Consider the following 72,089-nt stretch of genomic DNA (forward strand, 5'->3'; position numbering starts at 1 on the left):
ATGCATGCTTATATATCTTCAATAAAATGATTAATCAGCCATTAAAAAGAATGAAATTCCACCCAATGGATAGTCCTTTAAGTAAAAGGTCACTGAAGAGAGTCACTGAAGGGAGCCACTGAAGGGAATCCAAGCAGGTGCTCTTTCCCATGATCTCAGTCCTGAGAAATGCATGCAGCTCTGCTCGTTCCTGTTTTCCAGGAACTGATAAGGAACAGAGAGTCCTTGAGAAATGGCACACAAAGGAAGAAACATATTGGATCCCTTAGAGGTGAATGTCCCTTGACAAGTTTGACCCTTTCTATTCAGAAAACTAACATCATGGCATATGGTCCCATCACTTCATGGCAAATAGATGGGGAAACAGTGGAAACAGTGGCTGACTTTATTTTGGGGGACTCCAAAATCACTGGAGATGGTGACTGCAGCCATGAAATTAGAAGACGCTTACTCCTTGGAAGGAAAGTTATAACCAACCTAGACAGCATATTAAAAAGCAGAGACATTACTTTGCCAACAGAGGTCCGTCCACTCAAGGCTATGGTTTTTCCAGTAGTCATGTAGGGATGCGAGAGTTGAACTATAAAGAAAGCTGAGCACTGAAGAATTGATGCTTTTGAACTGTGATGTTGGAGAAGACTCTTGAGAGTCCCTTGACTGCAGGAGATCCAACCAGTCCATCCTAAAGGAGATCAGTCCTAGGTGTTCATTGGAAGGACTGATGTTGAAGCTGAAACTCCAATAGTTTGGCCACCTGATACTAACAGCTGACTCATTTGAAAAGACTCTGATGCTGGGAAAGACTGAAGGCAGAAGGAGAAGGGGACGACAGAAGATGAGATGGTTGGATGGCATCACCGACTCATTGGAGACGAGTTTGAGTAGACTCCAGGTGTTGGTGATGGACAGGGAGGCCTGGCGTGCTGTGATCCATGGAGTCACGATGAGTTGGACATGACTGAGCAACTGACCTGAACTGAATTTCCATTCCTACTTGTAAGATTTATTATTGGAAACTGATTATTATTTAGTGTAGGGAAGGGATTCTCAACCAGCCATGATTGTGGCCTTCAGAGGACATTTGACAATTTCTCAAGAAATTTTTGAGAGCAACAATTGTAGGGTAAGGTATTTGGCATCTAATGGGTATGTGCCAGGTATGTTGTTGAGCATCCTACAAAGCACATATCATCTCCAAGCAAAAAAGTGCTATCCAGGTCAAAATATCAATGATGCCAAATGACAATATCTATTATCTAGTGAATGATGTTTTTAGCCATGAGTGCTTCTCAGAAAGCAACACATTTTTGTAAATAATTTTTTTTCTTTCAATCTAGTTTAGATTACCATTCACTCAGAATATTAAAACATCTGGATTTTTTTTATTTAATTGTAGAATTTTAAGTGAAAACAACCAAACAAAATAAGATCCTGTTTGACCATACTTTACTTAAAAGACTCAAATTGAGTTAATCAAAATCACACACCATCCCTCTTGCCACTCGTTTTAGCTCCTCATTACAGAGCCTCAACACACTACTGGCTGCAGTCTTACACAAGAAAAAAAAAAAAGATTCACTGCAAAGAATTTCATGTTATTTGTTAAAAACTGATGGAACTATAAAATATAAATTAGGAAACTGACAGTTCAGAGAAAGACTATTCTGCTGTTTTTCATCAGTTGTAGAAATCCAGAAAATGGCTCTCAATGGCCATGTTTTACATTGGAACTTCTTGTCATCAAAATTAAAATTAAGTAGTAATGGTCCAGATGAAGCCAAAAACTATAATGAAGTGAAGATACAATTTGTCAGATGCTTTAGTCTTTAAAAATGTTACCAAATCTACCATTTTTATGCCAAAAGTCTGTCACTTCAAACTTAATTTAAAGTTTACTAAATTAACCACTACAATATTATAAAGTAATTAGCCTCCAACTATTAAAAATAAATGAAAAAATAATAATAAAGTTTACTAAATTAATTTTTTCTAAATTTTATTTACAAATTATTTGAAATAGGTTTTTCTATATTCAATAATTATATTACATTAACATACGAGGAAAAACTCAATTTATGGGCTATATTATTGAAAGGTAGGATGTAGGTGGTAGCTCAAGCTACCATTTTAAAATATCAATGCTCCTCACTTCAGTTCAGTTCAGTCAGTCAGTCGTATCCGACCCTTTGAGATGCCATGAATTGCTACACACCAGGCCTCCCTGTCCATCACCAGTTCCTGGAGTTCACTCAAACTCAAGTCCATCGAGTTGGTGATGCCATCCAGCCATCTCATCCTCTGCTGTCCCCTTCTCCTACTGTCCCCAGTCCCTCCCAGCATCAGGTTCTTTTACAATGAGTCAACTTTTCACATGAGGTGGCCAAAGTACTGCAGTTTCAGCTTCAGCATCAGTCCTTCCAATGAACACCCAGGACTGATCTCCTTTAGGGTGGACTGGTTGGATCTCCTTGCAGTCCAAGGGACTCTCAAGAGTCTTCTCCAACACAACAGCTCAAAAGCATCAATTTTTCGGCACTCAGCTTTCTTCACAGTCCAACTCTCACATCCATACATGACAACTGGAAAAACCATAGCCTTGACCAGACGGACCTTTGCAGGCAAAGTAATGTCTCTGCTTTTTAATATGCTATCTAGGTAGGTCATAACATTCCTTCCAAGGAGTAAGGGTCTTTTAATTTCATGGCTGCAATCACCATCTACAGTGACTTTTGGGCCCCCCAAAATAAAGTCTGACACTACTTCAATTGTTTCCCCACTTATTTACCATGAAGTGATGGGACCAGATGCCATGATCTTAGTTTTCTGAATGTTCAGCTTTAAGCCAACTTTTTCACTCTCCTCTTTCACTTTCATCAAGAGGTTCTTTAGTTCCTCTTCACTTTCTGCCATAAGGGTGGTGTCATCTGCATATCTGAGGTTATTGATATTTCTCCCGGCAATCTTGATTCTAGCTTGTGCTTCTTCCAGCCCAGCGTTTCTAAGCAGGGTTAGAATATACAGCCTTGACGTACTCCTTTTCCTATTTGGAACCAGTCTGTTGGTCCACATCCAGTCTAACTGTTGTTTCCTGACCTCCATATAGGTTTCTCAAGGAGCAAGAAAGGTGGTCTGGTATGCTCATCTTTTTCAGAATTTCCACAGTTTATTGTGATCCACACAGTCAAAGGCTTTGGCATAGTCAATAAAGCAGAAATAGATGTTTTTCTGGAACTCTCTTGCTTTTTCGATGATCCAGTGGATGTTGACAATTTGATCTCTGGTTCGTCTGCCTTTTCTAAAACCAGCTTGAACATCTGGAAGTTCACAGTTCACATATTGCTGAAGCTTTGCTCTGAGAATTTTGAGCATTACTTCACTAGCATATGAGATGAGTGCAATTGTACAGTAGTTTGAGCATTCTTTGGGATTGCCTTTTTTTTTCTTTTCATTTATTTTCATTAGTTGGAGGCCAATTACTCCACAATATTGTAGTGGGTTTTGTCATACATTGACATGAATTGGGATTGGAATGAAAATGGCATTTTCCAGTCCAGTGGCCACTGCTGAGTTTTCCAAATTTGCAGGCATATTGAGTGCAGCACTTTGACAACATCATCTTTAGAATTTGAAATAGCTCAACTGGAATTCCATCACCTCCACTAGCTTTGTCCATAGTGATGCTTTCTAAGGCCCACTTGACTTCACATTCCAGGATGTCTAGCTCTAGGTGAGTGAACACACCATCTTGCTTATCTGGGTCGTGAAGATCTTTTTTGTACAGTTCTTCTGTGTATTCTTGCCACCTCTTCTTAATATCTTCTGCTTCTGTTAGGTCCATAGCATTTCTGTCCTTTATTGAGCCCATTTTTGCATGAAATGTTCCCTTGGTATCTCTAATTTTCTGTTGTTTTCCTCTATTTCTTTGATTTGATTGCTGAGGAAGGCTTTATCTTTCCTGGCTATTCTTTGTAACTCTGCATTCAAATGGGAATATCTTTCCTTTTCTCCTTTGCTTTTCGCTTCTCTTCATTTCAAAACTATTTGTAAGGCCTCTTCAGACAACCATTTTGCCTTTTTGCATTTCTTTTCCATGGGGATGGCCTTGATCCCTGTCTCCTGTACAATGTCACGAACCTCCATCCATAGTTCATCAGGCTCTCTGTCTATCAGATCTAGTCCCTTAAATCTATTTCCCACTTCCACTGTATAGTCATAAGGGATTTGATTTAGGTCATACATGAATGGTCTAGTGGTTATCCCTACCTTTTTCAGTTTAAGTCTGAATTTGGCAATAAGGAGTTCATGATCTGAGCCACAGTCAGCTCCCAGTCTTGTTTTTGCTGACTGTATAGAGCTTCTCCATCTTTGGCTGCAAAGAATATAATCAATCAATCTGTTGACCATCTGGTGATGTCCATCTGTAGAGTCTTCTCTTGTGTTGTTGGAAGAGGGTGTTTGCTATGACCAGTGCGTTCTCTTGGCAAAACTCTACTAGCCTTTGCCCTGCTTCATTCCGTACTCCAAGGCCAAATTTGCCTGTTACTCCAGATGTTTCTTGATTTCCTACTTTTGCATTCCAGTCCCCTATAATGAAAAGGACATCTTTTGGGGGTGTTTGTTCTAAAAGGTCTTGTAGGTCTTCATAGAATCGTTCAGCTTTAGCTTCTTCAGTGTTACTGGTTGGGGTATAGGCTTGGATTACCATGATATTTAATGGTTTGCCTTGGAAACGAACAGAGATCATTCTGTCGTTTTTGAGATTGCATCCAAGTACTGCATTTTGGACTCTTTTGTTGACCATGATGGCTACAGCATTTCTTCTAAGGGATTCTTGCCCACAGTAGTACATATAATGGTCATCTGAGTTAAATTCACCCATTCCAGTCCATTTTAGTTCACTGATTGCTAGAATGTCGACATTTACTCTTGCCATCTCCTATTTGACCACTTCCAATTTGCCTTGATTCATGGACTTATCATTCCAGGTTCCTATGCAATATTGTTCTTTATAGAATCGGACCATGCTTCTATCACCAGTCCCATCCACAACTGGGTATTTTTTTTTTTTTTTGCTTTGGCTCCATCCCTTCATTCTTTCTGGAGTTATTTCTCCACTGATCTCCAGTAGTACATTGGGCACCTACCGACCAGGGGAGTTCCTCTTTTAGTATCCTATCATTTTGCCTTCTCATACTGTTCATGGGGTTCTCAAGGCAAGAATACTGAAGTGGTTTGCCATTCCCTTCTCCAGTGGGAAGGGAATTCTGTCAGACCTCTCCACCATGGCCCAACCTCTTGGGTGACCCCACATGGCATGGCTTAGTTTCATTGAGTTAGACAAGATTGTGGTCCATGTGATCAGATTGGCTAGTTTTCTGTGATTATGGTTTTAGTGTGTCTGCCCTCTGAAGCACTCTCACAACACCTACCGTCTTACTTGGGTTTCTCTTACCTTGGACGTGGGGTATCTCTTCACGGTTGCTCCAGCAAAGCGCAGCTGCTGCTCCTTACCTTGGAGGAAGGGTATCTTCTCATGGCCGCCCCTCCTGGCCTTGAACGTGGAGTAGCTCCTCTCGGCCCTCCTGCGCCCACACAGCAGCAGCTCCTTGGAGGTGGCGCAACTCCTCTGGGCCGGGGCCCCTGATCTCTGGGGTGGGGTAGCTCTTCTCGACCGCCACCCCTGACCTTGGGCATGGGGAAGCTCCTCTCCGCCTGCGCGCTTCTGTGCGGTCCGTTGCAGCCTATTAAAAAGCAAAGACATCACTTTTCTGACAAAGGTCTGTATAGTCAAAGTTATGGTTTTTCCAGTAGGCATGTGCAAATGTGAGAAGTTGGATCATAAAGAAGCCAGAGTGCCAAAGAATTGATGCTTTTGAACTGTGGTGCTGAAGAAGATTCTTGAGAGTCCCTTGGACAGCAAAGATATCCAACCAGTTAATCTTAGTTGAAATCAACCCTGGATATTCTTTGAAAGGGCAGATGCTGAAGCTGAAGCTACTGGTCCTTTGGCAACATGATGCAAAGAGTTGGCTCATTGTCAACCCTAATGCCAGGAAGAAGGGAGTGACAGTGTAGGAGATGGTTGAATAACATCATCAACACAAAGGACATGAGTTTGAGCAAACTCTGGGAGATAGTGAGGGACAGGGTTTCTGGCATGCTACAGTCAGTCCATGGACTTGCAAAAAATCAGACATGACTTTAGCAACTGAACAACAGCAAAGATTACATTTATCAGGTAAAGACATTCAATGTTTTCTAAGTTTTCTGAGAACTCCATTTAAATGTCATTTTTTAAAATGTATGAATGATTGTTGAAATTTAATAAAAACTAGTATTATAACTATTCAGATAAATATTTATTTTTCTGCATTTCTGACAGAAAGCAAATCAAGAATCCAGACATAAATCCAAATTATCAATGATGTGATTTATTTTCATTTATTTTTATTAGTTGGAGGCTAATTACTTTACAATACTGTAATGGTTTTTGCCATACATTGACATGAATCAGCCATGGATTTACATGTGTTCCACATCCTGAACCCCCCTCCTACCTCCCTCCCCATCCCATCCCTTTGGGTCATCCCAGTGCACCAACCCTGAGCACTTGTCTCATGCATCCAACCTGGACTGGCAACCTGTTTCACACTTATTAATATACATGTTTCAATGCTATTCTCTCAGATCATCCCACCCTCACCTTCTCCCATAGAGTCCAAAAGTCTCTTCTATACATCTGTGTCTCTTTTTCTCTCTTGCATATAGGGTTATTGTTACCATCTTTCAAAATTTCATATATATGCATTAATATACTGTATTAGTCTTTATCTTTCAGGCTTCCTTCACTCTGTATAATGGGCTCCAGTTTCATCCATCTCATTAAAACTGATTCAAATGTATTCTTTTTAATGGCTGAGTAATATTCCATTGTGTATATGTACCACAGCTTTCTAATCCATTCATCTGCTGATGGGCATCTAGGTTGCCTCCATGTCCTGGCTATTATAAAGAATGCTGTGATGAACACTGGGTTACACGTGTCTCTTTCAGTTCTGGTGTCCTCGGTGTGTATGTGCAGCACTGGGATTGCTGAGTGTTATGACAGTTCTATTTCCAGTTTCTTTTGTTTTTTCATTTATTTTTATTAGTTGGAGGCTAATTACTTTACAATATTGTAGTGGTTTTTGTCATACATTGACATGAATCAGCCATGGATTTACATGTATTCCCCATACCAATCCCCCCTCCCACCTCCCTCTCCACCTGATTCCTCTGGGTCTTACCAGTGCACCAGGCCTGTTTTTTAAGGAATCTCCGCATTATTCTCCATAGTGGCTGTACTAGTTTGCATTCCCACCAACAGTGTAAGAAGGCTCCCTTTTCTCCACACCCTCTCCAGCATTTATTGCTTGTAGACTTTTGGATAGCAGCCATTCTGACTGGCATGTAATGGTACCTCATTGTGGCTTTGATTTGCATTTCTCTGATAATGAGTAATGTTGAGCATCTTTTCATGTTTGTTAGCCATCTGTATGTCTTCCTTGGAGAAATGTCTGTTTAGATCTTTGGCCATTTTTTGATTGGGTCATTTATTTTCCGGGAATTGAGCTGCAGGAGTTGCTTGTATATTTTTGAGATTAATCCTTTGTCTGTCGCTTCATTTGCTATTATTTTCTCCCATTCTGAGGGCTGTCTTTTCACCTTGCTTATAGCTTCCTTCGTATGCAAAAGCTTTTGAGTTTCATTAGGCTCAATTTGCTTATTTTTGCTTTTATTTCCAATATTCTGGGAGGTGGGTCATAGAGGATCCTGCTGTGATTTATGTCAGAGTGTTTTGCCTATGTTCTCCTCTAGGAGTTTTATAGTTTCTGGTCTTACATTTAGATCTTTAATCCATTTTGAGTTTATTTTTGTGTATGGTGTTAGAAAGTGTTCTAGTTTCATTCTTTTACAAGTGGTTGACCAGTTTTCCCAGCACCACTTGTTAAGAGGTTGTCTTTTTTCCAGTGTATATTCTTGCCTCCTTTGTCAAAGATAAGGTGTTCCTAGGTACGTGGATTTATCTCTGGGCTTTCTATTCTGTTCCATTGATCTATATTTCTGTCTTTGTGCCAGTACCACTCTGTCTTGATGACTGTGGCTTTGTAGTAGAGCCTGAAGTCAAGCAGGTTGATTCCTCCAGTTCCATTCTTCTTTCTCAAGATTACTTTGGCTATTCAAGGTTTTTTGTATTTCCATACAAATTGTGAAATTATTTGTTCTAGTTCTGTGAAACATACTGTTGGTAGCTTGATAAGGATTGCATTGAATCTATAGATTGTCTTGCGTCGTATACTCATTTTCACTACATTGATCCTTCCAATCCATGAACACGGTATATTTCTCCATCTATTTGTGCCCTCTTTGATTTCTTTCATCAGTGTTTTATACTTTTCTATATATAGGTCTTTTGTTTATTTAGGTCGATATACTCCTAAGTATTTTGTTCTTTTTGTTGCAATGGTGAATGGTACTGTCTCCTTAATTTCTCTTTCTGTTCTCTCACTGCTAGTATATAGGAATGCAAGGGATTTCTGTGTTAATTTTATAGTCTGCAACTTAACTATATTCGTTGATTAGCACTAGTAATTTTCTGGTACAGTCTTTAAGGTTTTTTATGTAGAGGATCATGTCATCTGCAAACAGTGAGGGTTTTACTTCTTCTTTTCCTGTTTGGATTCCTTTTATTTCTTTTTCTGCTCTGACTGCTCTGGCCAAGACTTCCATAACTATGTTGAATAGTAGTGGTTAGAGTGGGCACCCTTGTCTTGCTCCTGACTTTAGGGGAAATGCTTTCAATTTTTCACCATTGAGGATAATGTTTGCTGGGGGTTTGTCATATACAACTTTTATTATGTTGAGGATATGTTCCTTCTATTCCTGCTTTCTAGAGAGTTTTTATCATAATGGATGTTGAATTTTGTCAAAGGCTTTTTCTGCATCTATTGAGATAATCATATGGTTTTTATCTTTCAATTTGTTAATGTGGTATATTACATTGAGTGATTTGCAGATATTAAAGAATCCTTGCATTTCTGGTATAAAGTCCACTTGGTCATGATGTATGATCTTTTTTATATGCTGTTGGATTCTGTTTGCTAGAATTTTGTTAAGGGTTTTTGCATCTATATTCATCAGTGATATTGGCCTGTAGTTTTCTTTTTTTGTGGCATCTTTGTCTGGTTTTGGTATTAGGGTGATGGTGCCCTCATAGAATGAGTTTGGAAGTTTACCTTCTTCTGCAATTTTCTGGAAGAATTTGAGTAAGATAGGTGTTAGCTCTTCTCTAACTTTTGGGTAGAATTCAGCTGTGAAGCCATCTGGTCCTGGGCTTTTGTTTGCTGGAAGATTTCTGATTACTTTCGATTTCCATGCTTGTAATGGGTCTGTTAAGATCTTCTATTTCTTCCTGTTTCAGTTTTGGAAATTTATACTTTTCTAATAATTTGTCCCATTTCTTCCAAGTTGCCCATTTTATTGGCATAGAGCTGCTGGTAGTAGTCTCTTATGATCCTTCGTATTTCAGAGCTGTCTGTTATGATCTCTCCATCTTCATTTCTAATTTTGTTGATTTGGTTCTTCTCCCTTTGTTTCTTGATGAGTCTGGATAAAGTTTTGTCAATTTTATTTAGCTTTTCAAAAAGCCAGCTTTTAGCTTTGTTGATTTTTCCTATGGTCCCTTTTGTTTCTTTTGCATTTATTTCTGCCCTAATTTTTAAGATTTCTTTCCTTCTACTAACCCTGGGGTTCTTCATTTCTTCCTTCTCTAGTTGCTTTAGGTGTAGAGTTAGGTTATTTATTTGACTTTTTTCTTGTTTCTTGAGGTAAGCCTGTATTGCTATGAACCTTCCCCTTAGCACTGCTTTCACAGTGTCCCATAGGTTTTGCGTTGTTGTGTTTTCATTTTCATTTGTTTCTATGTATATTTTGATTTCTTTTTTGATTTCTTCTATGATTTTTTTGGTTATTCAGAAGCGTGCTATTTAGCCCCCATATATTTGAATTTTTAATAATTTTTGTCCTGTAATTGAGATCTAATCTTAATGCATTATGGTCAGAAAAGATGACTGGAATGATTTCAATTTTTTTTGAATTTACCAAGGCTAGATTTATGGCCCAGGATGTGATCTATTCTGGAGAAAGTTCCGTGTGCACTTGAGAAAAAGCTGAAATTTATGGTTTTTGGGTGAAATGTCCTGTAGATATGTTAGGTCTAGCTGGTCCATTGTGTCATTTAAAGTTTGTTTCCTTGTTAATTTTCTGTTTAGTTGATTTATCCATAGGCGTGAGTGGGGTATTAAAGTCTCCCACTATTATTGTGTTATTGTTAATTTCCCCTTTCATACTTGTTAGCATTTGCCTTACATATCATGGTGCTCCTATGTTGGGTGCATATATATTTATAATTGTTATATATTCTCCTTGGATTGATCCTTTGATCATTATGTAGTGTCCTTCTATGTCTCTTTTCACAGCCTTTAATTTAAAGTCTGTTTTCTGAGATGAGTATTGCGACTCCTGCTTTCTTTTGGTCTCCGTTTGTGTGAAATATTTTTTTTCCAGCCCTTCACTTTCAGTCTGTATGTGTCCCTTCTTTTGAGGTGGGTCTCTTGTAGACAGCATATATAGGGGTCTTGCTTTTGTATCCATTCAGCCAGGCTTTGTCTTTTGGTTGTGGCATTCAACCCATTTACATTTAAGGTAATTATTGATAAGTATGGTCCTATTGCCATTTACTTTGTTATTTTGGGTTCACGTTTATACAACCTTTCTGTGTTTCCTGTCTAGAGAAGATCCTTTAGCATTTGTTGAAGAGCTGGTTTGATGGTGCTGAATTCTCTCAGTTTTGCTTGTCTGCAAAACTTTTGAATTCTCCTTCATATCTGAATGAGATCCTTGCTGGGTACAGTAATCTAGGTTGTAGGTTATTCTCTTTCATTACTTTAAGTATGTCCTGCCCTTCCCTTCTGGCCTGAAGAGTTTCTATTGAAAGGTCAGCTGTTATCCTTATGGGAATCCACTTGTGTGTTACTTGTTGTTTCTCCCTTGCTGCTTTTAATATTTGTTCTTTGTGTTTGATCTCTGTTAATTTGATTAATATGTGTCTTGGTGCATTTCACGTTGAGTTTATCCTGTTTGGGACTCTCTGGGTTTCTTGGACTTGTGCGACTATTTCCTTCCCCATTTGGGGGAAGTTTTCAGCTATTATCTCCTCGAGTATTTTCTCATGGCCTTTCTTTTTGTCTTCTTCTTCTGGGACTCCTATGATTAGAATGTTGGGGCATTTCATATTGTCCCAGAGGTCCCTGAGGTTGTCCTCATTTCTTTTGATTATTTTTTCTTTTTTCCTCTCTGCTTCATTTATTTCCACCATATTATCTTCTAACTCACTTATCCTATCTTCTGCCTCCATTATTCTACTATTGATTCCCTCCAGAGTGGTTTTTCTTTTATCTCATTTATTACATTATTCATTTTTAATTGGCTCTTTTTTGTTTCTTCTAAGTCTTTGTTAAACATTTCTTGCATCTTTTCAATCCTTGTCTCCAGGCTATTTATCTGTAACTCTATTTTGTTTTCAAGATTTTGCATCATTTTTATTATCATTATTCTAAATTCTTTTTCAGGTAGGTTCCCTATCTCCTCCTGGTTTATTTGGCTTGGTAGGCATTTTTCATGTTCCTTTACTTGCTGGGTATTTCTCTGCCTTTTCATCTTATTTAGATTGCTGTGTTTGGGGTGGCCTTTCTGTATTCTGGTAGCCTGTGGTTCCTTTTTATTGTGGAGGTTTCTCCCCGTGGGTTGGGTTGGACGATTGGCTTGTCAAGGTTTCCTGGTTAGGGAAGCTTGGGCCGGTGTTCTGGTGGGTGGAGCTGTACTGCTTCTCTCTGGAGTGCAATGGAGTGTCAAGTAGTGAGTTTTGAGATAGGTCTATGGGTTTTGTGTGACTTTGGGCAGCCTGTATATTGACATTCAGGGCTATGTTCCTGCGTTGCTGGAGATTTTGCATGGTATGTCTTGCTCTGGAACTTATTGGCTCTTGGGTGGTGGTTGGTTTCAGTGTAGGTATGGAGGTTTTTGGATGCCTCTTACTAATTAATGTTCCCTGTAGTCAGGAGTTCTCTGGTGTTCTCAGGTTTGGGGCTTAAGCCTCCTGCCTCTGGATTTCAGTCTTATTCTTTCAGTAGCCTCAAAACTTCTCCATCCATACAGCACTGATAATAAAACTTCTAGGTTAATGGTGAAAAGATTCTCCACAGTGAGGGATACCCAGAGAGGTTCACATAGTTACATGAAGAACAGGAGAGGGAGGAAGGAGATAGAGATGAGCAGGAGGAGAAAAAGGGGGACTCAAGAGAAGAGAGACAGATCTATCCAGTACTCTGTTCCCTAAGTGTTCTCCGTAGCCCAAAACACCCACAGAGATTCACAGAATTGGATTGAGAAGAGAAGGGGGAGGGAGGAAATAGAGGTGATCTGGGAGAGAAAAAGGCGAGTCAAAAGGGGGAAAGAGTAATCATCACACTCCTGAGTAAAAATGGGTACTGAATATTGGATTCTTAAATGTCCAAAATTGATATCAAATACTGAAAAACAAAGATTAAAAATCTAGAGTAGAGGTTAGACTCTTAAAAATACAATATTAAAAAAAACAAAAACACAAAAAATTTAAGAAATATATAGGAAGTTTGCTTTAAAAATAGGGTCCTTTTTTTTTTTTGCAAGGTTATAGTGAGTTATAAAAATGAAAATCAAGGAGTAATAGAGGAGTAATAGAGGACTTTAAAAAAAAGAAAAAAAATTTTATTTAAAAAAATAGTAATAGTAAAATATATCTAAGAATTTGGAGCTGTTGTGGGAAGTGTGGGTTCAGTTCAGTTTCAGATAGTTCCTTTTTCCAGCTTATACTTCTCAATATCTACAGGCCCCTTCCAGTATAGTCAGTGTTAACTACAGGAATTTTAATCTGTTGGCACCTGTCAGTTCTAAAGTGGTTCCCTTTGTTTATTTGGATTCTGTTTGCAGATCTCTTCAGTGTCTAATTTCTGCCCTGACACAAATGGGTGGAGGTGGTCTCTTGTTTAGGTTCACTTGTTCAGTCGTGCTGTGGGGAGGGAGGGGCACTGCAAACAAATATCACTGGCGTGTGTGGAGAGTACTCACAGTGTTCCGGCCACACTGGGTTTGCCCCCGCTCACAGCATATGTGCTTTCCCCATCTACACTGCTCAGGCTCCAGGTTGCTCTACAGGGAGCCGGCCCTGAGTTGCGTGCACTTCCCAGGCCTAAGCCGCTCAGGTTCAGGTTCTCAGGTAGTCCACAAAGGTGCCGACTCAGTTGGGCCTGCCATCCTGGTAGGAGCAGCTCAGGCAACCAGGAGCTTGACGAGCGCGCTCTCTTCAGATGCAGTGCGACCTCTCCCCTCCCCGTCCCAGCCTCAGTTTCCGGGCACGCCCGGTCCGGTGTGCCTTGTGACTCTTCTGGGAGCTGATCTCTGGCTTTGACCCTCCCGGCGGATGTCAACCATCCAGAATCTCAGGAAGTCTTTGGTTAGAAACTGGAAGCCTGTTTGCAGTTTGGTAGGGGATGCCATCTCTGGGGCCGAGTTTGCCCCTTTCTGGCTCTGGCTGGCACCTGCCTCCCCCTTGCCTCCTGCCTCTGGTGAGGGATGGGCCAGTCTACAGCCAGCTAGCTCTTCTCTGGTATTGCTCAGTCCTTTGTTCTGTGAACGGGCTGGCTGTGACTTAGGTTAGGACTTTTCACAGGTTAATTCTCTCTCTCTCTCTCTCTCTCTCTCTCTCTCTCTCTCTCTCTCTCTCTCTCGAGTTTGCTCAGCATTCAAATGTTCTTTTGATGAATTTGTAGGGGAGAAAGTGGTCTCCCCGTCCTATTCCTCAGGCATCTTAGCTTCTCCTCCATGATGTGATTTTTAATATTATTTTTCTATAAATTGTACACATTGTATTCACAGGTGAGATTAATTTGTCATTTTTCTTTTATGTACAGTACTATTATGATTTTGATGTCAATATATTGAACAAATTGATGAGCTTTTTCTCCCCTTCTCTTTTCTGGAAGAGTATATGTAAGATTTGAATGTTCCATTCTTGACACTTCGGTAGAAATCACCTGTCTAGTACAAACTGAAAACATTTGTACTTAGTATTTTTTTTTGTGGATTTTAAATTTTGGTCTGATACATTGTCTTTAATTGCTTGGGACTTTGTTTTTCCATTTCTTCATGAGATAGTTTTGGAAACAAGCTTTTTTTTAAATGTCCATTTAATCTGATATTTCCAATATATTGGCATAAATGTGGTCTTATTTTGGATTATTTTCAAAATTTGGCACAATTTATTATTTCTAATAATTAATATTTGTACATTCTTTCTATTTTCTGGATTAGTTTTGCTAGAGATTTATTAGCATTTTCCAAGAGTAAACGTTTGGATGTACTTATATTTTCTTTTGAATATTTTTTTCTATTTCAGTAGATTTGCTCTTATCCTTATTATCTATTTTCCTCTAATTTGCTTAGATATGTTTGGTAATCATTTTACTAAATTTTCAGTTAGGTTACTGCTCAATTACTATTCAATTTTCTAATGTAAGCATTAAAGGCTGTGCACTTCCCTTTAAGTACCCGTTTAACCTCCTGCTAATTTTGATGTATGATTTAATTATATCATGTGACTTCATGTTGCTGTTTTAGGTTCTCTTTCTAGGATCCAATGCTGGGACCAATGCTTAGTTTTATCTTAGTTTTTAAATAGCATTGCCCCTAGATTTCAATTTAATTTAATGCCCACTCTGTTCTTTCCATTATAATTTTATAATTTCCTTAACTTCAACATTTCTTTTGTTCAGAAATGCTTTTAAATCTACTGTACTATTGACTAGTCATATGACATAGTTTTATGGTAACGGAATGAACTTCAAAAAGTTATATGTGCACTCTGTTATAATGTCCTTAGTTGCTATGACTTTTCATTTTTTTACTTTTAATGCAGTAGGAATAAGACGGGAGCACAAATCAGAATGTGATTAATCTACTGTCATGGGGGGATAGTGTTATAAATTCTAAATTTGAGTTGATTTCAAAGCTTGAGTAAAGGATTTCACATAGAAGACTCAGGGAAAATACATATTCTATATAGAAAGAACAATATAAGTATTTAGTATGTAGAGAGTTGAAGAGATTGTGAAAGAGTAGACATAAATAAAATTTTTAAAAAGAAATAAAAAGAAATGTTTGAATAAAATATTTCATAGAAGGTACAGAAATAAAATTTCAGGAGAAGATATGACCAAAAGTATTAGATATCATGGGGAAATGAAATAGGAGGTGTGACTAATAAAGGCCATTATAAACAGCAGTTGGAAATTAGGATGGCAAGCAGGAGGTGACAAAATGAATAATTTCAGTGGCATGACGAGAGTAGAAAACATATATACAGCAAGATTCAGAAATGAAGGAGAGGTTAAAAATCCAAGTAGAATTTAAGTTTATCTTTCAAAAATTATTGTAGAAAAATGAATCAGGAGAAATGAGGCCTAAGCTGGAAAAGCAAAGAAGATCAAGAGGAAGGTATTTAACAACTATGAGGACTTGGACTTTTGTAAATGGAATTTAAGAAATTGTAATAGAAATGATTAAAGATACAGAAGAAAGAAAGAGTTGCCTTTGCAGGCACCTGAAGGCTATTTGGAAATGTCAAGACAGGGTAGGAAGTTAAGGGAGTACTGTGGTATTTATTTCCTCAGGTAAGCATGGGGTAAAACCCTCTGTTGTGAGTGAAGAGGGTAGGAGTGGGATGGAGTTGGTAGTATGGGAAGGTGATCAGTAGCTAGGACAGAATAGGTAGGAAATTGGAGATCTCACCCCCAAAGAAAAGATTAGAGAGCACTATTGACATTGAGTGCATGCTCAGTTGCTAAGTCGTGTAACACTATGCGACCCTATGAACTGAACTCCCCTGTTCATGGGATTTTTCTAGGCAAGAATACTGGAATGGGTTGCCATTTCTTCCTCCAGGGAATATTCCTGACCCAGAGATCAAACCCTAATCTCCTACACTGTCAGGTGGATACTTTACCACTGCACCACCTGGGAAGCCATACTATGGAAATAAGCTGTTGGCAGTCAATAGCAGAGTAAATCTGTTTGGGGATCTACTTTTGTTTGCAAGTAAAGTAAATTTAGACACTTACTATTTTTTCTTGATTACATAAATGAAAACATGATAAGTTTTAAATATTTAAAACAATTTGATTTTCCACTAGACAAAGCAGATCTTATAACTTAAATGAACTAGAGAGAAGTGATATTTTCTCAATACATCAAGAAAAAAACCTTGAGAAGAATCTACAGAATTATAACTTTTTATTTTCAAAAAGTTGAAATACAATTTCTTGACTTTTAGCTAAAAATAATGTTAGATATGTAAAAGGAGTTCCAGTCAATAATTATTTATTAATAAACCTAAAGGATGCTCATCTCAATGGGACCTTATATTAGAGTAGGGAAATAGATACATTTTAATGATGATAATAGCAACTTTGGGGATTCCCAGTTGACTCAGATGGTTAATTTATTTTTTCTAATTAAAATGTTATGATTTTCTTCAGCTTTTGTTTATCAGTACAGCAAAATTATCCACCCCAGGATAATTTTCCCATTGGTTGGTAATATAATCATCTCTATTGTTGAGGTGAAGGGAATTGTTTATTTTATTTTTGGTCATTTTAGGGGAAAATGAAAACTTAAAATTAGCAAAAGTATTCATAAACCTCTTATTTTGAAAAAATTAATAAATTTTAAAACAAATGCAACACTACATAACTACTTTTCACATAAATTTTCACATCATCTTTTGTCAGGCAAACACAGTGAAAAACAGAATTTGAACTGTGTTCCTGGTCAGTTTATACTCTGTGCCTTCTTGCCACCTGGTGGTTCACAGAACACTGAGTAGGGAACTGAACTAGGTCTTGTAGTCCATTTTGACAACAATCTTTACTATATCTCTCTTTCATTTACAAATTCTGCTTATTTTTGTCCTCTCTTGGTTTCCCCTTTCTTCTCTTTTACATTCTTCCTTCTACTTATTTTTCCTTCTACTTTCCCCTCCTCCTAAAGATTTTAGTGTTGTTCTTTCAACTAGTTAAACTTTAAAATTTTAAAACAAATTCTACAGAAAAAATATATCTAACAGGGAAAAAATATAATAATTTCAGCCTTATATGTGTGCTAAATATTTTAAGAAAAATTTAATTTTGAAAAATTTACATAATTATACAATATACTTTATGTCTTCTAAAACTTGGCAATTCATTCTTTTCTTTGGCAGGAAATACAGTTTTATGTAAAGCAGTATTTGTCTAAACTACAGAACAGATCCCTAGTACATAAAACAACTGGATTATATAAGCACGTCATTGATTCATTCATTCAAGAAACTTGATAAAAGATGGATAAAGACTATGCTTTCTGAGAACTTACATTCTAATACAGATTGGGAAGTGTGATAAGCAGTTTAATTAATTTGAAGAATCTTATTGTGTAGTGATGATTTATTATATTATGCTGAATAAACATTGCACTTTCACAGGAGACTATAGAACACAGTTAGTATCATCAAACATAATTCCAGCTATTCCTCCACCGCAACACTTTCTTGCTTCCAACACAAATTTAAGAGCTTCCCAAACATTCTCACTATGGTTTATGGGTATCTTGAACCATTATATCCATATGGAAGAGTCATATATGGACCATCCAAAGTATGCACCTTACTTGAAAGATAGACAACAGCTGAGGTCTGATGTAGATGAAGTTAAGACTTTTCAAGGCTCTCTGGATCTGAAACTGGCAAAGATAATTCTGATTGTTAATGGGTATGTCAAAGATAATATATACTAAACTGAGTTACTTCCATATTTTTCCTGTCTACAATCTTTTCAATTACTATTAATGAATTTCAGTCTAGAAACCATGACTTTAGATTGACCTCTTTACTTCTCTCACATTCATTCACATCTGCAATCACAACTTTGCTCTAAAACATATCCAGACTTTGATCACTTACCACCTCCAATGCTACCATCTTGGTCCAAGGCATTTTCAACCCTTACTTTGGTTTTATAATGGTTTCTCTGCTTCCACTCTTCCCTCACTTCCATCTCTAACCAATAGAGTAGATTGAGAGCCCATCAAAATGTGTCATGTCACATCACTCCTCTGTTCAAAACAATGTAATTGCTATTTATTTAACTCAGAGTAAAAGGCAAGTTATTTCTTTATTTTGCAAATCTCTCATATATCTTATCCAGTCTCTCTCCTATTCTTATGCTTCCAACATAAAAGTCCCCCTAATAGGTCAAGCACCTCTCACCTGAGGTTTCTATCATCTGTGCCCATGCTGCAATGCTCTTTTCTCTCTTTTTTTTTTTCCATTTATTTTTATTAGTTGGAGGCTAATTACTTTACAATATTGTAGTGGGTTTTGTCATACATTGACATGAATCAGCCTTGGATTTACATGTATTCCCCATGCTCTTTTCTTTTATATCACAGGACTTTGTCCCTCAAGATCACTGCTTAGCTGAAGGTTATGGAACCAAAAAAAAAAAAAAAAAAAACAAGTAAACACGTAGCTGCTGATGAGGCTTTGAAAATCCTTCAAAAAACACAGCCCACTTATCCATCGTCAAAAGTTCACAATGCCAAACAGGCTCTTCACCCAGGGGATCTGGAAAGAAGAAAGACATAAAGGATCTTGTAGTTTATGAGAATTCTTCCAATCCTGTGTGCACGCTGAATGACACAGCTCAGTTTAACCGAATGACAGTTGAATACGTCTATGAAAGAAAGACAGGCCTCCGACGGAAATGCAAGGTGATTCTGGACAGTGAAGTAATTGCAGAAGCAGTTGGAGTGAAGAAAACTGTCAAATATGAAGCTGCAGGGGAAGCTGTGAAAACCCTCAAAAAGACCCAACCGACTGTCATTAACAACTTGAAGAAAGGAGCTATTGAAGATGTGATTTCCAGAAATGAAATTCAGGGCCGCTCAGCAGAGGAGGCTTATAAACAACAAATCAAAGATAACCCTGGAAATCAGCTGCTGAGAAAAATGGGTTGGACGGGTGGTGGTTTAGGTAAATCTGGTGAGGGCATTCGATAGCCAATCTCCGTCAAAGAGCAGCATAAGCAGGAAGTGCTTGGTCTTGATGTACAGAGGGTAAATAAAATTGCCAAGAGAGATATTGAACAGATCATCAGAAACTATGCCCGCTCTGAGAGCCACACGGATTTAACTTTCTCTACAGAGATGACTAATGATGAGCAGAGGCAAATACATCAGATCTCCCAGAAGTATGGTCTTAAGAGTAAGTCTCATGGGGTGGGCCACTACAGGTACCTGGTGGTAGGAAGAAAAAGACAGAAGGACTTACTCGACCAGCTCAAACAGGAGGGCCAAGTGGGGCATTATGAGCTGTGATGCCTCAAGCAAATTGAGATCTTGCTAATTTATTGTGCAGATGCCTGAGGCAGATTTGTGAATTAAAGAAGTGATGCTACATGTATTGGTTGCAGAGTATATTCATTCTTAAGATGTTTCACCTTGTTCATTTCATATAGTGCTTTATTAGATATTGCAACTTGAAGAATACTGTCCACTTGTATTAGCTTTATCCAGCAGATAATATTGTGCAGTTACTGTTTGTGTCTTTGATAATGCTGTGTCCCTCAGATTTTAGTGGTTTGTACAAAGCAAGAACACATATCCAAATGGAATTTCACCTGAAGAAAGAAATTCCCAGTTTAAAGGGCATACCACAGCAATCTGCAACAATATGTAAAATTGATGTTGACTACAATAAAACTAGAGTCTTAATTCCAAACTTAACTGAAAATGTCAGATCATCTTGTATTATCTATTTTCATCTTTATGTGAAGCCAGTCATACAATGTTTAACAGTAAACTGTGCTGTATGTGTAAATGTCCTTACCAACTAAATTATGTAAAACTTTCTTAAAGTAATTTTAGTGTTCATTTATTTATAACTCTTCCATGTGGTTTCCAGAATATTGGAAGTGATTTACTGTATCTTGTGATAGGAGTTTTAAAAAATTCTAGTCTTCATGCTGCGGAGAAGGCAATGGCAACACACTCCAGTACTCTTGCCTGGAAAATCCCATGGGCAGAGGAGCCTGGTGGGCTGCAGTCCATGGGGTCGTGAAGAGTCAGACACAACTGAGCGACTTCACTTTACTTTGTCCCTCAGCTCCTTCCTGCCTTCACTCTCATGTTATATTTTAGTGAAGCCTTTCTTAATCAATCTAAAATGTTAGTGTATATCCCTTTCCCTATTTTTATTTCTCTTGATGATAATCATTCAAAATAATATGTATATTTTACTTGTTCATTTTCTCTCCTTTTGTCAATAATATATACTGTGTCTTTTCTGTTCTGTTGTTTTATTCTTATTTTTACTCTTAATCATGTTTGACTTTTATACAGAGATTTTAGTTCTTACTTATTTTTTACTTCTTTTGGGCACACTTTTCCCTCAGGACCTCAAATCATATTTGGTTCTGGCCTTCAGTACCAGCTTCTTCTCTTGGCCTTCTGTAATCATCCCACCAAGGCCCTGAGGAAAAAAACTCACCTCCATAACCAGAACCCTGGTACTGCATCAGAATATGGCTAATGCATAGGGGAAAACTTCAGTACTTGTCTATTTACAAGTCTTAGGTCAGGAAATCAAAAAAATTATTTTAAAGCATATCCAATATGTAGGTAGACTGTATCTATGAAAACTGGAAAATTTGTACTTATTACATACCTAAAGTTTCAGAAAAGAAACCAGTAATTTTTTTTACTTACATACACAAACTTGAAAACTCAGGTCAACAAACACAATTTCACTGCTTTCTGACCTCAAAAATTTTGATAGCTATGAGATTTCTACAGCCCCTGATGTCTTCTGTTGCCAACAGACTTCCTGCTGTGCTATAAGAATTTTCTATCCTGTGCCAGGACACCAATTACCTCTCTGTCACTGTGGCTCTGACTTGTAGTTTTCTTAGCCACTAAAAATAAAACTCCAAATGAGTCAACGAAATGATAACTTTGATATATGTGAAGAAGTGCACAACTATTCTCAATGATCTTATGAATGAATTTTCAGTACTTTTTGGATTTTCAAGTATTTTTCACATGGCTTTTTTTTGTTTTTCTTTACTTGATTTTTATCAATTAAGAGAAAATAAACTCAATTTTTTTAAAGCTTAATATTAAGCAATTCTAAGGATTGTGGAGCTATTATTCTTCTGTGTCTGATGATGTTTTCCACCAAATCTTACAAGTAAGCTATTTATGGGCTTCCCTGGTGGCTGAGATGGTAAAGAATCTGCCTGCAATGCAGGAGACCCAGGTTTGATCCCTGGGTTGGGAAGATCCCTTGGAGAAAGGAATGGTAACCCACTCCAGTATTCTTGCCTGGAGAATTCCGTGGGCAGAGAAACATGGTGGGCTACAGTTCATAAGACTCCAAAGAGTCAGTCCTGACTGAGCAACTAACACACACAAGCTATTTATCAGTTGAATTCAATCGCTCAGCTGTGTCTGACTCTTTGCAACCCCATGAATTACAGCACGCCAGGCTTCCCTGTCCATCACCAACTCCCAGAGCTTGCTCAAGGTCATGTCCATCGAGTCAGTGATGCCATCCAACCATCTCATCCTCTGTTGTCCCCTTCTCCTCCTGCCTTCAATCCTTCCCAGCATCAGGGTCTTCCCCAGTGAGTCAGTTCTTTGCAAAAGGTGGCCAAGAAGCAATTTTATAGGGGTGATCATATAAGCTATCATCCTAACACCTCTGGAAAGTGAAAGGTAAGGTTGATATTAATTAGTCAACTTGGGCAAAAGGCAGAATTGGAACTACCTGGGAAAGTCAAAGCATATGATTGTCCTAACCATTTCATGAGGTCTTTCACCATTAACAAGCAAGATAGACTGTGTTTACCATGAGCTGAACAAAATGCTTTTGAAAAAAATACATGTTATAATTAGGTTGGGATTTTAAAAGAGACCACAATTTAGAAATTTATATCCCAATTGCTGAAAATAGTTATCAATAGTTTCAATGTTACTTATAAAATGTTGTATCACATATGATGAACTTGTAGAAATTTGTACTAATAAAATACTTCTCTTAATTGAATATTTACTTTTATTATATAGTAAGAATAAAAAATATCTTATTGTATTTGTCATTTTGAGTGTCAGAAAATATAATTTTTTTCCATTTATTTTTATTAGTTGGAGGCTAATTACTTTACAATATTGTAGTGGTTTTTGCCATACATTGACAAGAATCAGTGCCAGAAAATATAAATTTTATATTCAAAATTCAGTCTAGTATATATTTTCTTCATTCTTTTCTTTCTAGTTTTTCAATTAAAATGATATATTTTGGGTTGAGTTTCCTTTACCTCATTTTGGAAATCAACAGGGTATAAATTACAAGTATGTGTTAAAACTTGGGTAGCTTCTATGCAAGGTATATGCTGAGGTAAAGTTTAGGAATTGTATAGGACACACAAAAGAATTCTGAGGCCAAATTATTGTTTATAAGTTTGTACAATATCTGAATCTGTTTAACATAAAAGAAAATGCCAAGTTTCCACAAAATTGTTTCTAACCAATGGATAGCTATGTGAAGGTAAAAGTTGTCAAATAAACAGAAGAACACACACACATAATTTCCTTTCAATTTTGAAAGAGTTTTCTGAAAATATCTTAGATTTATATAAAGTAATATATAGAAATAATCTTAAGTCTATCTATCTTGGGACAGCCCTAGCAGAAATAAAATTAATCAAAGGGAGTATTTGCTTAAATGAACTTCTTCCCTTTCTATTCAAGCACTTTCACATTCTTTTTTTCTCGTTGTCATCCTTGATACACAATTTCTTCTATTCCCCAGATTACAATGTCAATTATTGCCCTGGAATTGCCATTTTAGGAGTACATTCACCTGTTTTCAATGTCTTAACATGTCCCATTTTAGACATTTTAATGGGGGTGTGTAATGGTATTCCACTGTGGTGTTAATTTTCATTTCCCTAATGACTAATCATGTTGAGTACCTTTGCATGTGTTCATTTTCTGACAAAGGTCCACCTAATCAAAGCTATGGTTTTTCCAGTAGTCATGTATGGATGATTTTGTTGGCAAAATGTTGATTAAATCAATTTGACATATTTTTTTGTGTGTTTTTATTGGGTTGTTGGTTTTCTTATTATTTCATGCTGAGTGATTTATATATATACTAATACATGATCTTCATCAATATGACTTGCAAATATGTTCTCTGAGTCTTTGGCCTTTATTTTAATTCTTTTGACTCTATATTTTGAAGTGAAAAGTGCTTAATTTTGATGAAGTATAACTCATCAATTCTTGTATGGTTTAGTTGAGGTGTCATAGCTAAAGATCTTTTACTAATAAGAGGCCACAAAGAGTCTTTGTTTATATTCTTCTAGAGGTTTTATAGATTTAGATTTTACATTTAGATCTATGATCCATTTTTGTTTAATTTTAAATGCAGTGTTTTATATGAACAGAGGGTCACTTTTTTTCACATATAGACATTCAACAGTCTCAGCATCTTTTGTTTAAAAGACTATCTTTACTAGTAAATTGCTTTTGCACCTTGCTAAAAATAGATTGATCATATTAGTGAGGACATATTACTTGACTCTCTACTTTGTTCCAATTATCTATTTCTCTACTTTCACATCAATGTAATGCTATCTGTATTACTGAAGTTTTATCATTTTTAAATTAGGTTGTGTATAAGTCATTCAAAATTATTGCTGTTCCTCAAAGTTGTTTCAATTATTCTATGTAAGAAGACTCTTGAGAGTCCCTTGGACTGCAAGGAGATCCAACCAGTCCATCCTAAAGGAGATCAGTCCTGGGTGTTCATTGGAGGGACTGATACTGAGGCTGAAGGTCCAGTACTTTGGCCACCTCATGCGAAGAGTTGACTCATTGGAAAAGACCCTGATGCTGGGAGGGATTGGGGGCAGGAGGAGAAGGGGATGACAGAGGATGAGATGGCTGGATGGCATCACCGACTCGATGGGCATGAGTTTGAGTAAGCTCCGAGAGCTAGTGATGGACAAGGAGGCCTGGCGTGCTGTGATTCATGGGGTCGCAAAGAGTCAGACACGACTGAGCGACTGAACTGAACTGAACTGAACTGATGTACATTGGGCTTCCCAGGTCGTGCTAGTGGTAAAGAACCCACCAGCCAATGCAGGTTAGAGGTAAGAGATGCCGGTTCAATCCCTGGGTCAGGAAAATCCCATAGAGGAGGGCATGTCAACCCACTCCTGTATTCTTGTCTGGAGTATCCCATGGACAGAGGGGCCTGGAGGGCTACAATCCTTGGGGTCACAAAGAGCTGGACATGACTCAAGAAACTTAGCATATGTACATTATATTTCCATATACATTGTGAAATCAGTATGTTGATTTAAAAAATACACTGGATTTCCATTTATTATGCTCTGAATCTCAGAAAAATTGAGGGATAGCTGAAAATTTTAACAATATTAAATCCTTTGATACATGAATGTGTTATATCTCTTCATTTATTTTGCCTTGTTTAATTTCTCTCAGCAATAGTTTGCAGTTGTCAATGTACAGATCCTGCACTTTTTTCCATCAAATTTATAACTAAATATTACATGTATTTTATGATTTTGGAAATTTTTTTGACTAGTCACAAATTCCAATTCTTCACTCTAAGTACATATAAGTGCTCCCCCCTCACTATATTGACTTGCAAGCTTACAAAACTCACCTCTTAGGTCTTACTGGCTTTTGTAGATTCTGAAGGACTTTCTATATAATCATATACAGAATAAATGCAGTTTTATTCCTTCCTTTTCAGTCAATGGCTTTTATCTCATTTTATTGCCTTATTGAGCTGGTTAGAATATTCAGTATAATGTTAAATAGAAGTGACAAGATCAGACATCCTTATCAGTATAGGAAGGTTTCTTCTATCTCCTGAGAATTTTTATCAGAAATAGAGTTTAGATGTTGCAGAAATGGAATTTAGATTTTTCACTTAATTATATGCTCTTTTGTTTTCCTTTTTAGTCTATTATTGTGGTGAATTACATCAATGAATTTCACATATTAATTCATCTTGCATTTGTGGGATTCCAGTTTGCCAGAATATATTTACATTTACTAAAATTTTAGATTTAATTTTTGAAAACATATTGATTTAAAACTAATTTAGGAAAAATATAATTTTTTTCAAGCTGTCATTCTTCCCTATCTACCACTTACATACATGATATTTTTTATTGCATTATAATTTAGAAGAGATGGATGACTAGGAAGAGATCACTGGATTTATTCTGAGGTCAAGTTTATATTTGTTTGTATGTTTTTTTAATTTATGTTTTAATTGAAGTATGCAAAGTATTAGTTTCTGCTCTTTGTATGCTTAGGCATATCATTCTTCACTTCTGAGCCAGTGCTTGATAGTCTAATTTGCTAGCTAGTTCAAACATAGTTTATGATCTGTTGCTAAATGTTCAGAAATGTTGAAACTATTTTTTAGTATGCCAATCTCAAAGAGTATAATCTTGAAGTTTTATCTCAATATCTCAAAAGAATAATCTGGAATGGGAAATATTCAAAAACAGGATTTAAAATCACACAGTCCTCTGTTATGGATTGCTGCAATACATAATGCTAAATTTTAGGCAACATTTAAATACTTCATAATGTTATATGATTGTAAGTCTCAAATTAAACTAGATAATGCCTCATAATTCAAAGATCTATGATTTCCTGTGGAAAAAAAAACACAGCTAAATTTTGTGTCTATATAACAGAAGTTTTAGTGCTTCTCTACATGGCAAAATGGTAATTAGGTAATGATTAAAAAGGAATTGCCCATTACATCATAGTTTTCAGGATTTTCTTAACCCTTGTGCATAAAATTTTGTTTGTACTAGACCTGTAATATTGGCCTTTCACTATATAAGTTTATATAGTCAGAAACAATACTGTAAGAAATAAGATTGTTACTTAATAGATGGCTCAACCATAATGCCTATGATTATTTCATTTCCTTGCTTTTGCTTTCTTTAATTTTGCTATTGTTTTATATTCTAACATGGAACTTGGGCTTCCCTGGTGGCTCAGATGGTAAAGAATCCACCTGCAATGCGGGAGACTTGGGTTCGATCCCTAGGTTGGGAAGATCTCCTGGAGGGGGGCATGGCAACCCACTCCAGTATTGTTGCCTGAAGAACCCCCATGGACAGAGGAACCTGGCAGGTTACAGTCCATGGGGTCTCAAAGAGTCAGACACAACTGAGCGACTAAGCACATGGAACATTAACAGGGCCCAAAGTGAGGCCAAGTGAAATTTATCAGATAAGCAAATTAGAGTGGTCTATGCATCATAAAAGAATTCCTGTTAGAAATTAAAGATACACACATAATTTGTGCTATAAATAAAGATAAGAGGTTTTCTTTTTTTGTTTTTTTAAGTCATAGAATAAAATTTACCCAAAACATTGAGTGTGGGTGGCTTTTAGTTTTGAAATTTTCTCTTCTTTGGCTCACTTTCTGCACTGATGCTGGATGCATTTCCTTTTGTTAGTTTCATGTTCAGTACTAAGTACAGATGTTGGACACCTTTCACTTAGATGACAAAGCTAGACAGCGTTTTAAAAAGCAGAGACATCACTTTGCTAACAAATTCCATATAGTCATAGCTGTGGTTTTGCCAGTAGTCATGTGCTAATGTGAGAGTTGGTCCATAAAGAAGGCTGAGCACTCGGGCCTGGTGCACTGGGAAGACCCAGAGGAATCGGGTGGAGAGGGAGGTGGGAGGGGGGATCTGGATGGGGAATACGTGTAACTCCATGGCTGATTCATGTCAATTTGTATGACAAGACCCACTGAAATGTTGTGAAGTAATTAGCTTCCAACTAATAAAAATAAATGGAAAAAAAAAAAAAAAAAACGAAGGCTGAGCACTGAAGAATTGATGCTTTGGAACTGCGGTGCTGGAAAAGAAACTTGAGAGTCCCTTAGACTACAAGGATATCAAACCAGTCAATCTTAAAGGAAATCAACACTGAATATTCATTGGAAGAACTGTTGCCTAAGTTGTTTGGTTCAGCTCAGTTGCTCAGTAGTATCCAACTATTTGTGACTTCATGGACTGCATCACACCAGGACTCCCTGTCCATCACCAATTCTTGGATCTTACTCAGACTCATGTCCATCGAGTCAGTGATGCCATCCAACCATCCTCTGTCGTCCCCTTCTCCTCTTGCATTCAATCATTCCCAGCATCAGGGTTTTTTCTAATGAGTCAGCTCTTCGCATCAAGTGGCCAAAGTATTGGAGCTTCAGCTTCAACATCAGTCCTTCCAATGCATATTTAGGATTGATTTCCTTTAGGATTGACTGGTTTGATCTCCTTGCAGCCCAAAAGATTCTCAAGAGTCTTCTCCAATACCACCGTTCAAAAGCATCAATTCTTCAGCACTCAGCTTTCTTTATAGTCCAACTCTCACATCTATACATGACTACTGGAAAAACCATAGCTTCAACTATATGGAACCCTGTTGGCAAAATCATGTTTCTGATTTTTAACATATTGTCTAGGTTGGTCATAACTTTCCTGCCAAGGAGTAAGTGTCTTTTAATTTGATGGCTGCAGTCACCATCTGCAGTGATTTTGGAGCCCCCAAAAATAAAGTGTCTCACTGTTTCCATTATTTCCCCATCTATTTACCTTGAAGTGATGGGATTGAATGTCATGATATTTGTTTTTTGAATTTTGAGTTTTAAGCCAGCTTTTTCACTCTCTTCTTTCACTTTCATCAAGAGGCTCTTTAGTTCCTCTTTACTTTTTGCCATCAGGTAGTGTCACCTGCATATCTGAGGTTATTGATATTTCTCCTGTCAATCTTGATTCCGACTGTGCCTCATCCAGCTTGTGGCATATAAGTTAAATAAGCAGAGTGACAATATACACCCTTCACATACTCCTTTCCCAATTTTGAACCAGTCTGTTGTTCCATGTCTGGTTTTAACTGTTTCTTCTTGACCTGCACCCAGATTTTTCAGGAGGTAGGTAAGGTAGTCTGGTATTTCTATCTCTTTAAGAGTTTTCCAGTTTACTGTGATGGGCTCCCCTCATGGTTCAGATGGTAAAGAATCTGTCTGCAATGCAGGAGACCTGAGTTTGATCTCTGGGTGGGGAAGATCCCCTGGAGTAGGGCATGCAACCCACTCCAGTATTCTCGCCGGATGAATTCCCAAGGACAGAGGAGCCTGGCTGGCTACAGTCCATGTGAATGCAAAGAGTCAGACATGACTGAGTGACTAAGCACAAGCACAAGTCAAAGGCTTAAGTGTAAAGTGAAGCTGAAGTAGATTTTTCAGTAGAAGAGATGGAATTCTCTTGCTTTTTCTATGATCCAATGAATGTTGGCAATATGATCTCTGGCTCCTCTGCCTTTTCTAAATCCAACTTGAACATCTGGAAGTTGTCAGTTCATGTACCGTTGAAGCCTATCTTGGAGAATTTTGAGCATTACTTTCTAGCATGTGAAGTGAGTGCAACTGTGTATAGACTGAATATTCTTTGGCATTGACTTTCTTTGGGATTGGAATGAAAACTGACCTTGAAGCTCCTGAAGATGCTGAAGTTGAAACTCCAATACTTTGACAACCTGATGTGAAAATCTGACTCTTTGGAAAAGATTTTGATGCTGGGAAAGATTGAAGGCAAAAAGAGAAGGGGGAAGCAGAAGATGGGATGGTTAGTTAGCATCATTGACTCAGTGATCATGAATTTGAGCAAACTCTGGGATATAATTGAGAACAGAGGAATCTGTCATGCTATAGTCTATGAGGTTCTAAAGAGTCAGACATGACTTGAGACTGAAGAGCAGACATCTGAGCCTCTGCATAGCCAAAACCAAAAATTTCTAAGGCAGTCTGGAATGACTATCCTTTGGCCTATCATATTAATTTGAAGTCATTATATTGGTCATGTAGCTACATAATTAGGCCACTTTTGAACAAGATTTAGGCATTGTAGATTCTCTCTAGTATTTGTTGAGAAATATTTTAAATATCCAGCAAAAAAAAAAAAAAATAGGAATGTATTGTATTTGGTGTAAATTTATAATTAGTTGTGTTTAGATCATAATCTACTGGGACTTTAAATAAGCATTTGAGAATTTCTACATCATTTGATAAATATTATTTATATTTCTTTTACATTTTATACTTTATTTCAGAAAATGGCTTCTAATGGAAAGATTTAGAAATAATAATAAAAGATGCAGTCAATTGTATAATATGGAAATAGTCTAGTTTGTTTATTGTCTTAAATGAGAGAGAAGAATGCTTATGTTTCTCTTGAAGATCATTTCCTAAGGAAGGTGAAAACTGAATTTTTTTATTGCTGTACTTTGTATTTTTCTATTTCAGACATAGGTCATAGATTAAGTCAAAGCTTAAAATTGTAAAATCATTAAAAATCATATAAAAAACATCACTTGTCAAATTGCTCTTTCTGTTTCTGCCTTGTCGTTCCCTTCCCCTCCCTCACCACCACCACCCAAATTATGTAAGACACATTAAAAAAAACATCTTAAAGGAAGATACCACAGCAAACAAAAGAATTGATTCTACATTCAAATTGTATATGTGCTAATCACTAAGAGCATGACTCTCAGAAAGATATTTAATTTCTTTATTTAAACCAGCTTTCTCATTTTAAAGGTGGATTGAAGAAAATATCTCTCTTTAAGGTTGTTATGTGCTGAAGATTGAATGTCTGTGTTCCCTTCAAAATTCAGATTCTGAAACCTAATCTCCAGTGTAATGGTATTTGGAGATGGAGTCTTTGTGTGGGCTTTGCCCTCATTAGTGCTCATATAAAAGGGATCCAGAGAACTCCCTTGTTCCCTTTCACAATATAAGGACAGTGACCTATCCAGGAAAAGGGCTCTTACCAGACACTGAATCTTCTGGTGCTTTGGTCTTGGACTTCTCAGTCTTCAGAATGATGAGAAATGAATTTGTATTTTTAAACCACTGTCTTTGGAATTTTGTTATATCAGCTCAAGCAGAACAGATTAGAACATTATGAGAGTTAAATATTTTGTATACAGGGTTTATGATAATAACTGATATCTAGTAGAAACTCTAAAGATTCAAGCAGCTCAGATGCTTTGTATAATTAGGTAATAAATGAATATGTAAATGGAGAAATCAGGAATGAGGGAAAAAAGAGGAAACAAAATACCAGTCCTCAGTTCAGTTCAGTTCAGTTGCTGAGTCATGCCTGACTCTTTGCGACTCCATGTACTGCAGCACGCCAGGTTTCCCTGTCCACCGCCAACTCCCATTGCTTGCTCAAGCTCACGTCCATTGAATCAGTGATGCCATCCAACCATCTCATCTTCTATCATCCCCTTCTCCTCCTGCCTTCAATGTTTCCCAACATCAGGGTCCTTCCCAATGAGTCAGTTCTTTGCATCAGGTGATCAAAGTATTGGAGCTTCAGCTTCAGCATCAGTCCTTTCAATGAATATTCAGGATTGATTTCCTTTAGGATGGACTGATTGGATCTCCTTGCAGTTCAAGGGACTCTCAAGAGTCTTCTCCAACACTACAGTTCAAAAGCATCAATTCTTTGGTTCCCAGCTTTCTTTATGGTCCAACTCTCACATCCATACATGACTACTGGAAAAACCATAGCTTTGACTAGACGTACTTTTGTTGGCAATATCTCTGTTTTTTAATATGCTGTCTAGGTTGGTCATAGCTTTTCTTCCAAGGAGCAAGCATTTTTTAATTTCATGGCTGCAGTGATTTTGGAGCCCAAGAAAATAAAGTCTCTCACTGTTTACATTGTTTCCCCATCTATTTTCCTTGAGGTGATGGGACCAGATGCCATGATCTTTGTTTTTTGACTGTTGAGTTTTGAGCCAGCTTTTTCACTCTCCCTTTTCACTTTCATCAAGACGCTTTTCAGTTCTTGTTCGCTTCCTGCCATATGGGTGATATCATCTGCATATCTAAGGTTACTGATATCTCTCCGGGCAATCTTGATTCCAGTTTAGGCTTAATCCAGCACAGTAATACCAGTCCTAAGAGAAAAAGTTTCTTTGTTTCAGAATAAAAGTTAACCTGTGATTGCCAACAACTCAGACAAAATGAAACCAAGATGCAATATAATCATTCATGTTATACAAAATGTGGAAACATGCCAGTTATCCAGTGGGGGGTAGGGGGGTGGGAACGATTATTCATAATATTGAGAGAGGTAACTCTCAGGTAGGTTTGTAACAGGAGGGAAAGGGGCAGAGAACAACTTTTGAAAGAATGATATAGCCCAAGGACACAGCATAAACCAATTATAATCAAATGGGATCAAGATGGCAGACAAGATTAGACTTTGATCCTCAATAGCCAAGTGAAATGACAGACCCAGAAGTGCCATGACAGTTCCAAGGCACTGACAAAAGACCAAGGAGTGGGTGGTAGCCCAAATCCTGGAAATCTCCACCCTTCTCAAAAATTATTGGAATAATCCTTCCACTCATTAGCATATGAAATTACCCAGCCTATGAAAACTAATCAATAATTTCATTGTAATTATTCAAGATAATAATTTCAAGATAATTTCATTGTATCTGACGATGTGACAGGATAGAAAAGATGTTGTGATGTGTCAGTTCAGTTCAGTTCAGTCACTCAGTCGTGTCCGACTCTTTGCAACCCCATGGAGTCGCAGCACGCCAGGCCTCCCTGTCCATCACCAACTCCTGGAGTTTACTCAAACTCATCCCCATCAAATCGGTGATGCCATCCAGCCATCTCATCCTCTGTCGTCCCCTTCTCCTCCTGCCCCCAATCCCTCCCAGCATCAGGGTTTTTTCCAATGAGTTAACTCTTTGCATGAGGTGACCAAAGTACTGGAGTTTCAGCTTCAGCATCAGTCCTTCCAATGAACACCCAGGACTGATATCCTTTAGGATGGACTGGTTGGATCTCCTTGCAGTCCTAAGGACTCTCAAGAGTCTTCTCCAACACCACAATTCAAAAGCATCAATTTTTCAGCTCTCAACTTTCCTCACAGTCCAACTCTCACATCCATACATGACCACTGGAAAAATCATAGCCTTGACCAGATGGACCTTTGTTGGCAAATGTCTCTGCTTTTTAATATGCTATCTAGGTTGGTCATAACTTTCCTTCCAAGGAGTAAGTGTCTTTTAATTTCATGGGTGCAGTCACCATCTGCAGTGATTTTGGAGCCCAAAAAAATAAAGTCTGACACTGTTTCCACTGTCTTCCCATCTATTTCCCATGACGTGATAGGACCAGATGCCATGATCTTAGTTTTCTGAATGTTAAGCTTTAAGATTGTTTTCAAGTACAAAAACTAGCATGCTAGAGTTTGCTAATCTGAATGATCATCAGTGTCACCTGGGGACCATTAAAAGGAAGAGTTTCCTGGTTCCATTCAAAAAGAGATTCTGGAGAGTGAGAGCCAGGAATTGACATTTCTAAAAACTTTCCAGATTGGACTGATAATCACCTCATTTTGGAACTAAAGCATTTCTAAATTGAATTTCTAAATATTATATCTTTTAGCTAGGCTTTTGCTAGGCACTGAAAAGCAGACATGAGATCTTATTTTCTCATTGTTTTCATCTTATTTTGCTAATTTAGGAAACATTATTATATTGTGAGAAACACATGACCACGGGCAGTGCTGATTTTCTAATATGGTGGCTATATACTCCAGATCATGCTTTCTGGTGTATTTCATCTTCATATGGTATCTTCCCTTCTTGGTAATGAAGGCAAACACAAGATTCTTTTCACAAAGGAGATCTGAACCTGCTTCAACACCTGGGTGAGTGACTTATCAAGACTTAAAAACTACACCAAGCAGAATATATCATATTTTGTGATGCCCTAGAAAAAAATTGGAGAAGGAGCTGGATGTAACTTGCCATCCACACAAAAATATAGACCTCTGATTATATGCTACCTAGTCTCCTGAGGAACCTGACAGGATGATTTATTCTAAATGTAATTGGTCAAAGGAATCAACTTAAAGAGTTGGGAATAATTTTTAACCACGTGTGAGGGTGTTACTGAGTTCAAGTTGATATTGCTAGTGAGAGATCAGGTGTTGGGACAAGGAATAGCAACTATATTTGGGAAAGCCAGCAGACCAAGAAGATGGTAGGCTGGAGTTCCAAAGAACCGTCTTATTCAGAGTTAGAATTCGGGCTTATTTTATATTAAAAGGAAAGGGGATGTGGCTGGTTGATGTGAACTTCTTGGTGCCAGCCAAACCTCAGAGGGGATGTGCTAATCCTTTGTTCTTACAGATGTCCGTATAGGTCTGATCAAGATGTTCCTGTAAACCTCCAGCAAGACAAATGTTATTCTCTGTTCTGCAACTTTTCTCTGTGTGTGAAAGAATGTGTTATACTTTTAAAGGTTAAGCCTGAGAGGAAGAGCTTTGAAAATGGGTTATCAAGTATTTTCAAGCTATAGAAAGCATTCTTTTTGAAAAAAGTGCAGAGCCAGCAAGACTAAACACAGATGGCAGAACACAAAAGTTATAACTAAAAGAATACATCCAATATGGAGTCAAGTTTGTTCTTCTCTGTTACAAAAGATTGGTAGTTAGGTAGTAACCTTTTCATGAAATGCTATAGTATTGTAAGAATTTATAGTTCATTTAAGGAATGAATACTTAACAGAAGTAAAGAGGTTAGTGATCAGTAGAGAAAGCCTAAAGAAAGACCCGTTTTTTTCTGATATGTAGTTGTAAGAAGGAAAAAATTGTAAAGTAAATAGAATTAAGTTGGCTTTTAATTGGAAAACATAGAGCCAGTAAATTGCTTACTTGAACATGCTTAATATAAATTTTTAGATTATATTAACATTGTATTATAACAAATAGCACACAGATACTAGTCCGTAGCTTAGTCGAATGTTAATTCTTTATTGTTTCCAATTGAAACTATGTACAGGCCCCTATCCATGTACGAAACCCTGTGTCCTTGTTTTCTGAGGTAAAATGCTGACTCGAGAGTTAATGACTGGGGGGAAACATGAAGATGTAGAAACAAAGAGTGGCTTTAGGGTTAAGTAATTGGTAATAACTTAGACTATAATTCTGCCACATAACAGAACCACCAAACTTCCAGTTCCCTGATAGATAGAGATAAAGGCCTGACACACATTCCTAAGTTGTTTTTGTGGGAAGCATCCCGCCCTCCCCCACCCCAGATGAAAACTGCTGACCACAAGAACACAGATCCTAGACTGGTTGAAACCAGAAGGTTGATGATACTTGAATTTCACCTTGATATCACCCAATCCAAGAACTCTCCACAAGCTGATCACACCCTGCTCCTTGAGCACATAAAACTCTTCACTAACCCCTCCATGGTGGGTCACACAGTTTTCAGGGCATTAGTCCACTGTGGCCCCCTTTGCCTGGCAAAGCAATAAAAGCTACTCCTTTCTACTTCACTCAAAACTCTGTCTCTGTTTCTGTTCAGCACTGGTGAACAGAAGCTGAGTTTCAGCAACATTATGTCATTTTGAGACAGCCTTGGACCTGGGACCTGGAACACTTTGCTACAGTGCTTCACCTAGACAAATGCTTGGACAATGTCCTCAAGCAATAGAATGCTAAGAAACTATAAGGGACTAAAGATAACCGGGTACATGTGCACTTTGGGCAAATTACACATCTTGTTATAAGCTACAAAAAGATCAAAAATCCAATTGCCACTTCTGAAAAGCCAGGAACAAAAACAGGATACTGCACATGCCTCCTGCACTCAAAACCACTAAAGGTGTAGGCAGACCACCTAAGCTGCAGTAGGAGCCCCAAAAAGCCTTGCTGAGTTTCTTGTCTAGCCTCTTGTCAAATTCTATTGATTAAGGAAGCCTAAGAACTCTGGTCAGTAATAATTTGACTGTCACCTTGTTTTGTGCTTAAAATATCTATTTGAGACCAAAAATTGAAAGTTGGAAATAAAATTCTGGATGAATACATTCTGTTTTATTGAAACTCAATTTTTCTTTTATATGTGTTTCTATTTAAAACATTCCTCAGAAGACAGACCCTGTCAGTATACTTAGTTTATTCTTAGAGTTCCATCTTTTTGTATTTGAAAGGTCATGGTTATTTTGAAAATTTGGTGAAGTGGAAAGAGCATGGACTTTTAAGTCATATTGAACAGGATTGAAAACCCGTTCTGACACATCAGATATGTAACATTTCCCAAACATCTCTCGTTCTCTTCTCTAAAAGCTTGAGGAACATAACACAAGCTTTTGTAGTTGCAGTGAATAATAAATAAACCAATTTCAAATAAAGTGCCTGTAATACTGTGAATCAATTGTTTCCTTTCCTTGGGCAATGTTTGTTTTCATGAAAAAAATTTAGGATGATTTCCATTGGGAATTTTCATCCAAATAACATTAAAATCTTGTACTTATCTAAATTTCAGTAAAGTATTTTTCCCACTTTTAACATGTATAATATTCACAGATATTTTCTAAATGTTAGACAATCTCTCCTAATTAAAGAACATAAATACATTATATTAAAACTAATTTATTTTCTGAAAATCCAACTCATTACTTATTAATTGAAGCAATGTTGATTTACAATATTATATTTATTTCATGTGTATACCATAACAATTCAGTATACTTATAGATTAAACTTCATTAAATGTTATTATAAGATAATGTCTTATGTCTGTGCTACATAATATATCCTTGTCACTTATCCACTTTATACATAGTAATTTGTATTTCTTAATCCCATACCCACAATTTGCCCCTCCCCACTTTACCTCTCCCCTGTGGTAACTGTTAGTTTTCTATATCTGTGAGTCTGTTTATTTTGCATATATATTTATTTGCATTTTTTAAAATTTGGTATATAAGTGATATCAAACAGTATTTGTCTGTCTCACATTTTTACTAAGCCTAATATTCTCTAGGTCCACATATGTTACTACAAGTAGCAGAATTTTAACCTTATTTATGACTGAGTGATACACCATACATTATTACTGGATGGCTTACTGCTGTAGATAAAGCAGATACTTTATCCATTCATCTGCTGATGGACATTTAGGTTGCTTCTCTATATTGGCTACTGTAAATAGTGCTACTATGAACATTGGAGTACATGTATCTTTTCTAATTAGTGGTTTCATTTTCTTTGGATATATACCTGGAAGTAAAATTTCTGAGTTATACGGTCATTCTATTTTTAGCTTTTTGAGGAGCCTCCATACTATTTTCCATAATGACTGCATTGAATTTACATTCCCACAAACAATGCAGGAGGGTTTATTTTTCTCCATATCTTTGCCAACATTTGCTATGTGTAGACTTTCTGATGATAGTCATTCTTACAGATGTGAGGTGATGGTTTTGATTTGCATTTCTCTAATAATTAGCAGGGGCTTCCCTGGTAGCTCAGACAGTAAAAGCCGCCTGCCTACAATGCTGGAAGACCAGGGTTCGATCCCTGAATCTGGAAGATCCCCTGGAGAAGGAAATGGCAACCCTCTCCAGTATTCTTGCCTGGAAAATCCCATGGACTGAGGATCCTGGTAGGCTACAGTCCATGGGGTGGCAAAGAGTCGGACACGACTGAGCGACTTCACTTCACTTCACTTCACTGATTAGCAATACTGAGCATCGTCTAATGTACCTGTTATGTATTTGCATGTTTTCTTTGGGAAAATGTCTATGCAGCTCTTCTGCCCATTTTTTGATTGGATTCTTTGTTCCCTTTGATATTGAGTTATATGAGGTTTTTTACATGTTTTGGTTAATCTTTAGCTGGCCATACTATTTGCAAATACTTATACTTATTCCAAAGGTTGTTTTTTCATTTCCTAGACAGTTCCCTTTGCTTTGCAAAAGCTTCTGTTTAATTAAGTTCTGTTTATTTATTTTTGCTTTTATTTCTTTTGCTTTAAGAGAAAGACCCAAAATATACTCTTGCTATTCCTGTCAAAGAGAGTTCTGCCTATGGTTTCTTTTAGGTTTCACAGTTTCAGGTCTTATATTTACATCTTTAATCCATTTTGAGTTTATTTTTGTAATGTTCTAACCTCATTGTTTCATACATAGCTGTTCAGTTTCTCCAGCACCCCTTGTTAAAGAGACTGTCTTTTCTACATTGTATAGTCTTTTTCCTTTGTTGTTGAATTAATCAAGCAAAAGTGTATGGGTTTATTTCTGGGCTATCTGTCCATTGATCTATGTGTTTTGTGCCAGTATTGTATTGTTTTGATTACTGTAGCTTTTGTAGTATAGCCTGAAATCTGAGAGGGTGGTACCACCAGCTTTGTTCTTTTTCACAATGTTGCTTTGGCAATTTCAGGTCTTTTGTGGTTCCATGTGAATTTTTGGATTATTTGTTTTAGTTCTGTGAAAAATATCATGTGTATGTTGATAGGGATTTCATTAAATCTGTAGATTGCTTTGGGTAATATAATCACTTTGAAAACCCATATATTGAAATTACTTAAGATAATTGTATTTCTGAAATGCTATCATACTTAAAACTTCACACCTCTTCACTTGTAGAGACATAAATGTAATTTCTTTATCCTTATCTTTACCTACACACTTGACTCTAGAGCCAAGGAGAAAGTTATCTACTTTCCTATAGCTCTTATGTGATCAGATGACTGCCTATCCATAGAAGAAATAATGAAAATTCCTAACACACTTTAATCATGATCCTAGCATTTACATGGCATAAACATGCATTAATAAATTATTTTAATTAATTTAACAATTATTATTTATTATGACTATGAAAATAAAATGCGTCATTTATTATAACAGGAAAAATTGTGTTTTTAAATTTTTAGATGCTTATTTCTTTTTCAGATTATTTTCCTATATTGGCCATTACAGAATATTGAATTGAGTTCCTTGTGCTACACAGTATTATTAGTGTGCTACCTGTTTTGCTATTATCTTATTAGTTATTTGATTGTGTTATTATCTTATTAGTTATATATCTTAAATATAGAATTGTGTAAATGTCAATCCCAATTTTCCAAATTATCCCCTGCTCTTACCCTCTGGTCTGTCTGTCAATGCTTAATCATGTCTGACTCAGAGACTGTAGCCCACCAGGCTCTCCTGTCCATGAGATTTTCCAGGCAAGAATACTGGAGAGAGTTGTCATTTCCTTCTCCAAGGGATCTGAATTATAAATATGTAATTCAGAGAAAAGTGGAATCAAAGAATATTACCAACAATAAAACCCTGAAATACTTTTGTGGTGAACACAAGAAGACTCACAGAAAAAAATCAAACTCGGATGGATCTTTGATGTAGAAGCTGTGACAAGATCAGGGCAAACTACATATCTATAAAAATGGAAATCAAATATTTGTTGGTGGTGTTGAGATTACTCTTGACCACAAGTTCACATAACCTGGAAAACAAGCTAGAAGATGGTGTCTTTGAAATTCCTATATGTCTGCCTCTTTACCAGGATGAGAACTCCAATATCTGAACTATGTCTTCTTTGTATCTGCTTTTAAATCACACACAGGTGAGATGCTTGTGAATACTGATATGGAACCACAAAGGGAAGAGAATCTTGAAAGTCTAGGCTCTAATGTTACTCACCGGCAAGGTATCCAATTCCAGATTTTTTTCTATGAACACAAGTCTCATAGTCTACTCAACAGATACCAGTCAAGAAAATACAAAAAGCAAGTAGGAAAAATGATAATTTATATAACAGCATACTCTTTGATATCCTCAGTTCAGTTCAGTCACTCAGTCGTGTCCGACTCTTTGCGAACCCATGAATCACAGTATGCCAGGCCTCCTTGTCCATCACCAACTCCTGGAGTTTACTCAAACTCATGTCCAATGAGTCGGTGATGCCATCCAGCCATCTCATCCTCTATCATCCCCTTCTCCTCCCGCCCCCAATCCCTCCCAGCATCAGAGTCTTTTCCAATGAGTCGACTCTTCACATGAGGTGGCCAAATAATTGGAGTTTCAGCTTCAGCATCAGTCCTTCCAATGAACACCCAGGACTGAGCTCCTTTAGGATGGACTGGTTGGATCTCCTTGCAGTCCAAGGGATTCTCAAGAGTCTTCTCAAACACCACAGTTCAAAAGCATCAATTTTTCGATGCTCAGCTTTCCTCACAGTCCATCTCTCACATCCATACATGACCACTAGAAAAACCATAGCCTTGAATAGATGAACCTATGTTGGCAAAGTAATGTCTCTGCTTTTTAATATGCTGTCTAGGTTGGTCATAACTTTCTTCCCAAGGAGTAAGCGTCTTTTAATTTCATGGCTGCAATCACCATCTGCAGTGATTTTGGAGCCCAAAAAAATAAGGTCTGACACTGTTTCCACTGTTTCCCCATCTGTTTCCCATGAAGTGATGGGACCAGATGCCATGATCTTAGTTTTCTAAATGTTGAGCTTTAAGCCAACTTAGGTTTAAGCCAAACTTAGGTTTGATATCCTAACCATACATAAAATTTATTCCAAATGTTTAATAGAATGGAATATGGGAAAACATTTCTCTATGCACCACCACCATGAAGGATCATTTTTAGTAAAAAAAAAAAAAAAAAAAAAGATATATATAAATGATTATGAATAACCAAATTAATGGCATTATAAAACAGGAACCTGCAAAACTCTTTAAGAAATTTCAACTGCTATAATCAATATATTTTCCCTTAGTTCTCATGGCTATTAGGTACACTCCAAGAGAAATATTGTCCTATGGAGCTTTCACCACTAATACCTGAGTCTGCTGTTTCCAAAGGTCTACATGGTCAAATAGTGTAGAAGTTTAATAAAGACACTCTAGTATAGTATCAAGCTATTGTCCTTGGGAAAAACCACAGGGCTGACTAAAAAACTTTCTTGGTTAAGTAGAAATTACACAAATAAAACTTTCTGTTGAACCTCCTTAGGAAGTAGATCAGATACTGCTATTCACATATACTGTAGTAAAACTTCAGGGAACCAACCCTTTTATTCACATGTCACAGCTAAAAAGAAAAAGAAAACATGATAAACCACCTCCTGGAATTCTATGCTGATAAAAAAAGCTGAGACTCAGGATTGAACAAAAGCAGGCAGCATCAGAAGAGACATCTATCTAAAGAATCTTAGGACTTCCTTGGTGGCTCAGTCATAAAGAATCCACCGGCCATGCAGGTGATGCGGGTTCAATCAGGCAGATTTCCTGGAGAAGGAAATGGCAACCTAATAACCCATTCCAATGTTCTTGCCTCCATGGACAGAGGAGCCTGGCAGGCTACAGTCCTTGGGGTCCCAAAATAGTCAGACACAACTTAGTGACTAAAATGAGCAATCCAAAGACCTCAAATCAAGCAACAGGCTACTACTAAATATGGATAATTTACATAAGAAGTATAGTTCAAGATTCCCAAATGCCCAAAACTACCAAGTAACTCTTGTTTTTTTTCTTTCTTTTCTTGGCTTATCTTTCCCACTTGATGCTTTCTAATTGCTAAAATTAAACTTTTAAGAATCTTCCCTTAAGCTTATTACTCTGGGTAAATCAGATATATTAAAAAGTATTTCACAAGCCTATTAATCTGAAATCACATCTCTTTTCTACAAACTCTGGGTGGGATGGGAATCATTATCCTGGCTAACCCCATATGCAGCAGGACTTTGCTAAAAGATATTATCCAAGGGGTTTTGATCATTGTTGTGTTAACACATTTTACCTCAACATTTTTTTTTTTTTTGCTGTATTCTGTCCAGTCATAAATATTTCTGTTTACCTAGTCACTTGACAAAAGATTGAAATTCAATTACAAGGACAAAAGTTATAGGAAACATCAAAGGAACATTTAGAGATATCAGGGGAATATTTACTGCAAAGATGGACACAATGAAGAACAGAAATGGTATGGACTTAACAGAAGCAGAAGACATTAAGAAACGCAGGTAAGAATACAGAGAAAAACTCTACCAAAAACATCTCAATGACTCAGATAACCACAATGGTGTGATCAATCACTTAGAGCAAACACCATGGACTGCGAAGTCAAGTGGGCCTTAGGAAGTATCACTATGAACAAAACTAGTGGAAGTGATGAAACTCCAGCTGAGCTATTTAAAACCCTAAAAGATGATGCTATTAAAGTGTTACACTCAATATGCCAGCAAATATGGAAACCTCAGCAGTGGCCAGAGGACTGGAAAAGATCTGTTTTCATTCCAATCCCAAAGAAGGGTAATGGCAAAGAATGTTCCAACTACCATATAATTGTACTCATTTAATACTAACAAAGTAATGCTCCAAATTCTCCAAGCTATGCTTCAACACTGTGTGAAAAAAGAGTTTCCAGATGATCAAGGTGCATTTAGAAAAGGCAGAGGAAAAAGAAACCAAATTACTAACATCAGCTTGATCATAGACAAAGCAAGGGAATTCCAGAAAAGCATCTATTTTCCTTCACTGACTATGCTAAATCTTTTGACTGTGTGGATCACAATATATTGTGGAAAATTCTTGATGAGATGGGAATACCGGACCACCTTACCTGCCTCCTGAAAAACCTGTATGCAGGTCAAGAAGTAACAGTTACAACTGGACATGGAACTACAGACTGGTTCCAAATTGGGAAAGGAGTATGTCAAACCTGGATATTATCACCCTGCTTATTTAACTTATATGCAGGATACATCATGCAAAATGCCAGGCTGGATGAAGCACAAGCTGGAATTAATATTGCCAGGAGAAATATCAATAACCTCAGATATGCAGGTGACACCACCCTTATGAAATGAAAGAGGAACTAAGGAGCCTCTTGAAGAAGGTGAAGGAGGAGAGTGAAAAAGCTGGCTGAAAACTCATCATTCAAAAAAATGAGATCATGGCTTCTGGTCCCATCACTTCATGGCAAATAGATAGGGAAACAATGGAAACAGTAACATACTTTATTTTCTTGGGCCCCAAAATCACTGCAGATGGTGACTGCAGCCACGAAATTAAAAGACACTTGCATAGCAGCCATCCTGACTGGTGTGTAATGGTACCTCATTGTGGTTTTGATTTGCATTTCTCTGATAATGAGTGATGTTGAGCATCTTTTCATGTGTTTTTTGGCTGCTATCCAAAAGTCTACAAGCAATAAATGCTAGAGAGGGTGTGGAGAAAAGGGAACCCTCTTACACTGTTGGTGGGAATGCAAACTAGTACAGCCGCTATGGAAAACAGTGTGGAGATTTCTTAAAAACCTGGAAATAAAACTGCCATAACACTCAGCCATACCAATTCTGGGCATACACACCGAGGAAACCAGATCTGAAAGAGACACATGCACCCCAATGTTCATCGCAGCACTGTTTATCATAGCCAGGACATGGAAGCAACCTAGATGCCCATCAGCAGACGAATGGATGAGGAAGCTGTGGTACATATACACCATGGAATATTACTCAGCCATTAAAAAGAATTCATTTGAATCAGTTCTAATGAGATGGATGAAACTGGGGCTCATTATACAGAGTGAAGTAAGCCAGAAAGATAAAGAAGATTACAGCATACTAACACATATATATGTGGAATTTAGAAAGATGGTAATGATAACCCTATATGCAAAACAGAAAAAGAGACACAGATGTACAGAACAGACTTTTGGACTCTGTGGGAGAAGGCGAGAGTGGTATGTTTCAAGAGAACAGCATCGAAACATGTGTATTATCTAGGGTGAAACAGATCACCAGCCCAGGTTGGATGCATGAGACAAGTGCTCGGGCCTGGTTCACTGGGAAGACCCAGAGGAATCAGGTGGAGAGGGAGGTGGGAGGGGGGATCGGAATGCAGAATACATGTAACTCCATGGCTGATTCATGTCAATGTGTGACAGAACCCACTACAATATTGTAAAGTAATTAGCCTCCAACTAATAAAAATAAATGAAAAATAAATAAATAAGTAAATACACTAAAAAAAAAAAAAGAAAAGGACACTTACTCCTTGGAAGAAAAGTTATGACCAACCTGGACAGCATATTAAAAAGTAGAGACATTACTTTGCTGACAAAGGTGTGTAGAGTCAAAGCTATTGTTTTTCCAGTGGTCATGTATGGATGCGAGAGTTAGACCATAAAGAAGGCTGAAAGCCAATGCTTTTGAATTGTGGTGTTGAAGACTCTCGAGAGTCCCTTAGACTTCAAGGAAATCAAAGCAGTAAATCCTAAAGGAAGTCAGTCCTGAATACTCATTAGAAAGACTGATATTGAAGCAGAAGCTCTAATACTTTGGCCACCTGATTTGAAGAGCTGACTCACTAGAAAAACCCTTATGCTGGGGAAGTTTGAAGGCAGGACGAGAAGGTGATGACCGAGGATGAGATGGTTGCATGGCATCACTGACTCAAGGAAAATGAGTTTGAGCAAGCTCTGGAAGATGGTAAGCAGGGAAGCCTGGTGTGCTACAGTCCATAGGGTTGCAAAGAGTTGAACACTACTGAGCACCTGAACAGCAACAACAGAGTCTGAGACTGAAATTAATGCAGGTTGTACAGATCTAACAGATATGCACAGCTATAGTCAAACAATAAGACTCAGTCTCCCCCTTGACCAAAATGGAGGGAGTGGGAAAGACCCTTAAGGGCTGAAAATTTCTTACTGTGACCCTCACATATCACTAAATTTTCTGTTTATATTTCTTCTACCTCTCGTGATAAACCTAAACTGCTCAACCTGAAGTGTTGAAACCTAAACTGCTCAATCTGAAGTGAAAAGAAAGTGTTAGTCACTCCGTTGAGGTTGACTCTTTGCAACCCACCAGGCTCCTCTGTCCACAGGATTTCCCAGGCATAAGTACTGAAGTAGGTTGTCATTTCCTTCTCCTGGGGACTTTCCTGACCCAGGGGCTGAACTCGAATTTCCTGCATCTCCTGCACTGCATGCAAACTCTTTACCTGCTGAGCCACTGGAGAAGCTGCTCTTGATAAACCTAAACTGCTCAACCTACACATTACTAAATTACTCTTTTTCCCAATTGTTTTTGACAGAAAGAAGTAAACTTTGATTGACTTCTCTTACTATACCTCTATAAAACTATAAAAATTCTTGTCTTCATGTTTAATACAGAATTCTCCTTTGAGGTTCTCTGACTAGTTTCTCCGATAATGTGAATTAAACTGGATCTATTAGTATGATCATTTTTTTAAGTTAACTTTTCTGATCAAGTATTTTGTAGTAGCATTTTCCCTCTATAATCAACATTTTTGTGTCACTAGGATCTACAAAAAAAAAAAAAATGGAAGTAAACAATGGAAATTGTCCCTGAGTTTAGCCTGTGAATAAATAACTGGTGGCTACTATAAAAACTATTAGATTGATTTTCATAGGTTAAAAGGAGATAAATGTCAACTCTGCTTCATACCATTATACTGCTTTCTTGATTCTTTTTCACATTGTTGTGCTATAGTAATTTAAACCTTTTCTTGTCAATTCATATAGGCATTGCTTTTTAAAATATTTGTAATTGCTTTTGGTTACTCCTTATTAAAATTTAAATAAAGTAGCACCTGGTACTGAATTATTACTTTTTATTTCATTTTTATTTTATACTGGAAAATAATTGATTTACAACTGTATGCTAGATTCATGTATACAGAAAAGCGATTCAGATGTACATATTTATATATACTTGATACTCATGTATATTCATGTATACATATATATACATATGAATCAGTTTTATGCATAGCTAAAGCTCCGAGAGGAGCTACCCCACACCCAAGGAAAGTGGCGGCGACCGACAGGAGCAACCCCACGTCCAAGGAGCAGCACCTGTGCCGGGCGCAGAAGGCCCGAGAGGAGCTACTCCACGTTCAAGGTCAGGAGGGGCGGCTGTGAGAAGATACCCCAGGTCCAAGGTAAGGAGCAGCGGATGCACTTTGCTAGAGCAGCCATAAAGTGATATCCCACGTCCAAGGTAAGAGAAACCCAAGTAAGATGGTAGGTGTTGTGAGAGGGCATCAGAGGGCAGACACACTAAAACCATAATCACAGAAAACTAGTCAATCTGATCACACTGACCAGTCTTGTCTAACTCAATAAAACTAAGCCATGCCGTGTGGGGCATCCCAAGATGGACGGGTCATGGTGGAGAGGTCTGACAGAATGTGGTCCACTGGAGAAGGGAATGGCAAACCACTTCAGTATTCTTGCCTTGAGAACCCCATGAACAGTTTGAAAAGGCAAAATGATAGGATACTGAAAGACGAACTCCCCAGATCGGTAGGTGCCCAATATGCTACTGGAGATCAATGGACAAATAACTCCAGAAAGAACGAAGGGCTGGAGCCAAAGCAAAAACAATACCCAGTTATGGATGTGACTGGTGACAGAAGCAAGGTTCAATGTTGTAAAGAGCAATATTGCATAGGAACCTGGAATGTTAGGTCCATGAATCAAGGCAAATTGGAAGTGATCAAACAGGAGATGGCAAGAGTGAATGTCGACATTCTAGGAATTAACAAACTAAAATGGACTGGAATGGGTGAATTTAACTCAGATGACCATTATATCTACTACTGTGGGCAGGAATCCCTTGGAAGAAATGCAGTAGCCATCATGGTCAACAAAAGAATCCAAAATGCAGTACTTGGATGCAATCTCAAAAATGACAGAAATATCTCTTCGTTTCCAAGGCAAACCATTCAATATCACTGTAATACAAGCCTATGCCCCAACCAGTAATGCTGAAGAAGCTGAAGTTGAACAGTTTGATGAAGATCTACAAGACCTTTTAGAACTGATACCCAAAAAAGATGTCCCTTTCATTATAGGGGACTAGAATGCAAAAGTAGGAAGTCAAGAAACACCTGAAGTAACAGGCAAATTTGGCCTTGGAGTGCAGAATGAAGCAGGGCAAAGGCTAATAGAGTTTTGCCAAGAGAACACACTGGTCATAGCAAACACCCTCTTCCAACAAAACAAGAGAAGACTCTACACATGGACATCACCAGATGGTCAACACTGAAATCAGATTGATTATATTCTTTGCAGCCAAAGATGGAGAAGCTCTATACAGTCAGCAAAAGCAAGACCAGGAGCTGACTGTGGCTCAGATCATGAACTCCTTATTGCCAAATTCAGACTTAAACTGAAGAAAGTAAGGAAAGACCTAGACCATTCAGGTATGACCTAAATCAATTCCCTTATGACTATACAGTGGAAGTGAGAAATAGATTTAAGGGACTAGATCTGATAGACAGAGTGCCTGATGAACTAAGGAAGGAGGTTCATGACACTGTACAGGAGACAGAAATCAAGGCCATCTCCATGGAAAAGAAATGCAGAAAGACAAAAGAGTTGTCTGAGGAGGCCTTACAAATAGCTGTGAAAATAAGAGAAGCAAAAAGGAAAGGAGAAAAGGAAAGATATTCCCATTTGAATGCAGAGTTCCAAAGAATAGGAAAGAGAGATAAGAAAGCCTTCCTCAGCGATCAGTGCAAAAAAAAAAAAAAAAAAAACTAGAGGAAAACAACAGAATGGGAAAGACTAGAGATCTCTTCAAGAAAATTAAAGATACCAAGGGAGTATTTCATGCCAAGATGGGCTTGATAAAGGACAGAAATGGTATGGACCTAACAGAAGCAGACGATATTAAGTAGAGGTGGCAAGAATACACAGGAGAACTGTACAAAAAAGATCTTCACGACCCAGATAAGCATGATGGTGTGATCACTCACCTAGAGCCAGACATCCTGGAATGTGAAGTCAAGTGGGCCTTAGGAAGCATCACTACAAGCAAAGCTAGTAGATGTGATGGAATTCCAGTTGAGCTATTTCAAATCCTAAAGATGATGTTGTGAAAGTGCTGCATGCAATATGCCAGCAAATTTGGAGAACTCAGCAGTGGCCACAGGACTGGAAAAAGTTAGTTTTCATTCCAATTCCAAAGAAAGGCAATCCCAAAGAATGCTCAAACTACCACACAATTGCACTCATCTCACACACTAGTAAAGTAACACTCAAAATTCTCCAAGCCAGGCTTCAGCAATGTGTGAACCGTGAACTTCCAGATGTTCAAGCTGGTTTTAGAAAAGGCAGAGGAGCCAAAGATCAAATTGCCAACATCTGCTGGATCATCGAAAAAGCAAGAGAGTTCCAGAAGGAAAAAAAAAAACAAACAAACATCTATTTCTGCTTTATTGACTATGCCAAAGACTTTGATTGGTGTGGATCACAATAAACTGTAGAAAATTCTGAAAGAGATGGCCATACCAAACCACCTGATCTGCCTCTTGAGAAACCTATATACAGGTCAGAAAGCAACAGTTAGAACTGGACATGGAACAACAGATTTGCTCCAAATAGGGAAAGGAGTACGTCAAGGCTGTGTATTGTCACTCTGCTTATTTAACTTATATGCGGAATACATCATGAGAAACCCTGAGCTGGGGGAAGCACAAGCTGGAATCAAGGTTGCAGGGAGAAATATCAATAATCTCAGATATGCAGTTGACACCACCTTTATGGCAGAAAGTGAAGAGGAACTAAAAAGCCTCTTGATGAAAGTCAAAGAGGAGAGTGAAAAAGTTGGCTTAAAGCTCAACATTCAGAAAACTAAGATCATGGCATCCAGTCCCATCACTTCATGGGAAATAGAGGGGGAAACAGTGGAAGCAGTGTCAGACTTTATTTTTGTGGGCTCCAAAATCACTGCAGATGGTGATTGCAGCCATGAAATTAAAAGACACTTACTCCTTGGGAGGAAAGTTATGACCAACCTAGACAGCATATTAAGAAGCAGAGACATTACTTTGCCAACAAAGATCTGTCTAGTCAAGGCTATGGTTTTTCCAGTGGTCATGTATGGATGTGAGATTTGGACTGCGAGGAAAGCTGAGCGCTGAAAAATTGATGCTTTTGAACTGTGGTGTTTGAGAAGACCCTTGAGAGTCCCTTGGACTGCAAGGAGATCCAACCAGTCCATCCTAAAGGAGATAAGTCCTGGGTGTCATTGGAAGGACTGATGCTGAAGCTGAAACTGCAGTACTTTGGCCACATCATGTGAAGAGTCGACTCATTGGAAAAGACCCTGATGCTGGGAGGGATTGGGGGCAGGAGGAGAAGGGGACGACAGAGGATGAGATGGCTGGATGGCATCACCAACTCGATGGACCTGAGTTTGAGTAAACTCTGGGAGTTGGTGATGGACAGGGAGGCCTGGCGTGCTGCGATTCATGGGTTCGCAAAGAGTTGGACACGACTGAGCGATTGAACTGAACTGAAAACTAACACAATATAGACCTAACAGAAGCTGAGAAACTAACACAATATGGACCTAACAGAAGCAGAAGATGCATAGAAGAACTGTACCAAAAAATTTAATCACCCAGACAACCACGATGGTGTGATCACCCACCAAGCCAGCCATCCTGGAGTGAAAAGTGAAGTGGTCCTGGGAAGCATCACTACAAACAAAGCTAGTGGAGGTGATGGAATTCCAGCTGAGCTCTTTCAAATCTTAAAAGATGATGCTCTGAATATGTTGCACTCAATATGCCAGCAAATTTGGAAAACTCAGCAGTGGCCACAGGACTGGGAAAAGTCAATTTTCATCCAAATTCAAATGAAAAGCAATGCCAAAGAATGTCCAAACTGCTGCACAATTGCACTCACCTCACACACTAACAAAGTAATGCTCAAAATTCTCCAAGCAAGGCTTCAACCATATGTGAACTGAGAACTTCCAGATGTTCAATCTGGATTTAGAAAAGGTTTAGAAATAAGAGATCAAATTTCCAACATCCACTGGATCATAGAAACGGCAAGAGAATTCCAGAAAAACATCTACTTCTGCTTATGCATGTGAGAGTTGGACCATGGAGAAGATTCTTGAGAGTCCCTTGGACTGCAAGGAGGTCAAACCAGTCAATCCTGAAGGGAATCAGTCCTTAATATACATTGGAAGGGCTGAAGCTGAAGCTGATGCTCCAATACTTTGGCCACCTGATTTGAAGAACTGACTCATTAGAAAAGACACTTATGCTGGGAAGGCTTGAAGGCAGGAGTAAATGGGGTGACAGAAGATGAGATGGTTGGATGGCATCCCCGTCTCAGTTGACATGAGTTTGAGCAAGCTCTGGAAGTTGGTGAAGGACAGGAAAGTCAAGGGTGCTTCAGTCTATGGGGTCACAAAGAATCAGACATGAGTGAGCTACTGAGCTGAACTAATTCACACACACACACACATACACACACACACACACACACACACACACACACACACACACACATATATATATATATATATATATATATATAACTTTCTTATATAGGTTACTATAGAATATTAAATAGATTTCCCTGTGCTAGACAGTAGGCCTTTGTTGACATCACTCTTATATATAGTAGTATAAATATGGTCATCTCAAACTACTAATTTATACCTTCCCACCACATTTACCCTTAGGTAACTACATTTGTTTTCCAAGTCTGTGAGTCTGTTTCTGTTTGGTAAATGAGTTCAATTGCTTCATTTTCTTTAAAATTAGATTTCACATGTGAATATATCATAGGATATTTGACTTTCTTTGTGTGACTGACTTCATTTAGTATGGTAATCTCTAGGCCCATCCATGTTGTTTAAAAATGGCATTATTTCATAATTTTTCTATGGTTGAAAAAAAATTCATTATATATATGCACCACATCTTTTTTATCCATTCTTTGGTAGATGAATGGGACAGCAGGGGCTTATCACAGGGACAGGGGCACCAATCTGGGACAGTCCCCTTTGGTGTAGACCTTCTTGGAGTTTTCCATTAACTCTACCATAGAAGCTCTAGATCCAAGGGCTGGGTCACCTCTGACCAAACAACTACCAGGGAGGGAGTGCAACCCCACCCGTCGACAGATAAATAGATTAAAATTTTACTGAGCAAGGCCCTCCCTGTTCACCAGAGCAAGACCTCGTTTTTCCCATCACCAGTCCCTCCCATCAGGAAGTTTATACAAATCTCTTAGCCTCCTCCATCAGAAGACAGACAGAAGGAGCAAGAAGAAGCACAGTCTCACAGTGGCTTAAAAAAAAACAAAACCATATTATAGAAAGTTAATCATGATGAAAAAGCATAACGTTATGTCCCAGATGAAGGGACAAGATTAAACCCCAGAAAAACAACTAAATGAAGTGGAGATAGGCAACATTCCAGGAAAAGAATTCAGACTAGTGATAGTGAAAATGATTCAGGATCTTGGAAAAGAATGGAAGCTAATATTGAGAAGATGAAAGAAATCTTTACCAAAGACCTATGAGAAATTAAGAACAAATGAGCAGAGATGAATAGTACACGAGAAGGAATCCATAGCAGAATAACTGAAGCAGATGCACAGCTAAATGACTTGGGAGACAGAATGGTGGAAATCACTGCTACAGAACAGACTATAGAAAAAGGAATGAAAAGAAATGAAGACAGCCTAAGAGACCTCTGGGACAACATTAAATGCATGAACATTGGCCCTATAGGGGTCCCAGAAGCAGAAGAGAGAGAGAAAGGACCTGAGAAAACATTTGAAGAGATGGTAGTTGAAAACTTCCCTAATGTGGGAAAGGAAATAATCAACCAAGTCCAGGAAGCACGGAAAGTCCCAGGAAGGGTAAACCCAAGGAGGACCCCACTGAGACACATAGTAATCAAACTGACAAAAATTAAAGACAGAGGTAAAATATTAAAAGCCACAAGGGGAAAACAACAAACAACATACAAGGGAACTTCCATCAGGGTATCAGGTGATTTCTCAACAGAAAGTCTACAAGCCAGAAGGGAAGGGAATGTCATGACATATTTAAAATGATGAAAGGGAAGAACCTACAACGAAGAATACTCTACCCAGCAAGACTGTCCTTCAGATTTGATGGAGAAATCAAAAGCTTTACAGACAAGCAAAAGTTAAGAGAATTCAGCACCACCAAGTCAGCTTTAAAACAAATGCTAAAGGAACTTCTCTAGGCAGGAAGCACAAGAGAAGGAAAACACCCACAGAAAATAAACCCAAATAATTAAGAATATGGTATTATGATCATACATATCAATAACTACCTTAAATGTAAATGGATTAAATGTGCCAACCAAAAGACATACACTGGCTAGGTAGATGAAGACATCTGCATGCATAAACTTCCACTTACCACATCACTCTGCTTAACCCCCTCAAATTATATGTAATTATTTTATATTGTTGAGTTACTCGTGTTCCCATTATGGCTTGCAGTTATAATTATCTTTTATCTTTTGTCTAACTATTGATCGTGAAAACTGATAAACATCTTTTACTTTTGTGATTATCTAAATATTACTCACTTAATACCTTTGTATCATGACTGGCCAACAGAAAAATAATAGAACTCTATATCAAAACTAGTACCTAATAGTAAAACCTGTAATCACTTTTTAAAATCTAGATGTCTATCAGAATTATCTTGAATTATTTTTTAAATAAAAATGCTTAAGCATTCCTTTTTTTCTCCAGAGCTCCAGTTATGTTTCTAGTGAGCAGTCATGTTTAAAAACAACTGGACTCTATGATTTTTTTACTTTTATCTAGTTTGTTTCACTTTTTCTATTTCATATTCAGTGCTCCCACTTATTTTGTTTATGTTCTCTAATTTCTCCACCTATTTTTTTGTTGTTCTTGTTAAGGCTTACTTTTTTTTTCCATTTATTTTTATTAGTTGGAGGCTAATTACTTTACATCATTGCAGTGGTTTTTGTCATACATTGAAATGAATTAGCCATGGATTTACATGTATTCCCCATCCCGGTCCCCCCTCCCACCTCCCTCTCCACCTGATCCCTCTGGGTCTTCCCAGTGCACCAGGCCCGAGCATTTGTCTCATGCACCCACCTGGGCTGGTGACCTGTTTCACCCTAGATAATATACATGTTTCGATGCTGTTCTCTTGAAACATTCCCACCCTCGCCTTCTCCCAGAGTCCACAAGTCTGTTCTATACATCTGAGTCTCTTTTTCTGTTTTGCATATAGGGTTATCGTTACCATCTTTCTAAATTCCATATATATGTGTTAGTATACTGTAATGGTCTTTATTTTTCTGGCTTACTTCGCTCTGTATAATGGGCTCCAGTTTCATCCATCTCATTAGAACTGATTCAAATGAATTCTTTTTAATGGCTGAGTAATATTCCATGGTGTATATGTACCACAGCTTCCTCATCCATTCGTCTGCTGATGGGCATCTAGGTTGCTTCCATATCCTGGCTATGATAAACAGTGCTGCGATGAACATTGGGGTACACGTGTCTCTTTCAGATCTGGTTTCCTCGGTGTGTATGCCCAGAAGTGGGATTGCTGGGTCATATGGCAGTTCTATTTCCAGCTTTTTAAGAAATCTCCACACTGTTTTCCATAGTGGCTGTACTAATTTGCATTCCCACGAACAGTGTAAGAGGGTTCCCTTTTCTCCACACCCTCTCCAGCATTTATTGCTTGTAGACTTTTGGATAGCAGCCATCCTGACTGGTGTATAATGGTACCTCATTGTGGTTTTGCCTCGCATTTCTCTGATAATGAGTGATATTGAGCATTTTTTCATGTGTCTGTTAGCCCTCTGTATGTCTTCCTTGGAGAAATGTCTGTTTAGTTCTTTGGCCCATTTTTGATTGGGTCATTTATTTTTCTGGAATTGAGCTGCAGGAGTTATTTCTATATTTTTGAGAATAATCCCTTGACTGTTGCTTCATTTGCTATTATGTTCTCCCAATCTGAGGGCTGTCTTTTCACCTTGCTTATAGTTTCCTTTGTTGTGCAAAAGCTTTTAGGTTTCATTAGGTCCCATTTGTTTATTTTTGCTTTTATTTCTAAAATTCTGGGATGTGGGTCATAGAGGATCCTGCTGTGATTTATGTCGGAGAGTGTTTTGCCTATGTTCTCCTCTAGGAGTTTTATAGTTTCTGGTCTTACATTTAGATCTTTAATCCATTTTGAGTTTATTTTTGTGTATGGTGTTAGAAAGTGTTCTAGTTTCATTCTTTTACAGGTGGTTGACCAGTTTTCCCAGCACCACTTGTTAAAGAGGTTGTCTTTTTTCCATTGTATATCCTTGCCTCCTCTGTCGAAGATAAGGTGTCCATAGGTTCGTGGATTTATCTCTGGGCTTTCTATTCTGTTCCATTGATCTATATTTCTGTCTTTGTGCCAGTACCATACTGTCTTGATGACTGTGGCTTTGTAGTATAGTCTGAAGTCAGGCAGGTTGATTCCTCCAGTTCCGTTCTTCTTTCTCAAGATTGCTTTGGCTATTCGAGGTTTTTTGTATTTCCATACAAATTGTGAAATTATTTGTTCTAGTTCTGTGAAAAATACCGTTGGTAGTTTGATAGGGATTGCATTGAATCTATAGATTGCTTTGGGTAGTATAGCCATTTTGACAATATTGATTCTTCCAATCCATGAACACGAGATTTCTCCATCTGTTTGTGTCCTCTTTGATTTCTTTCATCAGTGTTTTATAGTTTTCTATGTATAAGTCTTTTGTTTCTTTAGGTAGATATACTCCTAAGTATTTTATTCTTTTTGTTGCAATGGTGAATGGTATTATTTCCTTAATTTCTCTTTCTGTTTTCTCATTGTTAGTGTATAGGAATGCAAGAGATTTCTGTGTGTTAATTTTATATCCTGCAACTTTACTGTATTCGTTGATTGGCTCTAGTAATTTTCTGGTAGAGTCTTTAGGGTTTTCTATGTAGAGGATCATGTCACCTGCAAACAGAGAGAGTTTCACTTCTTCTTTTCCTATCTGGATTCCTTTTACTTCTTTTTCTGCCCTGATTGCTCTGGCCAACACTTCCAAAACTATGTTGAATAGTAGTGGTGAGAGTGGGCACCCTTGTCTTGTAACTGATTTCAGGGGAAATGCTTTCAATTTTTCACCATTGAGGGTGATGCTTGCTGTGGGTTTGTCATATATAGCTTTTATTATGTTGAGGTATATTCCTTCTATTCCTGCTTTCTGGAGAGTTTTAATCAGAAATGGATGTTGAATTTTGTCAAAGGCTTTTTCTGCATCTATTGAGATAATCATATGGTTTTTATCTTTCAATTTGTTAATGTGGTGTACTACATTGATTGATTTGTGGATATTAAAGAATCCTTGCATTCCTGGGATAAAGCCCACTTGGTCATGGTGTATGATTTTTTTAATATGTTGTTGGATTCTGTTTGCTAGAATTTTGTTAAGGATTTTTGCATCTATGTTCATCAGTGATATTGGCCTGTAGTTTTCTTTTTTTGTGGCATCTTTGTCTGGTTTTGAAATTAGGGGGATGGTGGTCTCATAGAATGAGTTTGGAAGTTTACCTTCTTCTGCAATTTTCTGGAAGAGTTTGAGTAAGATAGGTGTTAGCTCTTCTCTAAATTTTGGGTAGAATTCAGCTGTGAAGCCATCTGGTCCTGGGCTTTTGTTTGCTGGAAGATTTCTGATTACAGTTTCGATTTCCTTGCTTGTGATGTGTCTGTTAAGATCTTCTATTTCTTCCTGGTTCAGTTTTGGAAAGTTATACTTCTCTAAGAACTTGTCCATTTCTTCCAAGTTGTCCATTTTATTGGCATAGAGCTGCTGGTAGTAGTCTCTTATGATCCTTTGTATTTCAGTGTTGTCTGTTGTGATCTCTCCATTTTCGTTTCTAATTTTGTTAATTTGGTTCTTCTCCCTTTGATTCTTAATGAGTCTTGCTAATGGTTTGTCAATTTTGTTTATTTTTTCAAAAAAACAGCTTTTAGCTTTGTTGATTTTTGCTATGGTCTCTTTAGTTTCTTTTGCATTTATTTCTGCCCTAATTTTTAAGATTTCTTTCCTTCTACTAACCCTGGGGTTCTTCATTTCTTCCTTCTCTAGTTGCTTTAGGTGCAGAGTTAGGTTATTTATTTGACTTTTTTCTTGTTTCTTGAGGTAGGCCTGTAATGCTATGAATCTTCCCCTTAGCACTGCTTTTACAGTGTCCCATAGGTTTGGGGTTGTTGTGTTTTCATTTTCATTCATTTCCATGCATATTTTGATTTCTTTTTTTATTTCTTCTATGATTTGTTGGTTATTCAGAAGCGTGTTGTTTAGCCTCCATATGTTTGAATTTTTAATAATTTTTTTCCTGTAATTGAGATCTAATCTTACTGCACTGTGGTCAGAAAAGATGACTGGAATGATTTCAGTTTTTTTTTTAATTTACCAAGACTAGATTTATGGCCCAGGATGTGATCTATTCTGGAGAAGGTTCCGTATGCACTTGAGAAAAAGGTGACGTTGATTGTTTTGGGGTGAAACGTCCTATAGATGTCATTTAGGTCTAGCTGGTCCATTGTGTCCTTTAAAGTTTGTGTTTCCTTGTTCATTTTCTGTTTAGTTGATCTATCCATAGTTGTGAGTGGGGTATTAAAGTCTCCCACTATTATTGTGTTACTATTAATTTCCTCTTTCATACTCGTTAGCGTTTGCCTTACATATTGCGGTGCTCCTGTGTTGGGTGCATATATATTTATAATTGTTATATCTTCTTCTTGGATTGATCCTTTGATCATTATGTAGTGTCCATCTTTGTCTCTTTTCACAGCCTTTATTTGAAAGTCTATTTTATCTGATATGAGTATTGCGACTCCTGCTTTCTTTTGGTCTCCGTTTGTGTGAAATATTTTTTTCCAGCCCTTCACTTTTAGTCTGTATGTGTCCCTTGTTTTGAGGTGGGTCTCTTGTAGACAGCATATATAGGGGTTTTGCTTTTGTATCCATTCAGCCAGCCTTTGTCTTTTGGTTGAGGCATTCAACCCATTTACATTTAAGGTAATTATTGATAGGTATGGTCCCGTTGCCATTTATTTTGTTGTTTGGGGTTCACATTTATACCACCTTTCTGTGTTTCCTGTCTAGAGAAGATCCTTTAGTATTTGTTGAAGAGCTGGTTTGGTGGTGCTGAATTCTCTCAGCTTTTGCTTGTCTGTAAAGCTTTTGAATTCTCCTTCATATCTGAATGAGATCCTTGCTGGGTAGAGTAATCTAGGTTGTAGGTTATTCTCTTTCATTGCTTTAAGTATGTCCTGCCATTCCCTTCTGGCCTGAAGGGTTTCTATTGATAGATCAGCTGTTATCCTTATGGGAATCCCTTTGTGTGTTATTTGTTGTTTCTCCCTTGCTGCTTTTAATATTTGTTCTTTGTGCTTGATCTTTGTTAATTTGATTAATATGTGTCTTGGGGTGTTTCACCTTGGGTTTATCCTGTTTGGGACTCTCTGGGTTTCTTGGACTTGGGTGGCTATTTCCTTCCCCATTTTAGGGAAGTTTTCAGCTATTATCTTCTCGAGTAACTTCTCATGGCCTTTCTTTTTGTCTTCTTCTTCTGGGACTCCTATGATTCGAATGTTGGGGCATTTCACATTGTCCCAGAGGTCCCTGAGGTTGTCCTCATTTCTTTTGATTCTTTTTTCTTTTTTCCTCTCTGCTTCATTTATTTCCACCATTTTATCTTCTAACTAACTTATCCTATCTTCTGTCTCTGTTATTCTACTCATGGTTCCCTCCAGAGTGTTTTTTATCTCATTTATTTCATTATTAATTTTTAATTGACTTTTTTTAATTTCTTCTAGGTCCTTGTTAAAAATTTCTTGCATCTTCTCAATCTTTGTCTCCAGGCTATTTATTTGTAACTCCATTTTGTTTTCAAGATTTTGTATCCTTTTTATTATCATTATTCTAAATTCTTTTTCAGGTAGATTCCCTATTTCCTCCTCTTTTGTTTGACTTGGTGGGCTTTTTTCATGTTCCTTTACCTGTTGGGTATCTCTCTGCCTTTTCATCTTGTTTAGATTGCTGTGTCTGGAGTGGGCTTTCTGTATTCTTGTGGTCTGTGGTTCCTTTTTATTGTGGAGGTTTCACCCAGTGGGTGGGGTTGGACGATTGGTTTGTCAAGGTTTCCTGGTTAGGGAAGCTTGTGTCAGCGTCCTGGTGCATGGAATTGGATTTCTTCTCTCTGGAGTGCAATGGAGTGTCCAATAATGAGTTTTGTGATGGGTCTATGTGTTAGGTGTGACTTTGAACAGCCTGTATGTTGACACTCAGGTCTATGTTCCTGCGTTGCTAAAGAATTTGCGTGGTATGTCTTGTACTGGAGTTTATTGGCTCTTGGGTGGTGGTTGGTTTTGGTGTAGGTATGGAGGCTTTTGGATGGTCTCTTATTCCTTAATGTTCCGTGTAGTCAGGAGTTTTCTGGTTTTCTCAGGTTTTGGGCTTAAGTCCCCTGCCTCTGGATTTCAGTTTTATTCTTCCAATAGTCTCAAGACTTCTCCAACTATACAGCACTGATAATAAAACTTCTAGGTTAATGGTGAAAAGATTCTCCACTGTGAGAGACAACCAGAGAGATTCACAGAGTTACATGAAGAATAGGAGAGGGAGGAAGGAGATAGAGGTGAGCAGGAGGAGAAAAAGGGGACTCAAGAGGAGAGAGACAGATCTACACAGTTATCTGTTCCCAAAGTGTTCTCCATAGCCCAGACACCCACAAAGATTCACAGAGTTGGATTGGGAAGAGAAGGGGAAAGGAGGAAATAGAGGTGTTCTGAGGTAGAAAACAGAGAGTCAAAAGTGGGAGAGTAATCACCACACTCCTGAATAGAAATGGGAACTGAATATTGGATTCTTAAACATCCAAAATTTATATCGCATACTGAAAAACAAAGATTAAAAATCTAGTGTAGAGGTTAGACTCTTTGAAATACAATATTTAAAAACAAAAAAAAAAAAACCAAAAAAAATTTAGAAATGTATATGAAGTTCGGTTTAAAAATAGGGTTTCTCTCTCTCTCTTTTTTTTTTTTGGCAAGGTTATAGTGAAATGAAAATGAGAATTAAGGAATAATAGAGGAGTATTAGAGGACTTTAAAAGGAAATAGGAGAGAAAAACAAGAAAAAGGAAAAAAAAGAAAAAAAAATTTTTCCCTAATTAAAAAAATTGTAAAAATATATGAAAATGAAAGTTGAGGAGTAATGGGGGAGTAATAGGAATTTTAAAAGAAAATAAAGAAAAAAATTTTTAAAAAGGAAAGAAAAAAAATTTTTTAATTAAAAAAATATATATATACATATATATCTAGGAATTTCTCTGGAGTTGTTGTTGTCAGTGTAGGTTCAGTTCAATTTCAGATAGCTCCTCTTTCCAGCTTACACTTCTCGATATCTATAGGCCCCTTCCAGTGTAGTCGGTGTTACCTTCAGAGATTTTAATCTGTTGCACCGGTCCTTTCTGAAGCGGTTCCCTTTGTTTATTTGGCTTCTATTTGCCGTCTCTTCGGTGTCTAATTTCCGCCCTGACACAGGCGGGCGTAGGTGATCTCTTATTTAGGTTCGCTAGTTCAGTTCAGTCCTGCTATGGGGAGGGCGGGGCGCTGCAGACAGATACCGCTCTGTGTGGATAGCACTCACCGTGTTCCGGCCACACTGGGTTTGCCCCGCTCACGGGTGTCAGTTCTTTCCCCATCTACACTGCTCAGGCTCCCGGCTGCTCTATATGGAGCGGGCTCTGCGTTGAGTGCGGTTCCAGTTTTCGGGTACTCCACAAAAGCGCGGATTCGGTTGCACCTGTGTTTTGTGCCTTCCCCGGCCTGAGCGGTTCAGGCACCCAGAGGCTTGGCGCACTCTCCCCGGGTGCGGCGCCCCTTTTCCCTCTACGTCGAGCAGCCCAGGCAGCCAGAGGCTTGGGCGCACTCTCCCCGGATGCGGCGCGCCTTTTCCCTCCGCAGCGAGCGGCTCAGGCAGCCAGAGGCTTGGGTGCAATCTCCCCGGGTACAGCACACTTTTTCCCTCTGCGGCCCCAGTGCACGCCACCAGTCGGGTCTCAGGAAATCTTTAGATAGGAACCGGGGGCCTGTTTGCAGTGTGAGAGGGGGTGGTTTCTCAGGGGCTGAGTTTGCCCTTTTCCCCTCCCCCTGCCTCCTACCTCCAGCGGGGATGGGCCGGCTCTTCTCTGGAGTTTCTCAGTCCCTTTGTTTTGCGAACCGCCGGCAGTGTGTTCGGGCCGGTTAATTTTGACCCTTGCTATCCCACAGTTTAAAAAAGCTCCCTCTGATTGCTCTCAGGGTCTTCGGGCCGGTCCTTACCCTAAGCAATGCCGCCCGCTCCTCTCCGTTTCGCCCCCGCTTGTTGCTGGCGGGTACGAGCGTCTGGAGTACTTTTCTGCTGGGAGTTGCTTTTAGGCACGTAATCTGTGGGCCTTGTTTAATTTTTCCTCCCAGTTAGATTGCCGAAAACTTCCCCCAGTCCCACCAGTGCGAGGGTTTCCTGGTGATTGGAAACTTCCTCTATTAAGACTCCCTTCCCGGGACGGGTCTCCGTCCGTAGCTCTTTTGACTCCCTTTTTATCTTTTATATTTTGTCCTAACTCCCTTCGAAGACAATGGGCTTCTTTTCTGGGTGCCTGATGTCCTCTGCTAGCGATCAGAAGTTGTTTTGTGAAATTTGCTCAGCGTTCAAATGTTCTTTCGATGAATTTGTAGGGGAGAAAGTGGTCTCCCCGTCCTATTCCTCCGCCATCTACACCTATTATTTTTTTATGTTCTTTCTCAAGCCTTTATCAAGTGTAGTAGAATAGCTTTTGTATAAACATATACAGAAATATGTATAATATATATATTTTAGAAATTGTATGAGTTTTTGCCTAACAAAAAAATTATGATGTATTGATCCCACTTGTTTGACTTAGTATGAATAGAATGCTAGATTTCTAATTTAAAAATAGATATGCAGCAAGTAATAAAAGTTTACTGCATAACATAGGGAATTATAGTCAATATCTTAAAATAACCTATGATGGAAAATAATTTTAAAAATAATATATTACAGTAATCAAGATGATATGGTACTGGCACAGGGATAGAAAGTTCAGATAAAAAAACCCCACACCTCTGTTCACCTAATCTATGACAAAGGGGGCAAGAATATACAATGGAGAAAAGATTATCTCTTCAATAAATGGTACTCCGAAAACTGGGCAGTTACATGTAAAAGAATTAAACTAGAACACTTCCTAACACCATGCATAAAAATAAAGTGAATTAAAGACCTGAATGAAAGGCCAGACACTATAAAACCCTTAGAGGAAAACATAGCCAGAACACTGACATCAATCAGCAAGATTCTTTTTGATCCATTTCCTACAGTAATAAAAACCAAACCAAAAATAAACAGATGTGACATACTTAAACTTAAAAGCTTTTGCACAGCAAAGGAAGTCATGAACAAGATGGAAAGACAACCCTCAGAATGGGAGAAAATATTTGCAAATGAAGCAACTGACAAAGGTTTAATCTCTAACAAACACAAGCAGCTCATGCAAACTAATATCAAGAAACAACCCCATAAGAAAATGGGCACAAGACCTAAATATACATTTCTCCAAGGAAGACATACAGATAGCCAACAGACATGTGAAAAGATGTTCAACATTTCTAATTATTAGAGGAATGCAAATTAAAACTAAAATGATCTATCACCTGACAACAGTCAGCATGGTCATGCTCAGAAATCTGCAAACAATAAATGCTGGAAATGGTGTGGAGAAAAGGGAACCCTTTTGCACTGTTAGTGAGAATGTAAATTGAATAAACCATATGGAGAACAGTATACAGATTCCTTTAAAAATTAGGGATAAAGCTAAAACATGACCCAACAATCCCACTGGTGGTGGTTTAGTCGCTAAGTCATGTCCAACTCTTGCGACTCCATGGACTGTAGCCCGCCAGGCTCCTCTGTGCATGGGGTTTTCCAGGCAAGAATACTAGAGTGGATTGCTATTTCCTTCTCCAGAGGATCTTCCTGACTCAGAAATTGAATCCAGGTCTCCTGCATTGCAGGCAGTTACCGACTGAGCTATGAGGGAAGCCCACTACTGGGCATACAACTTGAGAAAGCCATAACTGAAAAAGACACAAGTACCCCAGTGTTTGCTGCAGCACTATTTAGAATAGCTGGGACATGGAAGGAATCTATGTGTTCACTGACAGGTGAGTGGATAAAAAAGTTGTACATATATACAATGGAATATTACTCACCCATAAAAAGGAATAAATCTGAGTCAGTTCTAATGTGGTGGATTAACCTTGAGTCTATTATACACAATGAAGTAAGTTAGAAAGAGGAAAACGAATATCGAATTTTAACATAAATATATATGGAATCTAGAAAGATGGAGCCGATTAACCTATTTGTAAGGTAGCAGTGGAGACACAGACATAAATAATAGACTTGTGGATGCAGTGGGGAAAGGAGAGTGTGGGATGAATTGAGAGAGTTGCATGGAAACATACATATTACCAAATGTAAAATGGATAGCCATTAGAGATTTACTGTATGATTCAGTGAACTCAGACCAGTGCTGTTAAAACCTAAAGGGGTGGGATGGGGTGGAAGATGGGAGGTAGTTTCAAGAGGGAGGGGACATATATATATACCTATGGCTGATTCATGTTGATGTATGGCAGAAATCAGCATGATATTGTAAAGCAATTAACCTCCAATTAAAAATAAAATTTTTAAAGGAAAATAAAAGGAAGAAGAATAAAGGGGAAAAGTTGTAAAATTAAAATATGAAAGTATAAACTCTGGGTAAAGGTGGTTGGGTTTTTCTGTAACATCTTACAGAAATACTGAATGAACCTTTTGGCTAACCCAATAGATAGTCAAATTCAGAATCATAATGTGACATACAAATTACTGATAACTCTAGTATAAAATTAAAAGACAAAAGTTAAAATTACTATAGATTCAATACCTTGTTAATATAATTTTTTATGTTATTGAAGTTATCAGTTTAACACAAAGTGTTATAGTTATCATATATTTTATATAAATCTCATGGTAGCCATGAGAAAAACTCTCTAGTAGTTACAGAAAAAATAAGGAGAAAGTGATCAAAGCATATCACTGTAAAGATTCATCAACTCATAAAGAAAGATGGAATGAGAAGAAAGGAAAAAAAAATGAACTACTATGAAACAATCAGAAAACAATAAAATGACAACAGTAAGTCCTTACCTATCAATAATTACCTTAAATATGAACAATTAAATTCTCCAGCCATGAGATATAGAGTGGCTGAAGGGATTAAAAATCAAATAAGCAAGAAACAAGACTCAACAATATGCTGCATACACAGCATATAGTATGATGCTGGCAAAGAAACATATAGACCAATGGGACAGAACTGAGAACCCAGGAGTAATCCATGCATCTATGGTCAACTGATTTTTGAGAAAGCTACCAAGAATACACAGTAGAGGAAGAACTGTCCCTTAAGTAAATGGTGTTGAGAAAAATGGATGTCCACACACAGAAGAAAGAAATTGGATTCTTATGTCATACACAAAAATAAACTCAAAATGAATTAAAGACCTAAGTGTAACACCAGAAACCATAAAACTACCAGAAGACAATGTAGGGGAAAGTTCTTGACATTATTCTGGGCAAATATTTTCAGATATGACTCCAAAAGCCCAGGCAACAAGAGCAAAAATAAATGCCATTTTCCCCCATGGGGAAAATGTGTGCCGGGTAGTGTGTGCTCAGCCATATCTGACTCTCTGTGACCCCATAGACTGCCGCTGCCAGGTCCCTCTCTCCATAGAGTTGTTCAGGCAAGCATATTGTAGTGGGTTGCCATTTCCTACTCCAGGGGATCTTCTTGACCCAGGGATGGAATGCACATCTCTCCCATCTCCTCTACTGGCAGGTGGATTTTTCTTTTTTACCACCTGGTAAGCCCCCCCCCCCCAAAAAAAATGGGATTGCATCAAAGTGAAAAACTTCTTCAAAGTTAAGGAAGTAATCAACAGAGTATTGCTGACTATTGAAGGAAACTTACAGAATGGGAGAAAATATTGAAAACAAAAATTTATCCAATAAAGGAGTTAATATCTAATGGGCTTCCCTTGTAGCTCAAACTGCAATGTGGGAGAACTGGGTTCATTCCCTAGGTTGGGAAGATCCACTGGAGAAGGGAAAGGTTACTCACTCCAGTATTCTGGCCTAGATAATTCCATGGACTATTTAGTCCATGGGGTTGCAAAGAGTTGGTCGCAAAGAGCGACTTTCACTTTCTTTCACTTTCACTTAATATCAAAATGTATAAGGAACTCAAACAACTTAGCAGCAAAAAGCAAAACAAAAGAAACAAGAACTTGATTGAAAAAATGGGCTAAGAACCAAACAGATATTTCTCTAAAGAAGACACACAAGTGGTTAGCAAATATGTGAAAAGGTTCTCAACATCACTAATCATCACAGAGAAGTCAATCAAGACCATAATAAGATATCATAAGAATGATTATCAAAAAGAGAAAAGAAACAAGTGCTGGTGAGAATGTAGAGAAAAGGTAACTTCTGTTTGCTATTGATGCAAATGTAAAATTGTGCAGCTAATATGGAAAACAGTATGGAGTTTCCTCAAAAAGTTGAAAGTATAAAAATCATATGATTCAGCTATCCCACTTCTGGGTATACATCCAAAAGAAAATCAGTATTTTGAGGAGATATATGCAGTCTCATGTTCATTGCAGAATTATTCACAATACTAAGATATAGAAGCAAACTATACGTTCACTGGCAGATGAATGAATAAAGATGTCAGATACACACACACAGAATGGGATACTGTATGGCCTTTGAAAAGAAGGGAATCTTACCATTTGTGATACCATGGATAAAATTGGAGAATATCATGCTAAGTGAAATAAGTCAAACACAGAAAGACAAACCTTGCATGGGTATCACTAATATGTGGAATCTTAAAAAGTTTAATTCATAAATGTAGAGTGCCAGGGTTGGGAGAGTAGGGGAAATGGATAGATGTTGGTCAAAGGGGTCAAACAGTCAGTTGTGCAGGATGAATAATTTCTAGAGATTTAATGTACTAAAGTTAATAGTAGAATAGTCTCACAATATCTGCAGAGGGATTTGTCCTAGTATCTCTAGATACCAATATCCATGGACTCTCAAATTCTTTATATAAAATGGCAAGGTACATTGCCATTTTAGAGTACATTTTAAGGTACATAAAATGGCTCTCTATATTCACGAGTTATGCATATGAGGATATAGTGAACTGACTCACTCTATTTTATACTTGAAATTTGCTGAGAAATTTAATGTTAAATGTTCTCACCACACACAAATATAAGAATTCATAACTTTGATAGGTGATTGAACCTGCTACTTAGCTTGATTGTGGTAATCATTTCACAATGTTTTGTATTTATATCACAAAACATTATGCTGTACACCTTAAATATATCTAATAACAATTGTTCATACTGCTCATAGGTTGCTGGAGAATTTTGACATTGATATAAGTGCTATGGATAATGATTCAGTTATATATATATAAAATGGGCTTTCCTGGTGGCTAAGCTGGTAAAGAATCTGCCTGCAATGTGGGAGACCTGGGTATATTTCACATATATGAAATGGTTGAAAAAATAAAGTAACGTTTGGCACCCCCAGTATAATGCTCTAAATCAAATGTGCCAATTCATGTTTTATTGGGGGTGAGGAACTGACATCTTCCATCACATACCTTTACAGATATTTCAGCAAATGATGTAATCACCCTATTTGTCTCATGACAAATTTTCTATTTCTTAAGGATCAAGAGAGAAAACGATAGGTGACTATCCTTTCACAGGCTTCAAGTTTTAATTTCTCTCTAAGGCATAGTTTTTATGAGAAAAAAACAAATCTGGACCTATAAATTGTAAATAAAAATACATATATAATCAAAAATTTTATTTGAATGTATTCAAATATATTATTCAGGGAAACATGGATAATAATATCACTTATATTTATAAAAGTCCTAAATTTACAAAGCTGAAGAGGATGGGTTTTGATCTTTATAAGAAACCTGTACAGGCTGATAAAACAGCTATAGATGACCATTTTACAGCTGGAAAAATTTGGTCTAGAAAGATCAATATATAAATTATGCAGATGGTAAGTGGTAAATCTATGACTTGAATGTAGTCTTTGCACTTCCTTTACCAAAATTGCTTATTTGACTCGCTGGTAAGTGACCCAGTAAATAAAGTAAGTGTAGGTCATTAGAAGTGTCCATCTGGAGAAATAATCGATTTCATTATAGATCTTTGGCTAGGATATTAGGGAAGGTTACAAAAGGAAATTAGCATTTATTATGCTGGAAAATAGAGGTCATAGACATAAATATTAAGTTAGCAGACCAATCAGCTTATTCCTTAGACTTTTATTTTCATAATTAAAAATGTTTCATATTTGAACGTTCTTATATAACTTGTAACTGGTCATTCATTTGCATGTTTGATGTCCTCTTTGGCATCAAAGTAGGTGATGGATATATTGTCTATGTAATGCTTGGTGATGGGTGCTAGGCATTTACTTGCTATCTAATTTAATCTTTATAACAGTACTCTGAGTTGCATATTAATTTTTCACAAGAATCCAAGACTCAGAGACCAAATATTTTGCCTAAGTTTATACAATGGAAATGTAGGTCTTTCACAGCCCTTCTTTCAGCCATCACATTGCCTACCACTAAATTTGAATTGAGTTGCTCACCCTCCTTTGTAGCAGATCCCTGCAAATTGAGTAAAAGAAGATCCTTTGGAGAAGGCATATATTATTTATTTTCTGTAAAATGTTCCTTTTATAAGCAATAGCTAGTGGCTAACGTAAGTACTCTCTCCATGTGATAAGAGGCGGTAATAGCAGAAAGTTTTAAAGGAGAACTGCTGACGTTCCAGGGAAACTTCGACCAAAATAATCATAGAGGACAAAGGACCTAAGATGACTCTGATAGAGATGACCTCGGAGCCAGTTAATGAACAAAGAAGCCACTATAAATAAAAGAGTGGATCCTGCTTAAACTATTAACATAGGGGAACTAGAAAAGGGTATTTTGTTCCAGAGGAATTTGTGCTGCTGCTGCTGCTGCTAAGTCGCTTCAATCATGTCCGACTCTGTGCAACCCCATAGACAGCAGCCAACCAGGCTCCCCCGTCCCTGGGATCCTCCAGGCAAGAACACTGGAGTGGGTTGCCATTTCCCTCTCCAATGCATGAAAGGGAAAAGCGAAAGTGAAGTCGCTCAGTCGTGTCCGACTCCTAGCGACCCCATGGACTGTAGCCTACCAGGCTCCTCTGTCCACGGGATTTTCCAGGCAAGATTACTGGAGTGGGGTGCCATTGCCTTCTCCAAGGAAGTTGTACATTACAGCATAATTCTCAATGTGAATTTGAGAGAAGATTGAGGCATAGTATGCCCCAAACAATGGAAACATAAGGAGACTTTATTTCTTGGGCTCCAAAATCACTGCAAATGGTGACTGAAGCCATAAAATTAGAAGACACTTGCTCCTTGGAAGAGAAACTATGACAAACCTAAACAGCATATTAAAAAGCAGGGACATTACTGACAAATCTCTGTCTAGTCAAAGCTATAGTTTTTCCAGTAGTCATGCATGGATGTGAGAGTTTGGAATACAAAGAAAGCTGAACACAGAAGAATTGATGTTTTTAAACTGCAGTGTTGGAGAAGACTCTTGAGAGTTCCTTGGGCTGCAAGGAGATCAAACCAGTCAATCCTAAAGGAATTCAGTCTTAAATATTAATTGGAAGGAATGATGCTGAAGCTGAAGCTCCAATATCTTGGCCACCTGATACGAAGAAATGACTCATTGGAAAAGACCCTGATGCTGGGAAAGATTGAGGGAAGGAGGAGGGGATGACAGAGGATGAGATGGTTGGATACCATAACTGACTTGAGGGACATGAGTTTGAGCAAGCTCTGGGAGTTGGTGATATAGACAGGGAAGCCTGGTGTGCTGCAGTCCATGGGGTCACAAGGAGTTGGACACGACTGAATGACTGAACTGAGGTACAATAAAAATAGGAATGTCGATTAATACAATAGACTAGAGAGTACCAACATAGACAATCATACATGTATATGTATGAAAAACTCTGTATGTCCACGGGGTCCCAAAGAGTCGGACATGACTGAATGACTGAACTGAACTGAACTGATTCCCAAAACCAGCTTCCTGAGATATAATGTTTCAGATACTTCATGAGGCATCTCATTTACTTGGTACATTTGATTCCCAAAAGTAGCATACATGGATTCTTATTTATTTACATCACTTGAAAGTAAAGGTCACAGTCTCATAAAGTGAAGAATATGTTCTCTGTTTTATTCTTTGATGAATTATGATCACATAGAACAGTCTCTGGCACTTCATAGACTCTAAGCCAGTATTTGCTGAATGAATGAATACATAAATTAATGTATGTGAGCAGACTTTAATATCACGAACTCGGCAGTGCATTTGTTTAACACAAGGATGTAAGCACCTTCTTTAAGCAAAATTGAAATGGCTTTCTCAGTCATCAAGACAGTATGGTACTGGTATGAAGACAGAAATATAGATCAATAGAACAAAATAGAAAGCCCAGAGATAAGTAAACGTACCTAGGGACACCTTATCTTTGACAAAGGAGCCAAGAATATAAAATGGAAAAAAGACAACCTCTTTAACAAGTGGTGCTGGGAAAACTGGTCAACCACTTGTAAAAGAATGAAATTAGAACACTTTCTAACACCATACACAAAAATAAACTCAAAATGGATTAAAGATCTAAATGTAAAACCAGAAACTATAAAACTCCTAGAGGAGAACATAGGCAAAACACTCTCTGACATAAATCACAGCAAGATCCTCTATGACCCACATCCCAGAATATTGGAAATAAAAGCAAAAATAAACAAATGGGACCTAATGAAACTTAAAAGCTTTTGCACAACAAAGGAAACTATAAGCAAGGTGAAAAGACAGCCCTCAGATTGGGAGAAAATAATAGCAAATGAAGAAACAGACAAAGGATTAATCTCAAAAATATACAAGCAACTCCTGCAGCTCAACTCCAGAAAAATAAATGACCCAATCAAAAAATGGGCCAAAGATCTAAACAGACATTTCTCCAAAAAGACATACAGATGGCTAACAAGTACATGGAAAGATGCTCAAAATCACTCATTATCAGAGAAATGCAAATCAAAACCTCAATGAGGTACCATTACACGTCAGTCAGGATGGCTGCTATCCAAAAGCCTACAAGCAATAAATGCTGGAGAGGGTGTGGAGAAAAGGGAGCCCTCTTACACTGTTGGTGGGAATGCAAACTAGTACAGCCGCTATGGAGAACAATGTGGAGATTAATTAAAAAACTGGAAATAGAACTGCCATATGACCCAGCAATCCCACTCCTGGGCATACTAACCGAGGAAACCAGATCTGAAAGAGACACATGCACCCCCCCAGTGTTCATCGCAGTACTGTTTATAATAGCCAGGACATGGAAGCAACCTAGATGCCCGTCAGCAGATGAATGGATAAGGAAGCTGTGGTACATATACACCATGGAATATTACTCAGCCATTAAAAAGAATTCATTTGAATCAGTTCTAATGAGATGGATGAAACGGGCCCATTACACAGAGTGAAGTAAGCCAGAAAGATAAAGACCAATACAGTACACTAATGCATATATATGGAATTTAGAAAGATGGCAATGATAACCCTATATGCAAGACAGAAAAAGAGACACAGATGTATAGAACAGACTTTTGAACTCTATGGGAGAAGGCGAGAATGGGATAATCTGAGAGAACAGCATCAAAACATGTATATTATCAAGTGTGAAACAGATCACCAGTCCAGGTTGGATGCATGAGACAAGGGCTCTGGCTGGTGCACTGGGATGACCCAGAGGGATGGGATGGGGAGGGAGGTGGGAGGGGGGTTCAGGATGGGGAGCATATGTAAATCCGTGGCTGATTCATGTCAATGTGTGGCAAAAACCATTACAATATTGTAAAGTAATTAGCCTCCAACTAATAAAAATAAATGGAAAAAAAAAGAAAAAAAATTGAAATGGGTTTCTAAATAATCTAACTTGAAGTGAAGTGAAGTCGTTCAGTCATGTCCGATTCTTTGCGATCCTATGGACTGTAGCCTACCAGGATCCTCAGTCCTTGGGATTTCCAGGCAAGAATACTGGAGTGGGTTGCCATTTTTCTAACTTAACATCATTTTATAAACAAAAATAGGAGCAGAAAGAAAGGCACGGTTTAACCAAGGTTATGCAGAAGCCAGCAATCCAGGCAAAATTCAAAAAAGAATCAGCTCCAAAATAGATATTTCCCCTTTTTTCTTTCTTTTTTCTTTCTCCTGTCCCTCCTTTTGCTCTCGTCCTCCTCCTCCTCCTCCTTCCTCTTCTCTCCCTCCTTATCCTTTTCCTTCTTCTTCCACTTCTACCACTCCTCCTCCTTCTTCTCCCTCCTGTCCTTTTTTCCTTTCTACTCCTTCATCTTCCTTTTCTACTCCTCATTCTTCTTCTCACCTTCCTTTGTATCTATGATGATTGCACTCATCTCACACACTAGTAAAGTACTGCTCAAAATTCTCAAAGCCAGGCTTCAGCAATATGTGAACCGTGAACTTCCAGATGTTCAAACTGGTTTTAGAAAAGGCAGAGAAACCAGAGATCAAATTGCCAACATCCACTGGATCAAGAAAAAAGCAAGAGAGTACCAGAGAAACATTTATTTCTGCTTTATTGACTGTGCCAAAGCCTTTGACTGTGTATCACAATAAACTGGGGAAAATTCTGAAAGAGATGGGAATAACAGGCCACCTGACCTGCCTCTTGAGAAACCTATATGCAGGTCAGGAAACAACAGTTAAAACTGGACATGGAACAACAGACTGGTTCCAAATAGGAAAAGGAGTACGTCAAGGCTGTATATTATCACCCTGCTTACTGAATTTCTATGCAGAGTACATCATGAGAAACGCTGGGCTGGAAGAAGCACAAGCTGGAATCAAGATTGCTGGGAGAAATATCAATAACCTCAGATATGCAGATGACACCACCCTTATGGCAGAAAGTGAAGAGAAACTAAAGAGCCTCTTGATGAAAGTCAAAGAGGAGAGTGAAAAAGTTGGCTTAAATCTCAACATTCAGAAAACTAAGATCATGGCATCTGGTCCCATCACTTCGTGGGAAATAGATGGGGAAACAGTGGAATCAGTGTCAGACTTTATTTTGGGGGGCTCCAAAATCACTGCAGATGATGATTGCAGCCATGAAATTAAAAGACACTTACTCCTTGGAAGGAAAATTATGACCCACCTAGATAGCATATTAAAAAGCAGAGACATTACTTTGCCAGCAAAGGTCCGTCTAGTCAAGGCTATGGTTTTTCCAGTGGTCATGTATGAATGTGAGAGTTGGACTGTGAAGAAAGCTGAGTGCTGAAAAATTGATGCTTTTGAACTGTGGTGTTGGCAAAGACTCTTGAGAGTCCCTAGGACTGCAAGGAGATCCAACCAGTCCATCCTAAAGGAGATCAGTCCTGAGTGTTCATTGGAAGGACTGATGCTGAAGATGAAACTCCAATACTTTGGCCCCCTGATATGAAGAACTGACTCATTGGAAAAGACCCTGATGCTAGGAGGAATTGGGGGCAGGAGGAGAAGGGGATAGCAGAGGATGAGATGGCTGGATGGTGTCAATGACTCGATGAACATGAGTTTGAGTAAACTCCAAGAGTTGGTGATGGACAGAGAGGCCTGGCGTGCTGCAATTCATGGGGTCGCAAGGAATCAGACATGACTGAGAGACTGAACTGAATTGATGACAGAACTGGACAACATCTATAAATTGGTTAAAGAATATTTTTAAAATAGAGGCAAAAACTAGTTCTTATACAAACACTAAAAGCTCAAGCCAATCTCAGGCTGTACCTTTTCACCCCATGATGCTGAGTTTCAACAACTGATAGTGTACCTTGTCTTTCTATACTTCTTCACTTGAATGTTGCATTTTATATGCATGTGTGCTCAGTTTTTTCAGTCGTGTGTGACCCTGTGGACTGTAGCCTGCCAAGTTCTTCTGTCCATCGGGTTCTCCAGGCCAGAATATAGGAGCAGCTTGCCATTCCCTTCTCCAGGGGATCTTCCCCATCCACAGATCAAACTCAGGTCTCCTGTGTCTTCTGCATTGCAGGTTGATTCTTTATCATTGAGCCACTGGGGAAGCCCTACATTTTATAAGATGACCTGCAATTTTATGTTTATGGTTATCCTTCCTTCTTTGTAAAGGAGTAAAACAAGGCAGATTGTTGATTTATGAAGTGTAATTGGGATTTACAGCAGGTAAAGTGGACATGTAAAAACTGCACTTGCATATATAAGAGCTTCTGCTAGAGACTAAGAGCTCACTTTGTTTCATAAGTAGTCAGATGCTGCTGAATGGAGCTCTATGTATTCCTGCACTGTACTTGGCATGTTTCTCTGATTTTTCTTGCCTGATGTTATTTGTATACACCTCCTCTTCTGAAGGAAAGATGACTAATTCTCAAGAAAAATGCTAATGAGTATCCTTGTTATGTTACTCACAATATATATTCAGGGTGATTGCAAAGTTCCATTAAATCATATTATAGAGCTAAAATAGCATAAATGGTTGAAAATGTAGGTTTGGGACTTAGGCAAACCTAGGCTTGACTCTTATCTCTAGCATTTCTTCAGCATACATCAGTAAAATTAAGACAATAATATGAACCCCTAGAAGTCGTTATGCATTTAAATAAATAATATGCATAAAGTACCTAGCAAAATGTACTCCATTGTCTTTTAAAATTATTACTGTCCAATTTTCTACCAGTCCATCCTAAAGGAAATCAGTCCTAAATATTCATTGGAAGGACTGATGCTGAAGCTGAAGCTCCAATACT

The 72,089-nt window shown here is 38.0% G+C and overlaps 1 pseudogene; it reads left to right on the forward strand.

Annotated features, from left to right (window-relative positions):
- The first annotated feature begins 18,594 nt into the window (after positions 1-18,594).
- LOC139030532 (NF-kappa-B-repressing factor-like) lies at positions 18,595-19,626 on the forward strand (annotated as a pseudogene).
- The last annotated feature ends 52,463 nt before the right edge of the window (positions 19,627-72,089 follow it).

This window comes from Odocoileus virginianus, chromosome 23, assembly GCF_023699985.2.
Source record: "Odocoileus virginianus isolate 20LAN1187 ecotype Illinois chromosome 23, Ovbor_1.2, whole genome shotgun sequence".
Lineage (NCBI taxonomy): Eukaryota > Metazoa > Chordata > Mammalia > Artiodactyla > Cervidae > Odocoileus > Odocoileus virginianus.